General features: G+C 42.9%; 2 protein-coding genes across 2 annotated transcripts; both read right to left on the bottom strand.

Annotated features, from left to right (window-relative positions):
* Positions 1–2,230: 2,230 nt before the first annotated feature.
* Positions 2,231–10,865, bottom strand: LOC115356446 (NLR family CARD domain-containing protein 3-like). Its single transcript, XM_030047616.1, has 8 exons — positions 10,736–10,865; positions 10,120–10,198; positions 9,724–9,952; positions 7,502–9,272; positions 7,223–7,396; positions 6,421–6,594; positions 6,203–6,249; positions 2,231–2,925 (listed from the first exon to the last, which is right to left on the bottom strand). The coding sequence occupies exons 1-8, from the start codon at positions 10,783–10,785 to the stop codon at positions 2,396–2,398; spliced, it is 3,054 nt and encodes a 1,017-aa protein (XP_029903476.1). The 5' UTR covers positions 10,786–10,865; the 3' UTR covers positions 2,231–2,395.
* Positions 10,866–40,696: 29,831 nt separating this feature from the next.
* LOC115356456 (neoverrucotoxin subunit alpha-like) lies at positions 40,697–59,930 on the bottom strand. The gene is made up of 3 exons (XM_030047630.1): positions 59,908–59,930; positions 58,698–59,204; positions 40,697–40,823 (listed from the first exon to the last, which is right to left on the bottom strand). The coding sequence occupies exons 2-3, from the start codon at positions 59,122–59,124 to the stop codon at positions 40,801–40,803; spliced, it is 450 nt and encodes a 149-aa protein (XP_029903490.1). The 5' UTR covers positions 59,125–59,204; positions 59,908–59,930; the 3' UTR covers positions 40,697–40,800.
* Positions 59,931–60,948: the final 1,018 nt, after the last annotated feature.

Genomic DNA, 60,948 nt, shown 5'->3' on the forward strand with positions numbered 1-60,948 from the left:
GGGAAACATAAATGTCCAGTATTTTTACATTTCAGATGAATGCTTAACTTGTATTTTTGATAGTTGTGAATTACACTAAAACAATTCAGTTTGTGGACTGAGGGAGGATTTATTGGTACAATAGTGCTGTGAATTCAGTATAATTTTTATGGTGAATGGAAAATGTATGCTTTATGTCAAGGTGGAAAAAGACTGAAATGTGTAGGCATATTGTTTTATTTTTGTTATTTGTGGATCTTTAGGACAAAGAAAAGGACATTTAAATAAGAAACACAAAGAGAAAAGAAAGATATTTGGTTTAATGGGAAATAAATTCTGATGAGAGAAGCTGAACTGACAGAACGCAACGTTGCCTGTCCTCATTATTTCTCCCATTTACAGAAACTTTTATCTGCCTACGGGATCCAATGCCTGGACCTGTAACACTTACATGAATACATATTTACATGTAGATGTGTAGGCTACAGAGCAGCAATGTGTTTGTTCACTGTGATTGTATGTCTGTCAAATTCCTTGTATGTGCATTCATACATACTTGGCAAATAAAGCTGATTCTGATTCTGAACTGAATAAACAATAACCAGGATCCCCTGGTGCAGCCTGCGTTTCCCACATCCAGCTCACTCTTCCTCCTTCTCTCCCCCTATCCCCCCGGTCTTCTCCTGGTCTCTCTCTCTTTTTTTTAAATATTTTTTTTTCTTCTCTCATGTCCCTCCTTCCCCATGTCTGTCCCGTCCTGTGTGTATATGTATTCTACTTGCTGCCTTCTTGGCCAGGCCTTGCTCGTAAAAGAGATTTTTTATCTCAAGCAATTTTTGCCTGGTAAAATAAAGGTCTAAAAAAAATAATAATAATAACAACAACAATAACAACACTTATTTGTTAGCATATTACATGGACGCAGATTTGGATGTTGACGGTCTCTACCAATGTCAAGGAACTGATAAATATTCCCTGCCCACATATTTTATATTTCTGTCATCAGATCTGGTTGTTTCAGGGCTGTGAGCGGCTGCTGGGAACTCTAAGCAGACTGAGTTGCCAGGTTTGTGTGTTTTGTGCAAAAAGTGCGCTGTTCTTTAAAGAGACGGAGAGGGGAAGCGCAACAGAAGGGGGATAGCCGACATGATACCTGGCAACCGTCAGCCTGCGCTACGCAGCTGTTGCCTAGCAGCAGCGCTGACGTCAGCTTCTGTTCTGCAAGACGACGCGAGCGGCAGGAGATTTGAATTTAACGGTCTTATAATATGGAGGCAGTAAAACTAGGAGTCTTTTACTTTAAATTCAGACCACTTGCTTTATTTAGGATTTGCAGAAGTTAACAGCTATAAGCTATAAGAATAGATAAAACTTTATTAATACAAAAACCCAAATAATTATTTTAGTAATCAAGTATCCTGTCCCCCTCCACCTGATCCTCCTGGTCTTATTCATGACTTGTCTTGGGTTCGCTGAGAGCATTTACCCTATTTTGATACCAGACATTATCAGTTTTTGATAAGTCTTGCAGTTTGTTCTGGACATGAGCAGAGATTAACTATTTGTTTAGTCCGGCCCAAGACTTCTCTATTAACTACACAGAATAATGATTCATACTTAAACTTTTAACACCAAATCTGTATTTACATTCTTACTTATACACTCAGTGTCCACTTTCTCCAATCTAATGCAGTTCAGTGCAACAGCTCTGCCATAAATTCTGCCTTTTATAATGTTCAGTTTCTGTTGACAGTGTGGAGGATGTCTACAACTAATTATTACTGAGGTTGTAGTTTGCAGAGATCTTGTACTGGACGACTTTATATTCAGAGGTGTTTCTCATTTTCTGTCCTCCCTATCAGTGCCTATGTTGGCTTCCTAGACTAAATTACTCCCTTGCACCCTTCCATGCTCTTGGTGAGTTTCCTCCTGGGGCGTTGTCTCCCTGGCTGGACTTGGTGTTCTCTGGGTGTTTTCCTCTGTGGGCTTGTTTCTCCTGCTGGAGGTGATAACTTGGGAACTGGTGACATGTTGGTGTCGTATTCGATGAGCAGTTCTGGTTTTCCACTGCTTTCTGGATCCTCAGTGGTCGAATGGGGTTGTGGGGGTTCTGTGTTTTCCTCTGTGTTCTTGTGCTTTGGACTTTGAGGAACTCTCTCTGTCTTGTCTGGGCTGTAATGTGGCCTTCTCCAGTGCTGAGGCCTGAGTGTGTACTGGGGTCTATGTGTGCATTGTGGCCTGTGTGGCTGTCTCACTTCCTTTTTGGCTGCTTTTGTGGCCTCCTGAGTCTGTCACTCAGTCTGTCATCGATGTCTGTTATTTCAGGCTTTTTGACCGTGTGGAGAGCTATCATATCAAAGCAGATGTCTTTGATCAGCAGTGTGAGTGTTTCTCCACAGGAGGCGACTTTCACTCCTCAAATGTCACACAGAGACACTGTGGAGCCATATTCCCAAATCCTGAACCCCGGGTACAGAGGCTCAGTGAAGGTGTTGTTGAAGGTGTGGAGGTGGATCAGTGTGTCACAGGAGACGCTGTAGAAGGACAGAGAGCCAGCAGGCCAGTCCAGATACACTGCCACTCTGTTAGAAGAGGGATGGGCAGGAATGGCTGTATATTTGTTATTGTGCCACGCATAGAAACCACCATCATAGCAGGTCAGAGTCCACGACTTGTCATTGAATCCAAGAACAGAGTCATAATTGTCGCCTTTCCTGCTGACTCCTCTGTAAGTCACTCCCATATAAACCTTTCCCTCCCACTCAAACTCCCAGTAGCAGCGACCAGTCAGACCATCTCTACACAGGATCTGTTTCCAGGAGTCAAACCTCTCTGGGTGATCAGGATATGGCTGCTCCTCTGCCACTGCTGTCACCTTCCTGTTGTTCTCAGACAGGACGAGGTTTCTGTTTGCTGTGATTATGTCCAGTTTGAGTTCACAGGAATCTGATGGAGAGAACAAGACACAACAGACCTGCAGTGGTTATTATCTGCTGATTTATTAACAGTTTGATTATTGATCTGTTAACAATTTGATGCTGACACATTGAGGGAAAATACCAGCTGCTGCAGTGCGTCATTGTTTTGTTTGTTTGACATGATAAAATAATTTTCTTCTCATTTGGTTTAGTACATTTCTCCAAACTGACATTTATGTTGTCAAACCATGAAGACAGCCGCTGAAGAAAATGTTTGAGTGTTACTGCTGTAATCAGTGAGTTTTTCCTAATCAAGACGTTTATTTCTGTCAGCAAGCTATTGTTAGATTATTTGTTAAAGTTTCTGTTAGTTTTGAAAAATTGTAAAAGTTTACACAATTTTGTGAACTGTTCTGAGACAGAGGAGCTCAGTTGGGACAGTTTTCTGCAGAGAGTTTTTCAGCAGTTTTATTGTGTTGAAACAATGATAATGTACAGATTGTGTGTGTTCACTGTTTCAACAGTTTGGGACACTAGTTTGGAGAAATGTGTAACAAAGAGTTGGGAAAATGTGTAAATATTAAAAGAACAAAGCCTGTTTTTGTGATGGAGCATCAAATATAATTTTGTTTGGTTCAACAGGTAAAAGCAGCGGAGAACAAGCAGCAGAAACCGCAGCTGCAGAATGCGAATATTATTGTTACTTGTTATTTCTTCCAGATCGTGATAGCATTTCATTGCTAATGTTGGCTAGCTGGTTGGAGTGCGAATACAAGCTAACATTAGCTAAGTTGTCAGGCAGTGATTCTGAAGTGGATTCCATCCACCAGCAGCTCCTGGCACCTGCCTCCCATACTTCACATGCACCTCAGCCTTTGGACTCCATCCATGTTGCATGTTCCCCCCAGTACCATCACGAGTCCTTCACCCCTGTGGATGCTCCAGTGGTCACTGAGTTGGCCATCAAGGCCAAGTTATCCACCTGCTCTCTGGACCTCATGCCCACCGGACTTGTGAAGGCCTCTGCCCTGTCATCATGAGCATTATCAACTCCTCACTCCTAACTGACACTGTACCTTGCAGTCTCAAAATTGCCTCAGTCACCCCTATCCTAAAAAAAACCTGGTTTGGACCCTGAGGACCTTGGTAACTACTGGCCAATTTCTAACCTCTCCTTCCTAAGTAAGATCTTGGAAACAGCAGTTGCCGCCCAAATTCAACAACACATGTCCAACTATAAGCTTTTTGAATCATTCCAGTAAGCTTCAGTGTTGTGCATGAACGAGTTCAAAAGAACGCGTTCACTGAACACGTTCATTTTTTTAAGAACGTTGAACTGAACGCAATGTATTTGTAAATAAAGAACTTGAACGTGAACTCGTTCAGATTATGTGAGAGTCAGCGCCAATGTTTAGGTCCAATTATTGCGGAATTTCCCTTCTCCTTTTTAACACGGAATATTGCGGAATTTGACATAATTTGAATGAAATGCTGTTTTTGTGTGGAATATGAACATATGTCTGGGGAAAATTACATGGACGGAAGCAAATCTGGGTGGCACAACCCCTCCAGTGGTTTCACCTGCACCTGCACCACCAAGAAAAACATTCCAACACCTGCACCGGCACCGTACGAGTCCAAAAGCAAAGAAACTTTCCAGCTACAGCGGCGCACTGACAAAGATTGTGTAACAACGCGAAGAGCTACCACTCTGCGCTATTTTCACTGGCTAACAGCGGCACACTGGCTTAGCTTGTCTATTCAGAGAAGAGGTATCACTTCGGCTTATTTTTCAATCTATGTTATCACATGCATACTACTGCTCATTCATTGGTAGCTGAATTGTTAGGTCTGTTTGATAAGTAATTTACATTTTTAAAACAAATAATTTAACATTGTTCAATTATTAATAACATATCATTTTCACCTTTTACTGCTATAACAATGTAATTGTTATAGTCGGATGTGTGGGACGGATTTTATAGGGCCCTACATTGATTCCGACAGCAAAAATCTAACCTTTCTGTGCAAATCATGTCCACCTGCGCTGAAAAACACTTTCAGCGCAGGTGGACATGTCAACTTCAAATTTGAAAAGGCATTTGGAGTTGAAGCATCCATCCAGTGTGAGAAAATATCTACAAGTCCTTGACAATCCCAAAAAGTCATCAAGAATGGGCAAGAACACCCCCTGCCAGCACCAAACGACCCAAGTCACACTGCCTGCAGCCTTCAGGGGTATTACTGGATTTCCCAGCAACAGGTAGACAAATTAATAATGGACTACATTGTTTGAGATTTACAGATTTCTACAATTCCACTAGGACAATATATAATTGTAAACAGCGAACAGTTTTAGGTGGTGATGGATGTCATAGTTTTCTTTGAAAAACAAGGTCAGTCTTTCATTCTCACTTTTCACCTAAAAAAACTGAAATGAACTGAACTTTGAACTAGTTCAAAATTGAAATGGTGAACTATGAACGTGAACTATTCATTTTTATACTGTGTGAACTGAACTTTGAACTAGTTCATGAGAACTATGAACTTGCACAACACTGGTAAGCTTATAGACCTCACCACAGCACGGAGACCGCCCTGTTGAAAATCACCAATGACCTCATTGCTGTTGAATCTGGCCACATCGGTATTGTTGTTCTCCTGGACCTCTCCGCTGTGTTTGACATGGTTTCTCACACTATCCGCCTGGACTGCCTCTCCACCTATCTCGGACTCACTGACAGAGCCCTCTCCTGGTTTCAGTCATATCTCTCCAACAGGCAACAGTTTGTCACCATCAGTGGTTCCACATCCTGGACAGCCCAGTTAACCACGGTGTGCCACAAGGTTCCATGCTTGGTCCATTACTTTTCACCATATGCATGCTTCCCCTTGGTCAGATCATCCGCCACCATGGTCTCAGCTTTCATTCCTATGTTGATGACACTCAGTTGTATCTCAGCACCACACCACCCAATCAGCTCCCTCTTCAGTCCCTAGTCAACTGCCTCAGAGAAATAAAGACCTGGATGACCTCTAATCTCCTCAAACTTAACAGTTCAAAGACAGAGCTCTTGGTTGTGGCTCCCAAGGCGCAAGTCCATAACCTGGGCATTATTCTGGACTTGACCCTCTCCTACAAATCACACATCAAATCAATCACTAAATCTGCCTTTTATGACCAAAACAATATCTCCAGACTCCGCCCCTCACTCTCTGATTCTTTGGCATGAACAGAAATATTTATTAATGTGCACTGTCCCTGTTAAATACAATTAAATAAAATCAACTAAATTGACACTTACACTTCCTCAGACCTGGTTTCAACCACTGCTCTCCACCATGGTCCACCCTGGAGGAAGAAACAGAGTCAGAGCAGCAGATTCTCTTTGAGGATGGAAACATGGGCAGTACATAACCTTCCCTGTGAAGGATTTAGCAGACCACATCACTCATATCCACCATTAAACATGAAACAATACTCCTCAGGCCTCTGTAAGACATTGTGTGTGTCTCTCCATACCTGAGAGCCTCCAGTCTCCAGGTTGGATCCTCCAGTCTAGCAGAGAGCAGCTTCACTCCTGAGTCTCCTGGATGATTGTAGCTCAGGTCCAGCTCTCTCAGATGGGAGGGGTTGGAGCTCAGAGCTGAGGCCAGAGAAGCACAGCCTTCCTGTGTGAGCAGACAGCCTGACAGCCTGCACACCATCACAAACACAATCAGTCCACCACATCATCTGCTTTGTGTTTTCACAAAAACCTACACAGCTTAGGACATTGATCAGTGACATGAAGCTGCATATAAAGTGAGATTTAAACATTTAAACAATATGTAATATTTTCCTTGGTGGTCCAAATGATAATAACTCAGCAGTGGGGGTTCAAGTGGTGTTGATCAATAGCAGTGTCTGCTGAGATTTCAGCTCTGAAAATAGCCAATCTGATTTAACACTTCATTTTGTTTTGGAGAATTAGAGCAGAAACCTTGGGAAAGATTTTCCTGTTTTCACCCAAACTAGGACATTTTTATTCTATTGGCAACATGAATGTTGTCACCACGTTTCATGGTGATCCACCTTAAAGCTTTGGAGATTTGCTGCTCTGGACCTAACTGCTGAGTGACCGACACGGTGACGTACAGGCCTCTGTTTCACAGCAGGGCAAGAAGGCATGAAGACAAAAACACTGAACAGATGATCCTGATATGGATCTTACATGGTTACACTTTGCAGATTCAGGATCACTGAGCTGAGACAAACTGCTTTGAGTGAATGGACCTTAGTGTGAAATGTGACAAATCAGTCAATCACTGTACATGGACATTACCTGAGAGTCTCCAGTCTGCAGTGTGGACTCTCCAGTCCAGCAGAGAGAAGCTTCACTCCTGAATCCTGCAGCTGGTTGTCGCTCAGGTCCAGCTCTCTCAGACTAGAGGACTGGGAGCTGAGAACTGAGGCCAGAGCTGCACAGCTTCTCTCTGACAGATTACACACACTCAACCTGAGAAGGAAGTAAAGATAAAAACAATAATATTACACCTAGTTTTCTCTTTTTGAGATAATAATATGTTATGTGGTAAATATGTCCAGTTATTTATAAACTTACACAGATTTCTTGGAGGCTTTGACCAGTGGCAACAGCCTCAGAAGAGCCTCCTCTGAAGCAGAGTATTTCCTCAGGTCAAACACCTCCAGATCTTCATCTGATGTCAGTAAGATGAAGACCAGAGCTGACCACTGAGCAGGGGACAGTTTGGCAGTGGAGAGACGTCCTGAACTCAGGTACTGTTGGATCTCCTCCACTAGAGAATGGTCATTCAGCTCATTCAGACAGTGGAACAGGTTGATGCTTCTCTCTGGAGAGGGACTGTCCCTGATCTTCTCCTTGATGTACTGGACTGTTTCCTGATTGGTTTGTGAGCCACTTCCTGTCTGTGTCAGCAGGCCTCGTAGGAGAGTCTGATTGGTCGGCAGTGAAAGACCCAGGAGGAAGCGCAGGAACAAGTCCAGGTGTCCATTTGGACTCTGTAAGGCCTTGTCCACAGCACTCTGGTAGAGGTGTTTTAGTTGGGAGGTTGATTGTCCTTCTGACAGCAGATTGACTCCAGAGTTGATGAATGTCACAAAGACATGAACAGCAGCCAGAAACTCCTGAACGCTCAGATGGACGAAGCAGAAAACCTTGTCCTGGTACAGCCCACGCTCCTCTTTAAAGATCTGTGTGAACACTCCTGAGTACACTGAGGCTGCTCTGATATCAATGCCACACTCTGCCAGGTCTGCTTCATAGAAGATCAGGTTGCCTTTCTCCAGCTGCTCAAAAGCAAGTTTTCCCAGAGACAGGATCATCTCCCTGGTCTCTGGAGTCCAGAGTGAATCTGTCTCAGCTCCCCCATGATACTTGACATTCTGCACTTTGGATTGAACCACCAGGAAGTGGATGTACATCTCAGTCAGGGTCTTGGGCAGGTCTCCTCCCTCACTGGTTTTCAACATGTCCTCCAGTACTGTAGCAGTGATCCAGCAGAAGACTGGGATGTGGCACATTATGTGGACGCTTTGTGGCGTCTTGATGTGGGAGATGATTCTGCTGGCCTGCTCTTCATCTCTGAATCTCTTCTTGAAGTATTCCTCCTTCTGTGGGTCAGTGAAGCCTCTCACCTCTGTCACCATGCCAACGCACTCAGGAGGGATCTGATTGGCTGCTGCAGGTCGTGTGGTTATCCAGAGGCGAGCAGAGGGAAGCAGGTTCCCCTTGATGAGGTTTGTCAGCAGAACGTCCACTGAGGTGGACTCTGTAACATCAGTCAGGATCTGGTTGTTGTTGAAGTCCAGAGGAAGTCGACACTCATCCAGACCATCAAAGATCAACACAACCTGGAACTGCTCAAACCTGCTGATTCCTGCTTCTTTGGTCTCAGTGAAGAAGTGATGAAGAAGTTCCACCAAGCTCAACTTTTTCCCTCTCAGCAGATTCAGCTCTCTGAAAGTGAATGGAAATGTGAAGTGGACATGCTGGTTGGCTTTGTGTTCAGCCCAGTCCAGAGTGAACTTCTGTGTTAAGACTGTTTTCCCAATGCCAGCCACTCCCTTTGTCATCACTGTTCTGATTGGTTGATCTCTTCCAGGTAAAGGTTTAAAGATGTCTTCACATTTGATTGGTGTTTCTGGTCTGGCTGGTTTCCTGGATGCTGTTTCAATCTGTCTGACCTCATGTTCCTCATTGAGCTCTCCACTCTCTCCCTCTGTGATGTACAGCTCTGTGTAGATCTGATTCAGAGGTGTTGGGTTTCCTGCTTTAGCAATCCCTTCAAACAAACACTCAAACTTCTTCTTCAGGTTAGATCTGAGTTCACGTTGGCACCCTGCGAGAGTTTCTGAGTGGAAAAAAACAACAATGAAAACATAAACAAATGGATATTGTATTAAATGTAATGTGAGAATTTCCTGGTAAAAGTATCTATTGACATTTTTCAACTCTAAGAGTTTAGCAAAGGCTATTTCATTTTATCTGCAATCATTTCCATGACAACAGTTCAATGACATGGTTAAAGGATAACACTGGTATTTTTCAGTCCGGGCCCTATTTGCCCTATTTGTCGTCTGTATCAGATGCTGAAGGGACATGACAGAGCATCGGTATGAATGAGACTGGGGTGTGGGAAGAGGAGGAGGAAAATCTGCCCCCTGTTGGCTGGGAGAGAAATACTCATGTGTAAAAAGTGTCAGACGCTGATATAATCTAATTGAAGGTTTATGGTGTTCAGCGGAGCTCAACTCGGCTGGTCCAAGTGAGAAACTGAATTTAAAAAAATCTCAGCCTCTTACTGCTCTGCAGACGCTCAGCCAGCTCCTCCTGCTTCATTCTCCTCAGGAAGTGCAGTGTGATCTGCAGAAAAGCCTCTCTGCTGCTCCACCTCTGCTCTTCCTCCTCACCGTCCAACACCTCCTCATCCTCCCTCTGCCTCTCGAAGCATTCTGGGTAATCTGGACTCAGAGACCTCTGGAGGTTTTTCAGCTCCTTCTTCACAAAGGTGACCATGTTCTCCTCCAGCAGCTGCAACAGAAAAATCAAAGAATCAGACTTCCACATTAAAATCTGGACACAAAACACCAAATCTAATCCAGGTCAAAGAGGCTGAAAGATGTAAAGAGAGCAGCACGGAGACGATTCTGAGCAGAATGGTTGTTTTTCAGTTGGTATGTTGTTGTACATTTACACACCATAAATATGGAGGCCAGGTCTGTTTGATGCTGCTGGGCAGACTGAGCACTGGGAACCTCTGAGCTCTGCTGGTGGACTCTGTGGAGGACACACACACACACACACACACACACACACAGAGAGAGAGAGAGAGAAAAAAAACTCAGTCAACAGAGTCTGAAGGTTGGAATCAATTCTGTATCTCATGACTGTGAATCTGAAAACAGAAGAAAACATCAGTTTTATCATCAGTTTGAAATAATTACCCATAATCCACAGGGTGCTGTTCATCTTTGAAGTCAATAAGTTCATGTTTAGACCGTTCACTCTTCATGGACACACAGCTGGGCTCAGGGGAGTCTGCTCTCTGCTGCTGGATCCTGATAGAAACATCAGGAACACAGTGAAGGGATCTTCAGCGAGCGAGTCCTCATTAAAAAAATAACTGTAATTTTACTTTCTCATTAAAGTTAAAATGCTAAGACAATAATGTCTTACTTATTTTCAGAGGCATATTTGTCTAAAACGTGTACAGAAAGTAAAGTGAAGAGATTTTACCAGAGATTAAAGGTTATAAAACTGTGAATTTTAATAACAGAAAAAACATCTGTTGTATCATCAGTTTGAAATAATTACCCATGATCCACAGAGTGCCGTCCATCTTTGAAGTCAATATGTTGATCCATAGACTGGTCACTCTTGATGGACACACAGCTGGACTCAGGCTCAGGTTCAGGTCCAGGTTCAGGTTCAGGTTCAGGTTCAGGTTCAGGCCTTCAACACAACACACACAGAGCTTTTCCTGTGAATAATGCTGCTGTGCTGATTTGCCTGCTGAGCTCTGAGATGGAGAACAGTCATGGACAGTCAGAGATCCTCGTCTTACCTCTGAGCTTTGGTCTGGCTGTCATGTTCTCCAGACAGAGTGGTTCTAGAGGCGGGGAACCTCCTCTTCCTCTTCCCAGCCGGTTCCATAGCAGAGCCAACACCTTGACACAGACACAGCGGCTGATTGATGACAACAAGCTTTCCATGACAGGATATACGATACTGATATTTAGTTTCCTGGGGTTACATTTGTGATAATTCTTTTGTCTGGGACTAATTTAGGAATTATTTTTTAAATATATATTCTTTTAACTGCTTACTAATTTCGTGCTGCATTTCTCATCACCTTTTTTGTGTTTTTTAAAATCCTAATCCATTTGTTCAGGTTCCAAAGGGTTAAAACTGAAATAGCTCTTGGTGAATCAACTGCATATAAAAATAACTCCAGTCAAGTTGATCCGAGCTGTCAGACTGGTTCTGCATATTCAGCATATTTCATGGATGAAGAGTTGAGATTACATTCTACCTGACTCTGACTTCTGTCACCAAGAAAAAACACATTTAAAACATTTGAGATTTTCTGGTCAATGTCAGACATCAATGTTATGACACAATGAATATATAAGATATGGAAACACAGAAATCAGGTTTGGAAAGACTTCCCAGCTCCTTGTGGTCCCAGTCTGCTCTCAGTCGCCCAGCTCTGAAACACAATGTAGGAGCCTGTTCATCAAACATCTCTAATGATCCCTGGTCGGCTCTTTACCTGCTGAGTCACATCCACATCAAATCCAAGAGACTTTCAGCTTCACCTGGAGAGGAAACCCAGAGAGAGAAGACGCTGCTGACTCTCCTGAGACAGTCCTGAGTGTGTGTGTGTGTGTGTATGTGTGTGTGTGTGTGTGTGTGTGTGTGTGTCTGATCTGAGGGTGCAGTCACTTCCTCATACTGAGGCGTCTCTCTGCAGCCTGCAGGCAGTTCAACACACACGCCCCCAGCAGAGCAGGAGACGCCCACCCCACTCAGGTAAGGTGATCTGAGGGTGCGGTTACTTCCTCATAAATTCATCAGGTGATATTAAACCAGTGTTGAGGCCACACAAACACTAGTGTGGCACAGTTCCAGCTGGTTCACCCAATCAGAGACGAGTTCATTTAAAGCTTTGATTAAAAACAAAAAACATACAAATTGTTATGACCCCATCTCGGGGTAACCGGGGACACAACACCTTCCTCCACTCCCAAGCCAGGTAACACTAAATAGGATACAGTTGGCAGGTGAATCACACATGTTTATTTTACAGTTGTGAGGTGAACTATGTACAGTTCCAGGAAATAAGGAGGATAGCTTTGGGGCGGACCTCGGCCAAAATAACAAACAAAACAACACTAACTCAGAGACGGGAGATAACCTACAAAAGAAAGAGAAAAGAACAGAGAATGTAACTAATCTCCCTGACTTCACAAAACCAGCACAGAAGGAAACCACAAAGAAAAATGGCAGCCCATCCCTACTGTTACTTATCTCACGGTATGTTGAACAAGAACAATATCTAAAGCTCCCACACACACACACACACACACACACGGCAGACAATCGGCAGTCGGGTTGGGAGTGGAGGAAGGGTTCCTCATTCCTCCTCCACTGGTGCCCTTTTATAATGCCGCCCGCTGGCTGGTCCAATCACAGCCATCACACAAATCACGACACCAACACACATACATTAGACACAGCAATAGGACCATAGGAATCAAACGCTGCCCTATCATGTTTAATTCCAAAGAAAAGGGTCAGTAAACAGAAACAATAAAATCAACACAGGAGAGCACATCTGCCAACACATGATCAACTCCCTTTTTGTGGCAGATTTGCAAGTTAAACCAGGGGACTGTGCTCAGTAAAAACCTGAACTGGCTGGGCACCAGAGCCTAGATGCACTTCAGAATGGTCGACCACGAGCAGAAGAGCAGGGGCCTCCTTTTCAATGGTGCTGTAATTTTGTTTGTCATTTTTTTTTTTTTGTGAGAAATAAACAGGATGATCTATGCCCTGTACGTCCTCCTGAAGCAGGACAGCACCGGCACCACAGCCACGAGCATCCACTTCCAACTTGAAAGGTCGCTGGAAATTTGGGGCAGACAACACCGGACAGCACAGCAAAGCTTTAGCAGCGTTAAAAGTGCACTGAAAAACTGGAGACCACACAAATTCCACTGTGGGGCTAGAGAGACTCGTGAGAGGAGCCACCACATCTGAGAAATTTCAGCAAAATGCCCTGTAGTATCCACACATGCCTAAAAAACGGCACAGCGCCCTTTTGGTACGAGGAACAGGCAAATCGGTCGCTGCCTCCACTTTTGCGCCTGTAGGACACACCTGACCTTGTCCGACCTGCACGCCTAAATATGTGACAGAAGCTTTACCAAATTCACATTTCGCCAAGTTTAGCACGAGCAAAGCATCACTAAGATGCCTAAAAAAAAGAAAGTGTTTCCAAATTATAAGACCAAGTATCAGAGGAAGCCACAACATCATCTAAAAAAGCCTCACAATTTTTTTTACACCAAAAAGGACCTGGAGCATTTAATGCTGAAATGTAGCAGAGGCGTTTCTTAAGCCAAAGGGCATCACAGTGTATTGCAAAAAGTGGTCAGGCGTAAGAAAGGCAGAAATTTCTGATGCCCACTTGGTCAAGGGGACCTGCCAATACCCTTTCAGTAAATCCAACGTTGTGACAAATTTTGCTGCACCCACCCTGTCAACACAATCTTCCATTCTGGGAAGGGGAAATGAGTTGGGTTTAGTAACAGAGCTGATTTTTCTGTAATCATTTCAAAAAGATGATGTGCTGTTTGGGAACGAGCAGGCAGGGGGAGCTCCAAGCACTCGAACTAGGCACAGCTAAGCCAAGCCCTTGGAGGTAGGAGACTTCCTGCTGCGTCAGAGCTCTTCTGGCAGGAGTTACTCCATATGTGTGCTGTTTGATTGGGGCGTGACCTTCAACATCTATGTCATGGTACAAAACAGATGTTTGACGAGGGTGATCTGAAAACAGCAACAGATGGTCAATCAGCTTAATAATATCATGGCTAGCAGGTTCAGAGAAGTGAGACAAGAAAGACTCTAAATCACTCAACATTTCATTTCTCAGACGAGCGGTTGGAGTGACACTTCTTTTCTAAATGAGGCCATCCACCGCTAACTGATAGGGAGGCGGGGCCACAAACAATAGCAACAGGTGCAGCAGGGACAGGTGGAGCAACATCTCTGGAGAGATAGTGTTTTAGCATGTTAATGTGACAAACACGTGATTTTTGTTTTCTGCTGGGAGTTTGCACCACACAGTCAGTCTCAGAAAGCTCGCGTTCTACTACTTAGCTATCAGAAAAATGGGCTTGTAACCCAGAACCAGGAATTGGCAACAGAACCAAAGCCTTGTCACCTGGCTCAAACACTCTGTCAAACTGTCGCTTCATTGAGGACTGACTAGTGGCGAGAGTCTCTTGAGCAGTTTTGCAAGTGTGATACAGACGGTCATGAAAAGAGCTTACATAATCTAGCACATTGTGTTAAACACGCTCAGCGTCTGATAGCCATTTATTTTTTAACAAGCATAAACGTAAAGGTCTGTGCACCGTATGACCAAAGACGAGATCCACCAGGCTGAAACCAAGGGACTCCTGGGTTGATTCCCTCACGGCAAGCAGCAAGAGTGAGAGACCCTCATCCCACTCTTTGTCTGATTGGAGGCAGAACTTTGGGAGTATGGATTTTAGTGTTTGGTGGAATCGCACTAAAGCACCTTGTGACTCTGGATGGTATGCACTGGATTTCTGATGCTTTACCCTGAGCTCCGACATGACCTGCGAAAACATTTTCGACATGAGGTTAGACCCCTGATCGGTCTGGACACATGTTGGCAGTCCGCAAGTGGAGAACATTTTGACCAGAGCCTTCACAGCAACTTTGGATTTAATGTGGCACGGCCTGTGGATAGCACCTAGCAGCACACATTATTGTCAAGATCATTTTCAAGACAAAATAGCTTATTTCTTATTTCTTATTTATTTCTTATTTATTTATTTAGAAGTCAGGACAATGCACATTAATGAAAATGTAACAATGTACATGTAAATATGCCAGATCGTAGCCCAAGGGCTAATTTCCATTTGCAGTCCTGTTGATGTTACACTACAACAAAACGTAAAAACATAGAGCGATACATTTCAAAAAAGAGTTAAAACAGCATAGACATATACATTACAAAATACACTACTCACAAAAAGTTAGGGATATTCGGCTTTCGGGTGAAATTTCAGGATGAACCTAAAATGCATTATAACCTTTACAGGTGAATTTAATGTGACCTTCTGTAAACTTTTGAATGCACATGTCCAACTGTTCAGTGTTTCAGTACCTTTTGCACAAGTTGCTGTTCTCTAACAAGGAGCTTAACGGCAAAATTCACAACAGGTGTTTGATCCATGAATCGACCAATAAATTTCCTGGTTCAATTTGAATTGGTATTTAAACAGTCCTCCTCATCATGCTGTTCACATTTTGACATCATGAGACCAAGACGACACCTAACAATTGATCAGCAGCACCTCGCCATTGCGAGGCTTCAAACAGGATGTTCTCAGACGGAAGTGGCCACTGAGCTTAGAGCATCACAGAGTGTCATCAGCAGGTTGCAACAGAGATACAGAGAGACTGGAAGAGTCACAGAAAGGCATAGAAGTGGACGTCCTTTGGCCACATCCCACACTGATGACCGCTTCATTGTGAACAGTGCCCTGTGGAACCGGATGATGAATGCCACTCAACTCCAGGCACATTTAAGGGAGGTGAGAGGCACCCAAGTGTCACGTCAGACCATTCGAAACCGTTTACATCAGCATGGTCTGCGTGCTAGACGACCTGCAAGGGTACCTGACCACACCACCAGGCACAGGTGTCATCGTCTTGCATGGGCCAGGCAGCATTTACGCTGGACGAGGGACCAGTGGGCCTCAGTGCTGTTCTCTGATGAAAGCCGATTCATGTTGAGCAGAAATGATGGCCGCCAACGATGTTGGAGACGTCAAGGAGAGCACTATGCATCAGCCACTGTTGTCACCAGACGAGCCTTTGGTGGTGGTGGTGTTACAGTGTGGTTAGGTGTGTCTAGTCAATACAGAACTGCCCTACACTTTGTGACAAGCCCATGCTACCTGAATAACATCATTAATCCAGTCATTGTACCCCTGCATGAACAACACAGGCTTAATTTCATCTTCATGGACGACAATGCTCCAGCTCATCGAGGTCGCATCATTAGGGAACGGCTGCTGGAGACTGGGGTACCTCAAATGGAGTGGCCTGCACTTTCTCCAGACCTGAATCCCATAGAAAACCTATGGGATCAGCTGTACCCCAGAACCTCAATGTCCTGAGGGCCACCCTTCAAGAAGAGTGGGATGCCATGCCTCAGCAGACAATAAGTCGACTTGTGAACAGCATGAGACGTCGTTGTCAAGCTGTAATTGATGCTCAAGGGCACATGACAAGTTATTGAGACATTGACATTTTTTGTTGTGGTATATCCACCACTGTTGTTGGCTTTTTTTCAAGAAATTGTTTGAGATGAGGAAATCACCAGTGCATGCTTCTACTTAAATGCCCTACTTTCATGATATAATATCACTGTAGCATGAACTTTTTACATTTTCCGTAAATTTCACCCGTAAGCCAAATATCCCTAACTTTTTGTGAGTAGTGTATGTGTTCAAACATAGAGCAGTACAGTAACAGCATGCGGTAGAAGCGGTTAGAGGTGATTGCACGTTTGGTTGGCTCTGAGCCACACCCTCAGGTAGCTCTTGAAGGTGGTCAGAGTTGGACACTCCTTTATGGATGAGGGTAATGTGTTCCAAATTGAAGTCCCTTTAGAAGACAGGGCGTTCTGACTGAAAGAGGTTTTCCTGTAGGGAACCACACAGTCCCTGTTAGTAATTGCTCTGGTGGTCCTCGTCTGTCTAAATATAATAAACTCTTCAAGTGGAGGTGGCGCCAGGCCATGAAGCACTTTATATATTAAACATACAGAGGACAATTTGCAAAAATTAAGAAAACTCAGCAAATTATATTTCACTAAAATGTTGGAGTGATGATACAAAAAGGATTTTTTGTCTAGAATTTTGAGTGCTTTTTTGTACTAGAACCTGTCAAAGACCAGCTGGTGATGCAGTAGCTTAGATCTGAAAATATCATAGAGTGCAAAAACATCAGAGCAGCTGCTTCTGACAAGGAACCTCTGATTTGCTTAAAGTTACAAAGATGAAATTTAATTTTTTTAGACAACATTTTAACATGGTTTTTAAAGGAGAGGAGTCTATAATCACCCCTAGATATTTAAATTCATTAACAACTTCCAGCTCTGCTGCGCCCAAAAAAACACCTGAGCGAGAAAGCATGCTAGTGGCAGATTGCTTCGACAGGAATAAACAAACAGATTTTATTGTATTCAAGATAAGACATGATCTAGTAAGCCATGTTTGTATGTGTGTAAGAGCTGTAGAGAGCACACGTGCTGCATCCTCAGGATTTTTTGCTTTAGTAAAGATGACCGCATCGTCAGCATAAAGCTGGACATCCACATTTAGGCAAAAATCAGGCAGATTATTAATATACAATGTAAATAATATGGGCCCCAAAATGGACCCTTGGGGGACCCCTACTGGACAACCCATAGAAGAGGAGCTGGTACTGTCCACCACAATGCATTGTTCTCTATGTGACAAGTATGAGTCAAACCACTTAATAGATTTGGAGGAAAAATTGAAACAAGACAGTTTAGATAAAAGTACCTTATGATTGACGGTGTTGAATGCTCTTTTTAGATCTAAAAAAAAAACAGTGCCAACACATCCATTAACATCTAGATAACACTTAATTTTCTCCATGAACATGGTCAAAGCAGTCTCAGTGGAGTGGTGTGGTCGAAACCCAAACTGCATGGGATGTAAAGGAGTATGGCTGTTGCCGAGGAACTCATTGACTTGATTGGGACCCATTTTTCAATTATTTTGGAAGTAATAGATAAAATGCTGATAGGTCTAGAATTATTCATGTCAGACTTGTCGCCAGCTTTAAATACTGGAGTGACTGAGGCCAATTTCCATGCCTTTGGAACAGTTGAATTTTTGATAGATAAATTTACCAAGCGCACAAGTGGGGGAGCTAAAGCCTCCTTATGTAATTTTAAGAAACTGGTGTCAAGCCCGAGGATATCCTTGGCTTTAGAGTTGTTCAGATTGCTAATGATCTCAATAACTTCTGATTTTGTAATTTCTTGAATATGAAATTTGGGCTCGATATTGTTAGATGAATTAAAAAAACTTCGAAGGATGTGAACTGTTTCACCAAATCCTCTATTGATTTTATGAAAAAAGAATTAAATTCCTGAGCCAAGATACCAGGGTTTCTCACCAGCTGATTGTCAATTTTTAATTCCAGACCTTTAGTTTCCTGTTTGGGTTGTTTCCCTGTTAATTTATTCATATTCTGCCATATTTTTTTGCTGTTACCTCTAGCGTTCTCAATAATTTGAATAAAAAAATCAGCTTTGGCCTTACGTAATTCTGATGTCACTTTGTTTCTAGCTACTTTAAAGTTGAGTCTGTGTTAAGCCCAGACTTAATAGATTTTCTAAGCAGCTGATCTCTATGCTTCATCCTATATGCTTAAGACTACTGATTTTTTGAACACCGCATGCTGTTACTGTACTGCTCTATGATTTTTATTTTCATTTGAAATCAAAATATATTTGTTGTTCCTCTTCCTAAGGCATTTGTCGTGTATGTTTTTTGTGTGGGCTGGAGGTCTTACTGCTCTTCCTGCCAATCTCCTTATTGAACTTAGTGAATTAGTGACCCAGAACCTTGAACAAACCTCTACTGCACAGAGCTGTGAGATTGTGAGTTGATATACTTTGAGAATCCCAGATTTTGACATTGCATGGTCAGGCACAGCTGAGATTGAGCCCAGGACCAGCAACACAGGTGTTAATGCATGGTTATCCACATGCAGGTAACACTAACATAGAAACTTAGCAAAGAGTCTTAATTGTTTGCCTTCCCTTGGGGCATCTGCAGTAACTTGTAACTTGTACCTTACATTGTGCTGCCAGCCAGAGTTTTCTCCAGTTTCAGAGCAGCGGGTTTGAACCGGTCAGAGATGGCTCAGGGTTTCTCAGGGTAAGGTCAGGGCAAGGGGCCTGGGCCTGTTGGAAATGATCTGCCTGCTTCAGAGAGATTTTCAGCTCTGCTTTAAACTGCTGCCTCTCCACCTGCAGCTCCATCTATCTCACAAAATGGAATGACAAGGAAACAGCGCCCTCCACTGGCTGAAAAGTGGCACTATAACAAAAACACAGTAACAGTTCACCAGACTGCTCAGACACATGGAGCTGCAGGCCTGGAGAAGCACTGCAGCTTCAGAACAGCAGTTTCAGACAGAGCTGGAAATGATTTACAGCTGGTCCAGATCCTTAACCCAACCTTCACCCCCCAGAAACATGCCGAGACTGAACCGTCTCTAAACAGTTTAAGAGCGTTGGTCGAGAGCTGTTGGTGTAAACCTGCACATGCTGAGACTGTGGGACTGAAACTGTTGGCCTCCACAGCATCGAGCAGCAGGTCTGGAGAAGCCCTGCACTTCTAGACCATTTCACACACACATGAATGCAGTTTACAGGGGAGCAAAGGGGACATGTTTACCCTCATTTTTGCAAATGACCATCATGTCCTAAACACACACACACACACACACACACACACACACACATAAAAAGGCTTAATGCAGCGGGAGTGTCAAGGAGAAGGCACATAGAAATTGTAAAGAAAATCCCAAACACCGTCTCAAACTCGCAGCTTGAACTTTATTAAACACGAACATAAACATAAAGACGACGGCACCGTCTGCTCAGGATCTTCCTCAGGTGTGAACAGCAGGTGACTGATATGTTCTCATACAGGGCACAGTCACATTTCAAAGAAATCTGAAGCACCACAGAGGTTTACTAACAACATAAACAGTATTAACAGAATATACAGTCAAATATATGTATCAATAACATATAGCATTACAATATATATATAAAAAAAAAACATCTCAGAATATTTCTCATGATTAAACTATACACCCTCATAGAACAGAACCTGTCAAGTCGTCAAATATACCGTATTGATCTGAATATAAGACGATATTTTTTCCATTGAAAATGCCCTGAAAAAACGCCCTCGTCTTATATTGGGGGTCTAAGCAAATACACATGTATTGTGCTTGCATATGTTCCGTGCTTGAATACAGTAGGCTACACCTCCCCCGCTCTGGCACGGTTGGAAGGGGTGTGCTCCAGCATGGTACGGGTGTTCATGCACGAGCACATGCACGGTCACGCACGCAGCGGGCGAACGTGGATACAACGTAAATCATGCAACTTTCCTCCTGCCTCCGCAAAATCGTTTAATGCCCAGCGCGATTACCGGCGAATGGCCGCGTCGCGCAATCAATAATAAACCATGGTGTCTGTGTAGCTGTCCATGGTGCTGCTGCAACCGCGTATAAACAAAAGTTGATTTATGATGAAAGGTATATAAGGCAGTCTATGTGCGCCGCACACCTGTCAGATCCGGCAGACCTGACCGCGGTGCGCCTCGGAGGCTGTGCGCCGCCACCCTGTTGAATGTAGCAGCCAGCTGACATGCCGCTCCGGCTGTCAATTGGACGCTTTCAGAAGTTACCTGAGTCAATATCAATATAGGGTACCATTTGGTGTCCCAGGCAGAAATCACTCACTTTTCATGAAAAATTTGCAAAATAACAAAACTCTGATGGTTTATTATAAATGGCCAAACATTTAAACACACATTGGTACAGAGATACATCTTTAAAAGGGTGTTTTTCATATTTAAAAAAAATTTCTATGATTAGATGCATGTGATTTTGCCATGTCCCAAACTCCTCTCTACTAACTTCACTGAGTGAAATAAGTAGATAAATGATATACAATGTACAAACCTTTTACATGCTCTTGTTGCTCTCATCAAGTACTTGAATAAAATGAGTCAATTGGATCATTTATGGTCTAATGTAATAATAATAATAAACGTTTTGCATGTGTCCCTGGATTTGCTGTCCACCCCGTCATTAGGTGGTTACTGCCACTATAAGAAACCACCTGCTGTAATCAGTGACATCACTACCACTGCTTTGTCTTTTACAAATGGAGTGAAGAATAGCGCATGCAGAGAGAGTACATATCAACATTTATATTTTGACATTTTCATCATTTTATGATTGAACTTGAATGTGTTCAATCTTAATGTGTCCACCCTGTCATTGCAAAATATGAATCTATATAAATGCTTTTCAGAAATTCAAAATATGTTTGTTAAAGTATACAGAGTCACCTTCCTAACTGATACATGTTGCTAGCTAATGGCCCACCATGTGCTCATTAAATGCAAACTTCAGCCAGAAACGTCCACCCTGTCATTGTCCACCCCGTCATCAAGTCTAGTTTTATAACAGTTTTATAAGTTTTTCAGTGTTCCAGAAGTCAAGTGGAGGACAAAACATATGCAGAGAAAGAAACCATTTGAAAGGATACCTATGTTTATACTTTTTGTGGTAGGCCTACATTTAGGGACCAAGGGTTTTTGTATTGTTTATATCAATCTTGTTTTTTCGTCTAGTTGAAGGTTTTATTTATTTATTTTTGCTGTTGTTGAGTGTCATTTCCAAATGTAGCCTACCTGTGCACAATTCAAAATACAGTAGGTGAAAAAAGTCATATTTTGACAAAAAACATTTGTTGACAAAACCATAACATTGTCCACCCCGTCATGTCATTGTCCACCCCGTCATGTTCATGTTTTATGTGAAAAAATAATTATTTTCACAAGTTATCAAAACCTTTTATGTGATTTTGCTCTTAAGAGATTAGGGCCAAACAGTATTATTTCAAAGTTTGACCAGATACCTTTATTTATAGAGTTTATTCAGAAAAGAAAGTACAACTTTCACAGATTTTACATATACAAACATATTTTTCCATAATTTCTGTATTTTTGAGAGATGTTTTCCAGAAACTAAAATATATTCCTGAACGAGGGACCAAATACCTTTCTGAAAATGTACATTTTGTAATCAATATGATTAGAACATATTTACTCTATTTAGAAATTGTCCCATGACAGGGTGGACACATTTTGCAATTCGCTTGTACTTTCTATTCTTGCAGTCAATTTATAAAAGGTGCAGGAGCTTGACCAACATGCATTTCTAACAGCTTAAGGTCTACTTTATACAATGGATATGGAGTTCAGTGGAAAATCTCATCTTTTTTTTTCTGTCATTGGGAAGTCTCAATGGCACTTTATACTGATATTGACTCACCTCCGAAACTGTCAAGGTAAATAAACATCCCTTAACCCTGGCCATGAGTGCAATGTGAGACGGTGGTGGTCTCAGAAAGAAGAGCTAAAAAATGCCCACAGCCAGAGAAGGGCTTTTCGTGGTCCAAAAACTGGTCGATTCAACGAGTCTGACAGGAGGGTGTGCGATTTTGTGAATGAGAAATGTAGTGAAGGACTGCCCGTTAAAGGGCTGTGATGCAGCAAAAAGCACTTGAAGTTGCCACAGAGCTCAACATAGCCCGAACTGAGTTCAAAGCTAGCATGGGCTGGTGTTGCAGAATGCAGTGGCGGATTTAAGAAATTTGGGGCCCAAGGCAAAGGCAGGCATGGGGCCCTCTGAGATGAGAGGACAACACACAAAACAGGGGCCCCGAGACACATATAATACGATAAGCATTCTGCTGGCATTTTAGCAAAAGTATTTTAATCAAAAACATAATTAATGTGCGCAAAATAAGTAATAACTGTATTAACCATAAATGTATGAGGAGTTTTATGGGGCCCTAGGCAACTGCCTAGTTTTGCCTAATGGTAAGTCCGCTCCTGGCAGAATGTCCATATAAAAAGTATTTTTCCAAAAAAGGGTCTTGAAAAAGAGGGGTCGTCTTAAAATCAGGGTCGTCTTTTATTCGGGTCAATACGGTAAGCATCAAGTAAAAAACAGGAAAATCACGGCTATTCTGGAGCCTGCAAGGCTGGCTGCTCGCTCCGAGTGTTTGTTTGGAAGTTCATGACAGCTCCAAGAGCAACAATGATCATAAACAAGACAATCAAAAAATACATGATGACTCCATGTAGTTAGAAGTAGTTAGAAAGATTGTTAGAAACACCATTCACACAACTTTTTAGAGGCAGTTAATGATTTTGGCCTCTAGGTGGCAGACTAACCTGTTCTATGCCAATGAAACCTGACTAGACTAGAGACTAGAAATATGACTGGAGTCACTGAGGTGGACAGCTACTGGATCTTCCTGTCATTCGTACAGACGCTACTTTTGTGTTCACTGCTTCACTGTTTGAACTTTGTAGATGTTTCAGCGACATGTACCAGGCCACAAGGAGCAGCAGATAAATCACATGGTGGAGGCTCAGGTGATGCTGCTGCCAACAGGACACCATTTCCCTCTCACTCCTCAAATCTCACACAGAGACACTGAGGAGTCATATACCCAGAGATCAAACCCCGGGTACAGAGGCTCAGTGAAGGTGCTGTTGAAGGTGTGGAGGTGGATCAGTGTGTCAGAGGAGACGCTGTAGAAGGACAGAGAGCCAGCAGGCCAGTCCAGATACACTGCCACTCTGTTGGAGGAGGAGGGGGCAGGAATGTCTTTCTGTCCGTTATTGTGTCTGGCAGTGAAACCATCATCATGGCAGGTCAGACTCCAGGACTTGTCATTCCTGCCAAGCCCACAGTCATCACTGTTTCCTTTCCTGCTGATTCCTCGGTAAGTCACTGCTACATAAACTGTTCCTTTCCACTCGACCTCCCAGTAGCAGCGACCAGTCAGACCATCACTACACAGCATCTGTCTCCAAACGTTAAACCTCTCTGGGTGATCAGGATATGGCTGCTCTTCTCTCCCTGCTGTCACCTTCCTGTTGTCCTCAGACAGGATGAGGTCTCTGTTTGCTGTATTTATGTCCAGTTTGAGTTCACAGGAATCTGATGGAGAGAACAAGACACAACAGACCTGCTGTGGTTATTATCTGCTGATTTATGAGCAGAATCTGAATGAATGGACGTCACTAACTACTATGGAAATTCACTTTACATTTGTAAGAGTCAGATATACAGAACTAAAGTACATCTATACTTCATGTATTTCTTTATAGGTACAGTCATGGATATGAAAGACATCAAATAAGAGAGAGAATTATTTTTCTAATATTTTTCTATCTATTTCTATGTCTCATTTTGAAGTTAGATCCACTTGATTGTAACCTTTACTCATAAAATGTGTCATGCATAATCTTAATTGCCTTAAATTAATGTTCTTCACTCACTGGTTCAAATTACAGCAAAAACTGTGATTGTCTGTCAGGTTTTTCTAATTTAGCGGAGAGAAGAAGCTGTTAAAGAGGGAAAACACCAGCTGCTGTGGTGATTCATTGTTACTGTTGTCATCAATGACTTTTCATTACCAAGCCTTTTATCTAATTCTTAGATCCTTTGTAAAAGGTTCTGAAAGTTTGCACAATTATAAAACTTAAGATTGTTTGGTGAACTTTTCCAAGAGCTTGGATCTCAGTTTGAACAGTTTTCTGTGTTGTGTTTTGAAAATACTACAGATGGTTTAATAATCAAGGGTTTAGGTGAGTGAGTTAACTGTATATGGGTGTATTGGACCTTAGTTTACCTGGTTCAACAGGTAAAAGCAGCTGAGAACAAGCAGCAGAAACTGCAGCTGCAGCATCTAAACAGCTGAATGTTTGCTGCTTTGTGTTCAGGAGTCAAACTAAATCCACACTTACACTTCCTCAGACCTGGTTTCAACCACTGCTCTCCACCATGGTCCAACCTGGAGGAAGAAACAGAGTCAGAGCAGCAGATTCTCTTTGAGGATGGAAACATGGGCAGTAAATAACCTTCCCTATGAAGGATTTAGCAGACCACGTCACTCATATCCACCATTAAACATGAAACAATATTCCTCGGCCCTCTGTAAGACATTGTGTGTGTCTCTCCATACCTGAGAGCCTCCAGTCTCCAGGTTGGATCCTCCAATCCAGCAGAGAGCAGCTTCACTCCTGAGTCTCCTGGATGATTGTAGCTCAGGTCCAGCTCTCTCAGATGGGAGGGGTTGGAGCTCAGAGCTGAGGCCAGAGAAGCACAGCCTTCCTGTGTGAGCAGACAGCCTGACAGCCTGCACACCATCACAAACACAATCAGTCCACCACATCATCTGCTTTGTGTTCTCACAAAAACCTACACAGGTTAGGAATCTGATCAGTGACATAAAGCTGCATGTAAAGTGAGATTTAAACATGTAAACAATATGTAGTATTTTCCTTGGTGGTCTAAATGATCATAACTCAGCGGTGGGGTTCACAAGTGCTGTTGATCAATAGCAGTGGCTGCTGAGATTTCAGCTCTGAAAACAGCCAATCTGATTTAGCACTTCATTTTGTTTTGGAGAATTAGAGCAGACACTTTTGGAAAGATTTTGCTGCTTTCACCCAAGCGAGAACATTTTTATTCTATTGGCAACATGAATGTTGTCAACAAGTTTCATGGTGATCCACCACAAAGCTTTGGAGATTTGCTGCTCTGGACCTAACTGCTGAGCGACCGACACGGTGACGTACAGGCCTCTGTTTCACAGCAGGGCAAGAAGGGATGAAGACAAAAACACTAAACAGATGATCCTGATATGGATCTTACACGGTTACACTTTGGAAATTCAGGATCACTGAGCTGAGACAAACTTTGAGTGAATGGACCTTAGTGTGAAAAGTGAAAAATCAGTCAAGTTCAAGTTCAAGTTCAAGTTTATTGTCAGTGTCCCCATAGGGCAATTGGTTTTGCAAGCAAGCAAACAGAAACACACAGGTACATACAAACGAGGTTCAGGGTGGAGGGGGGAGTGTGCCGAAGCAACAGCAGTAGACACTGGGACATAGCCAATTATAAGAAAAATATGCCAAGTGCGTAGGAAGTAGCCTAGTGTCCAAAAACAGCCTACACGGAGTAGGAAAAGTGCATAATGTCAGTATGAACATCTTCATCATCATCATCAAAAACAATACCATCAATAACAACAGCAACACCATCATCATGACATCTAAAAATAAGGATATGAAAAACCATAGTCATCAAAATCAGAGTCAGCAACAGATGAGCCAAGTGAGTAGCCACAGAATATAAGTCAAGTACGACTCCTTCCCGGATCCGCATTCAAAAGTGAAATGGCTGTAGGGATGAGGGAGTACTTATATCTGTTACTCTTGACATGGGGAAACCTGAGCCGGGACCCAGAAGGCAACAACTGGAACTCCGAATGTAAAGGGTGGGAGCTGTCAGACCGAATGACCTTGGCCTTTCTAAATATCTGCCTATGGAACAGGTCAGATAGTATACACTGATTTACTCCCAAAATCTTATTGCTCATTTTGACTATTCTGCTAAGAGCATTTTTGGACCTAGTGTTAAGGTTACCAAACCAGCAGAGAAGAGAGAAAGTCAGGACAGATTCAATATATGATTTATAAAAAAGGACCACGAGGGACTTGTCGACCTGAAACTTGGACAGTTTCCTCAGGCAGGACAGACGTTGCTGGCCTTTCTTACACAAAGCATCAGAGTGGCAAGTAAAATTAAGCTTGATGTCCAAAATAGTCCCAAGATATTTATAATTTTCAACGACATCTAATGCATGTCCCTTGATAATGGTTGTCTGATTAATAATAGAGGGCTTCTGTCTAAAATCAATGTACATGTCCTTAGTTTTCTTCACGTTTAGTTGAAGGAAAGCATTGTCACACCAATCTACAAATTCGTCAACTACAGGACCATGGCTATTTTCATTGTCGCTAAGGAGACTGACTATTACTGAGTCATCAGCAAACTTTAAGATCAACCTGTTTTCCTGCTGTCTGCGGCATTCGTTGGTATATAAAATGAAAAGGAGAGGGGAGAGGACGCGGCCCTGGGGAGACCCAGTGGATGATGTCAGTTCCGCCGACATGCATCCATTTACTCTCACTCTCTGTGTTCTTGATGTTAAAAAATCAAGGATCCAGCCCACAATGCGAAGATCTAAGTTAAAATTGTTGATGAGATTATCAATTAAAATGTGAGGCTGGATTGTGTTAAAAGCTGATCAAAAATCTGCAGATAACAGCATGGCATGGTTTTTGTTTCCTTCGAGGTGTTTGAAAACAAGATTTAATAAGCAGCCAGTAGCATCCTCTACTCACTGTAAATGGACATTACCTGAGAGTCTCCAGTCTGCAGTGTGGACTCTCCAGTCCAGCAGAGAGCAGCTTCACTCCTGAATCCTGCAGCTGGTTGTCACTCAGGTCCAGCTCTCTCAGACTAGAGGACTGGGAGCTGAGAACTGAGGCCAGAGCTGCACAGCTTCTCTCTGACAGATTACACACACTCAGCCTGAAGAGGAAGTAGAGATGACAACAATATTAAACTGTGTAGAAAACATTATGTTATGTGTTAAAAATTTCCAGTTATCTATGAACCTACACAGATTTCTTGGAAGCTTTGACCAGTGGCAGCAGACCAAGAAGAGCCTCCTCTGAAGCAGAGTATTTCTTCAGGTTAAACACCTCCAGATCTTCTTCTGATGACAGTAAGATGAAGACCAGAGCTGACCACTGAGCAGGGGACAGTTTGTCTGTGGAGAGACGTCCTGAACTCAGGTACTGTTGGATCTCCTCCACTAGAGAATGATCATTCAGCTCATTCAGACAGTGGAACAGGTTGATGCTTCTCTCTGGAGAGGGATTGTCCCTGATCTTCTCCTTGATGTACTGGACTGTTTCCTGATTGGTCTGTGAGCTACTTCCTGTCTGAGTCAGCAGGCCTCGTAGGAGAGTCTGATTGGTCTGCAGTGAAAGACCCAGGAGGAAGCGCAGGAACAAGTCCAGGTGTCCATTTGGACTCTGTAAGGCCTTGTCCACAGCACTCTGGTAGAGGTGTTTTAGTTGGGAGGTTGATTGTCCTTCTGACAGCAGATTGACTCCAGAGTTGATGAATGTCACAAAGACATGAACAGCAGCCAGAAACTCCTGAACGCTCAGATGGACGAAGCAGAAAACCTTGTCCTGGTATAGCCCACGCTCCTCTTTAAAGATCTGTGTGAACACTCCTGAGTACACTGAGGCTGCTCTGATATCAATGCCACACTCTGCCAGGTCTGCTTCATAGAAGATCAGGTTGCCTTTCTCCAGCTCCTCAAAAGCCAGTTTTCCCAGAGACAGGATCATCTCCCTGGTCTCTGGAGTCCAGTATAGATCTGTCTCAGCTCTCCCATGATATTTGATGTTCTGCACTTTGGACTGAACCACCAGGAAGTGGATGTACATCTCAGTCAGGGTCTTGGGAAGGTCTCCTCCCTCACTGGTTTTCAACACGTCCTCCAGAACTGTAGCAGTGATCCAGCAGAAGACTGGGATGTGGCACATGATGTGGAGGCTTCGTGACGTCTTGATGTGGGAGATGATTCTGCTGGCCTGCTCCTCATCTCTGAATCTCTTCCTGAAGTATTCCTCCTTCTGTGGGTCAGTGAAGCCTCTCACCTCTGTCACCATGCCAACAAACTCAGGAGGGATCTGATTGGCCGCTGCGGGTCGTGCAGTTATCCAGAGGCAAGCAGAGGGAAGCAGGTTCCCCCTGATGAGGTTTGTCAGCAGAACATCCACTGAGGTGGACTCTGTAACATCAGTCAGGATCTGGTTGTTGTTGAAGTCCAGAGGAAGTCGACACTCATCCAGACCGTCAAAGATCAACACAACCTGGAACTGCTCAAACCTGCTGATTCCTGCTTCTTTGGTCTCAGTGAAGAAGTGATGAAGAAGTTCCACCAAGCTCAAGTTTTTCCCTCTCAGCAGATTCAACTCTCTGAAAGTGAATGGAAATGTGAAGTGGACATGCTGGTTGGCTTTGTGTTCAGCCCAGTCCAGAGTGAACTTCTGTGTTAAGACTGTTTTCCCAATGCCAGCCACTCCCTTTGTCATCACTGTTCTGATTGGTTGATCTCTTCCAGGTAAAGGTTTAAAGATGTCTTCACATTTGATTAGTGTTTCTGGTCTGGCTGGTTTCCTGGATGCTGTTTCAATCTGTCTGACCTCATGTTCCTCATTGAGCTCTCCACTCCCTCCCTCTGTGATGTACAGCTCTGTGTAGATCTGATTCAGAGGTGTTGGGTTTCCTGCTTTAGCAATCCCCTCAAACAAACACTCAAACTTCTTCTTCAGGGTAGATCTGAGTTCACGTTGGCACCCTGCGAGAGTTCCTGGATGAACAAACAACAAGAAACAACAACAAATGGATCTTTCATTCAATGTGAAACATGTAAACGTTCCTTGTAAATGTATCTGTTGGCCCCTTTCAGCTGTCAGCCAAACAACAGTCTCCAAAAACAAAAAGCTGCACATCCTGATGAGGATTTGGGGAGAATAAAGTTCACAGTTAAAAATCAACACAGCGCTGTCGCAGCCGGAGTGCTGCTGCTGCTGTCCTGGAGAAAAATTATAATGTGTAAAAAGTGTCAGAGGCTGATATAACTGAATTCATGATTTATGATATTCAGCAGAGCTTGACATGAAAAAGTGAATTGCAAGGCCAAACAGAGTGTAAAAATGCAACAAGACCACAAAAAGAGAATTCCTTGATTTTAAAAAGGTTTGCAGTGGCATTAATGGCGTTGTGTTCATCAAAAATAATAATTATCATTCGTTTGTTTTTCACTGCTAGATTTTGCGAGTGCAACTGAAGGTGGACATCAGGGTACAAACATTTAGTATTTTAGAACTGATGAATATGTTAGAAAGAAAGCAGATATTCAGGAGGGGTTTATTCTAATCATTAAAACAGTTCCTTACTAAAAATAAAAAGCTTATTTACTGCCTCGTGAAATTATGTTTTAATTTAGACACAGATATGAAAGCCTACTTAGGGTCACCGTAACATAAAATCTACAACAACAATTGTTTTAGAAATGTCTGTATTTACAGCAGAGGGTAGAAATACAAACATTTCCATTTTCCCATCATTCCTCCTTTCCATCCTGTTAAAGGAGTTGAAAACCTCTTACTGCTCTGCAGACGCTCAGCCAGCTCCTCCTGCTTCATTCTCCTCAGGAAGTGCAGTGTGATCTGCAGAAAAGCCTCTCTGCTGCTCCACCTCTGCTCTTCCTCCTCACCGTCCAACACCTCCTCATCCTCCCTCTGCCTCTCGAAGCATTCTGGGTAATCTGGCCTCAGAGACCTCTGGAGGTTTTTCAGCTCCTTCTTCACAAAGGTGACCATGTTCTCCTCCAGCAGCTGCAGCAGAAAAATAAAAGAATCAGACTTCCACTTTAAAATCTGGACACAAAACACCAAATCAAATCCAGGTCAAAGAGGCTGAAAGATGTAAAGAGAGCAGCACGGAGACGATTCTGAGCAGAATGGTTGTTTTTCAGTTGGTATGTTGTTGTACATTTACACACCATAAATATGGAGGCCAGGTCTGTTTGATGCTGCTGGGCAGACTGAGCACTGGGAACCTCTGAGCTCTGCTGGTGGACTCTGTGGAGGACACACACACACACACACACACAGGAAACTCAGTCAACAGAGTCTGAAGGTTGGAACCAATGCTGTATCTCATGACTGTGAATCCGAAAACAGACAAAAAACCCATCTGTTTTATCATCAGTTTGAAATAATTACCCATGATCCACAGAGAGCTGTCTGTGTTTGAAGGCATCAAGACAATACATAGACTGGTCACTCTTCATGGACACACAGCTGGGCTCAGGTTCAGGTTCAGGTCCAGGTCCAGATCCAGGTCCAGGTCCAGGTCCAGGTCCAGGTTCAGGTTCAGGTTCAGGTCCAGGTTCAGGCCTTCAACACAACACACACAGAGCTTTTCCTGTGAATAATGCTGCTGTGCTGATTTGCCTGCTGAGCTCTGAGATGGAGAACAGTCATGGACAGTCAGAGATCCTCGTCTTACCTCTGAGCTTTGGTCTGGCTGTCATGTTCTCCAGACAGAGTGGTTCTAGAGGCGGGGAACCTCCTCTCTCTCTTCCCAGCCGGTTCCATAGCAGAGCCAACACCTTGACACAAACACAGCGGCTGATTGATGACAACAAGCTTTCCATGACAGGATGTGTGCTGTCTTCCTGTCAGCACCATGTCACATATACAGAGTGGACGTAACACTCAGAGCAGCCGCCCTTTACATCAAACCCACTGAGCAGCTTCATCTACAGAGGACTTTGAATCCTCTGGGACTCTTCACACATGGACTGACAATAACTTACATTAAAGTTTTATTTCATCAACTAAACAAAATTCACTTTGTTTTATTTTTACTTTTCCAAGAGTAAATTGTCATTTTCTTGTCATTTCATGTGCATCTCTAATAAATATAAATTGTTGTCTTGTATCTTTTTTTTAAATAATTCCCTGATGATTGTTCTTTTCATTTTCTGATTTCTTTGTGTCCAACATTTTAAACCAGTTTTCAAAGATATGTTTCATGTAACTGAGAACTAATTTCTTGCCAATTTTCTAATCAACCTTTTTATCCCATGTTATTTTTTTTTTAAGATGCAGATGCTCAGTTTACAAACGGTTAGTACTGAAACAGGAGGTGATAGTTGGGTAAAAACTAATATATCAGGTGAAACAACAGGTCATAATATTTCCTGTCTTGGTGTGTCGACAGCAGAAAAAAGGAACTTCAGCCAAGACGGCCGTCAAATATCTTACAGCTGCAGAGGAGCACCTGGGGACTTGGGGAATAATCTTTGCTGTGGATGTGACTCAGCAGGTGCCTGATAAAGTGTTTCTTTTCATTGGTTTTCTACTGTGAAAACGAAAATGTAGCATTGTCATCCTGGGACTCAGCTTGAACCTGCGTCTCAACTCTCCTCCTGTTCAGCAGCCACAATACTAAGGATCCACTGTCTGGGTCCATCCAAGGTCACTAAGCTAAGTGTGCACAACTCTTAAATATACCTATTGTACTCCATCATTACCGTTTGACCTTTCCCTGGTATTTAAATTGTCTGAAAACTTCATGCCTAGACAATATGAAAATAAACTAATTAATGATAAAATCAGTTACATCATCAGTACTGTAACCTGTCAGTACTGCAAGCTGTCAGACCGGCCGTTTGCTGCATTTTTCATCAGTGAAATGAGTTCAGATCACAATCTACCTGACTGTGACTCTGTTCACCACTAAAACATGACAGCTACAACAGTTTAGACAAAGCTGATTTTGTTCTCAGTGTCAGAGATCAGAGGTGAAGTGAGCCAGATGCAGCATCATTCTCTTCCATTTTTCTGTTCACAGGAAAAATAAGAGAAGTCGCCTCCAGATTCACCAAACCTTCTCAGCCAGAATGATGAAGCCCAGCAGGATGTAAAGTGGAGGTGTTCACTTTTCACATAAGAACATGATACTGGTACATTTTTCTTTTTTTGCGTGGCAGCGATACGCTTTTTTGTCACTGGATCACTGACAAAAAAATAAAATTGTAGATAGGAAAACAAAACTAGGAAGAAATATGTTGGTATGTCACTTCCTGTATCAGGCTCAGTTATAAAGTATTTTTAAATATATTAAATATTATTAAATATTCTTGTAACTGATAACTAGTTTCTTGCTGCATTTCTCATCACCTTTTTTGTGTTTTTTTTTTTTTTTGTGTGTGTTTTTTTTTTAAATACTAATACATTTGTTCAAGTTCCAAACGGTTAAAACTGAAATAGGAGGCACAGGTGATAATAATGTAAAAATAATTTAACAGGTGAAATAACTGGTCAAAGTGTTTTTCTCTCTTGGTGAATCAACTGCATAAAAAACAAACTCCAGTCAAGTTGATCCGAGCTGTCAGACTGGTTCTGCATATTCAGCATATTTCATGGATGAAGAGTTGAGATTACATTCTACCTGACTCTGACTTCTGTCACCAAGAAAAAACACATTTAAAACATTTGGGACAAAACTGATTTTCTCGTCAATGTCAGACATCAGTGTTATGACACAATGAATATATATGATATGGAAACACAGAAATCAGGTTTGGAAAGACTTCCCAGCTCCTTGTGGTCCCAGTCTGCTCTCAGTCCTCCAGCTCTGAAACACAATGTAGGAGCCTGTTCATCAAACATCTCTAATGATCCCTGGTCGGCTCTTTACCTGCTGAGTCACATCCACATCAAATCCAAGAGACTTTCAGCTTCACCTGGAGAGGAAACCCAGAGAGAGAAGACGCTGCTGACTCTCCTGAGACAGTCCTGAGTGTGTGTGTGTGTGTGTGTGTGTGTGTGTGTATACTTCTGATCTATGACATTACTTCCTCATAAGTTCAGCCTCAAACCTTCACACATGCGTACTTGATTCAGCACAGTAGTGCTTGCTGTGCTCTGATGGTAACCTTGGTACGGTGAGCAGAGACAGTTAGTATGGTGGCTGGCTCAGGTGTGACCAGGTGAGAGTCTCTGTGGTGTCGCTCAGGACGCAGGACGCAGCTCTTTTTCTTTCCCTTTACTCAACAAACTTGTGCATTCATGGCAGATATGGTCAATGGAACAAATAAGGATATTTGTTTGTCTTCAAATCTCTATAATAACAAGACCATTTAAATTACAGGCCATATTTATTTGCATAATAGTAACAGTACAACAGTAAGATAATAAAAATATTACTACTTATAATGATGACAAAATATAAAGGATATAAATTGTCTACACTCAGAATAACAACACCACTGGTCAACAGGCAGGAATAACAGACAGTGCAGTGCACCTCAAAGCTTATAGGCATAAACAGACATGATTATCAAGGTCACAGTGCCCCCTTGTGGCGACACGTAATATAAATTTCACTCCAACTTAGCGATGTTTTTCCATCACCAAACATTTTAAACTGTCTTAATACAGGGAGTAATACACAGTAGATTAGTAGAATAATACACAGAATAACCCAGACAGTGACTGGCGAGCTGAAAGGAGAATTATTCACTCGGCAGCAACAGACTTAGAAAGTTTCCCCCGCAGCGCCGAGGTGCGCTCCTGAGGGTTTAAAGTGCGTCACAGTCACACCATGGAGGAAAATACAAGAAGGAAATATCGATTTACCTACTGCCGTCTCTATGTAATTATATTAGCAACACAGGCCGATATGTAATATCTAACATCTGAAACAACAACATTTCAGTTTTCACAGAACTAAGTAAATAAACAACAGGTTCTTACTTAAAGGTCAGGGACTCACAGCGAAGGGAAAATATGATGCACCGAATTCACCTTCACACAAACTCATTACTCTAGCGGGCCAAACTACTAATTAAGTATTTAATTAAGGAAAACATGGCCTACATTCTGAACAGATAGAGCGAAAGTAGACAAAACAAACGTCTTTTTCAAAGATTTTGAGCCACAGCAACCAGGAGAGGTTCTCTCTCTCTCTCTCTCTCTCTCTCTCTCTCTCTCTCTCTCTCTCTCTCACACACACACACACGCACACACACACACACACACACACACACACACCGAGCGGCCTGTCCTCACCTGCAGTGAGAGCGGGGAGTCCAGTGGAGTCCAGCTGCTTCACAGTCTCTGCTCTGCTCTCCTGTTCACTTTCTGACTGCTGAGCACTTTCACACAACTCCCATTAAAAAGAGTCAACTTCCTGTTTCCACACAGCGGCTGCTAACACAGGACACTTTGGAGTCAACTGGACAATCTGCACTTTGAGCACAGAGGGAGCGGCACGGCGGATTCAGAGCAGGACGAGGCTCTGCTTTCACTTTCCGGTTCTGTTTACGGAGCAGGAGCGCCACCAAGTGGACATGAAGGGAACTTCTCTCAGTCCTTTCCATCAGTCCAGACAATATAAACCTGAACAGCACGCCTCTCACCTGGGTACGACGGTGTGCCGGAGTCATTGTAAGGGGACAAAATGAAGCCGGTGGGGTGGGGGCTAATATTTATAAAATCATGAAGCTAGAAAAACCAAAAAATTGTAAGATTATAAAGTCACAAATTTACAAGAAAAGATATTTTTCTGTCCATAGCAGAATCAACATTGTTTTCTTCTGAATCGGCCCAAGTCACAGCAACGTCTCTTCAGAGTCCAGATGCTGAGGAGGAGATTGGGATTCTGGACTCAAACCAGCAGGATTTCCTTCAGACTGGATCCCACAGGAGGAGAACAAACCGGTTTCACTATTTTTTATTTATTTATTTATTTTTTTTGGTCATAATTTTCTGACTTTATGATTTCAGAATTTCCGAGTTTTTTTGTCATAAATTTGATTTTTTTTTTTTTTTCATAAATACACCACTTACATCTCAGACAGCATCTGAGATTTTTCTCTTAAATTTCTCACTTTAATCTTGGAGATTTAAGAAGAAAGTTTAGATTCTGGTAAACGAGGCCCCCAGCCAGAGGAGCAGCGGAGCCGCACCCTCCACATGTAGGCCACCCAGTCCTGCAGAAAGTTTTGTGTGTGTGTGTGTGTGTGTGTGTGTGTATGTGTGTGTGTGTGTGTGTGTGTGTGTGTGTGTGTGTGTGTGTTTTGGTGAACTACACACGTACCAGTGTGTGCCAAGGCCAGGTAAATGTGTGTGTGTTGTGTCTCTCTGTGTTCCCAGGTCTGTGGCGACAGACGGTGCCGGCCCGGCTGGGACGTCCTGTAAGAGTTTCCCCCGGAGCAGGTGACCACCGTCAGGCTGTGGCAGTGGTCTATCAGGGCCGCTGTACAGAAAAAAAAAAATATGGGGCCAAGGAAGGCAGGCGGGTAATATTCTGAGATAAAAACTTGGATATTCTGTCAGATTAAAGTCATAAATTTATGGGGGAAAACCTCACAAATGTATGAGAAATAATCTCAAAAATTCTGAGATTATAAAGTGAGAAATTTTGTAAATAAAAAAAACAAACAAACAAACAAACAAAAAAAACAAAACAAAACAAAACAAAAAAAAACAGTGAAACCAGTTTGTTCTCCTCCTGTGGGATCCAGTCTGAAGGAAATCCTGCTAGTTTGAGTCCAGAACCCCAACCTCCTCCTCAGCATCTGGACTCTGAAGAGACGTTGCTGTGACTTGGGCCGATTCAGAAGAAAACAATCTGCTGATTCTGGGCTCAGATCAGCAGGATCTCCTTGTTCCTGAATCCCATGTCAGAGTAGAATCTGCTGAGGGGATCAGCTGCAGGCCTGAGACACGGCCAGCAGGGGGCAGCACAGGTTGAGCCCCCGACAGGAAAATGATCTTTTCTTGTAAATTTGTGACTTTATAATCTCAGAATTTATGCCGTCGCTGTGTTTTGAAGGTGTTACTAAAACTTTAATGACATCAAACTTTGGTCGTCACTCTGGGAAACTGGGATTTGAAACATTGAAGCCTCTGTAGTGTCAGTAATTAAGGCTATATGGTGTGTGTGTGTGTGTGTGTGTGTGTGTGTCCTGCAGGTCGTGGGGATCTTGGCCGGCTTCAGCCTCGCTCCTCCTCCTCATCGCCACGGCCCTCTGCCCAGCTGGCTGCCGTAACCCGTGGCAACAGCGTCTCTCAGGCGTCCTGAGACATTAAATCAGGCCAAGAAAACTTATAAAGACTGAAATTAATAACGATTAATACGCTAATTAATAACTGATAACAATAACGCATTAATAACAAGAACAGAGTTATAGCTGCACATCTCCATGGAAAATCTTACAGGTACTGTCCGTGGTGCTGAATCTGCCTCAGCAGGTACTGTCCGTGGTGCTGAATCCGCCTCAGCAGGTACTGTCCGTGGTTCTGAATCCGCCTCAGCAGGTACTGTCCGTGGTGCTGAATCTGCCTCAGCAGGTACTGTCCATGGTGCTGAATCGGCTGAGGCATTTCACTCTCTTTATTATAGAAATTAAAGCTCCATAAAATTCACGGAGGATCTTGTTCAGCTCTTCTTTTCTTACAGGTGAGATATCAGCTGTTTGCTCGGTGTTTGTCAGGTAGTCTTGTAGACATTTGACAGCCCAAGACGTTGACCGAGCCGTACCGGCTTCATTTCCTGACCTCTCCAGCTGATCCAGCTCTTCACTCGTCACTCTCGCGTATCTCTCCTTTTTCTCTTCTGTCTTGTCTTCCTCGTTCAGCCGTTTATCCAAACTTAGGTCGTCAAAGAAATCAAAATTGACAACAAAACGGTCCATTATGCAGGCGAACAAAGTTGACAGTGGCTTTTGAAGCGGGTTTCAGTGAAACGTTTCGTGTTGCCATGGGAACCACACAGACTCGGGCAGTAAGATATAGGCGGAGTAATATTTTCAGTAATTGATTCAGTATTTTTTTTTATTTGCGTACGGCTAGCTGTGCTGTCATGCTCATTTGAGCACATTCTAAACGTCTGATTGATCAATCAGATTGCTCGGTCGGATCTACGTATTGTATAATTTTTAAAAATCTCACGTACCCCCTGGAGTTCCTCCACGTAGCCTACCTCAGGGGTACGTGTACCCCCATTTGAGAAACTGTGAAAGAGAACCTTTTTTCCCACCTAAGGATCCCTCCACTAAATAAAATGGTTGTTTAGAAGTTGATGGTTCTTCATGGAACCGTCAAACAGCCATGAGTTCTCTGAGGATTCTGCACAGAAGACAGAAGAGAAAAGGTTCATGAAAACAGCAGCTAATTCTCGTTTCTTAAAGGAGAGAGGTCCGCTCGGCCACTCTGCCTGCACTGTGACGAGGGTAGCAAAGTATTAAAAAAAAAAAAAAAAAACACCTGTGGGATTAGATAATCCAACAATAACCAAACTGTTACCAGAATTTTCTTGAATCAAGTGTTTTCTTGGTCGTCGAGGTGATCTGCCTCGTTCTGCCTCGTCTCAACACTTTTATGCAGTGACTCCTGAAGCTCTGTCTCTGAAACCTTTAACAGTTTTAGCCGCTACATTTACTAAGACAGTCACACACACTTTAATGCACACACACAAACCAAACTGTAAACACCACAGGGAAACATCTGGAATGAAGAACGGAGGCCAGAGGACAGAGGAAGAGGAGAGAGAGGGATAGAGGAGGAAGATGAAGTGGCCAGACCCACAAAAAAAAGATTTTGCCTGATTTTTATTTTTTCTCTTCTTTTTTCTTGTACAAATGTTCTTCTTCTGTGTGTGTGTGTTGATGCAAAAACACAGGTTTTTAAAAAGGGTTTGCAGAGTTTTGCAGGAGGTGCTTGTTTTGTCAGATATATCACGTGTAGCTGGTTTACTGTGAGGTTTTGTGTTTTCCTGTGTGGAGTTTTGCAAAAAATAGCAGCCAGATTCAGAAATAGCACCTGAGAAAAAAGAAACAAATGTAAAATATGGGTTTTGACCTCTACTCACTCTTCATCCACCTCATTCCTCCTCCTCTCGTCTCCTCCGCTCTTCCTGGTCATGTATCTGTCGTCGGTCCTGTGTCGCCCTCTGCTGGGGACAGCTGTAGCTCACCGGTTACACCTCCCAGCATTCATTGTTTTACTTTTTTTCTGTCAGTGAATCTTGAAGCTCTGTCTCTGAAACCATGACTGTTTTTATGATTGCTTAGGCACTATCTGTGAAACTCTATTTTTGCAAAACTCTACACACTAAACCTGCAAAACATTACACATCTCTTGCAGAAGCTGTTCATGTGTGCAATCATTTATTCCTATAGAATCCTAATGACAACAGTCCAGCAGTGCAGTGCCCCTCGCACAGGAGTCCAACAACAAAGCACCGCTCAGGTTCAGATCAGGCAGGCTGTTCCTCCCAATCACCCCCCTCCAACTTTCCCCAACATTGCCAGCATGAGCACTGAAGTCGTCCAGTAATACCAGAGTCCCATGATGGTGCCTTCACAGGACACTTCCCAGCGCTTCTAGGAAAGCTGCGTGCTCTGAGCTGCCCATCCAGGAGTTTGGTTCCAGAGCCAAGGCTGTGTGCAGAAGTGAGCCCGCCTATATCTAGTCAGTAAGGCTCCACCTCCCGCACAAGCTCCGGCCCCCCCCCCCCCCAGAGACATTCCACGTACCAAAAGCCAGTTTCTGCACTGTGGGTCCGGTCTGTCAGGGGTTCCACCCCAACCCACCTCCTCTCACAGGTGGTGACCCGTGGGAGGGTGCTCCCCGGAACGTCTTGGGGCTGAGCCCCGCCGGACTGCATGGCCAACCGGCATCCAGACGCGAGCGCCTGGTGGTGCACATCCATCCATCGGCTATGTATGTTTTCAAACTGGCTGCCAAGAACTTAAGAGAAACAATCTCAAGTCTTCACGAATCATGTGACGACCAAGTGTTTTGAACTTCCGTTGACACGACTCTCTCTCTACATGGCTCTGCTCTGAACAAATGCTTCTCTGGACGAATGCTGGAAATAGACATACGGCTCAAAGGGAACACAAGCAGAAAAATATTGTGAGGTAACACAAAACTATAACTAGAGGATGTAAAATTTAATGGGAGAGAACCCAAAACATATTGTGAGTCTGCACAGCATCTGCCTCCAGGAGTCAAACCTCTCTGGGTGATCAGGATATGGCTGCTCCTCTCTCCCTGCTGTCGCCTTCCTGTTGTCCTCAGACAGGACAAGGTGTCTGTTTGCTGTGTTTGTGTCCAGTTTGAGTTTACTCACTTGGAAGTGCAGCTAAGAGGGCGCCTTCTGAGTTTTCCTCATCTGAAAGGTACTGAGGGAACCTCTGTACATCCCACTGTAAGGGCTCCTGTCCTGTAGTACAACATCATATTTTCTCCACTGGAGGCTCATCCATTAAGAAACTTCACACACACAGAGGGACACCCTTTACACCCCCACCCCCACCCCCCACCAAATGTTTCTGTTTGTTTGTTTGAATGTGATTGTGTGAATTATACTATTTTATTTCTGTTTGTATAGTAGAAAGTAATTTTTTTAAAAAAAGTTCTTCTCCTTGTTGTGTACTGTTATCCCGGCATTTCCGCTGATCAGTAGAGCTAGCCTCTCTTTCCACCCTTTTGATTCAAATGTCTAGTCCCTAAGCTGATTTAACACATAAGACTCACATTCCATTCATGCATCCCATTCATACATTGCTAGCACACACAGTTTCTGGCCAGAGACGCCATCCTTAAAGGCCACTTAGCGACTGACCCTAGTTTGCCATCCCAGAGGTCCTTTAGCAAACTTTTAGTTAAATTCTCTGTAGAGCCATAACTTTCCTTGTTCCCTAAAGCAGAAAAAGCTCTCTTATCCTCAAAGAGACCTCTTATGATTCACTTCCTCTGCTACAAAAGAGCGGTAAACAACAACAACCACAACTCTACATACCTGAGAGGAATATGTCGGCACCAATCAGATTAATTCTTCAAAAAACACAATACATCAGATTGAACTTTTATTAACTTCTAGGTTCTCCTTAGGCTGAGGTATACAGTTTCTCACTTGTGGGCGGATACACTCAGTCTCCTGGATTCAACTGTCATGTGCAGATTACAGGCAAGATGAGTGATGGTCCCCTTTAACCCATTTAGTTCTTCAATAACTCCGAATGAACTCAAATCTGAAACAGTGAAGTGGTTTATTATATCATTTTAATAAGGTATAAGCCTACATCATTGGGTGGTTATTACATTATTAGCTGGGTTAAAAAAAATACAAAAAATGTTAAATGTGGAGCCAATAATGTAATAATGTACTGATGTCACTTTTTATATACAGTGTTTCTCCACACAGGAGGCGACTCTCCCTCCTCAAATGTCACACATAGACACTGTGGAGCCATATACCCAAACCCTAAACCCCGGGTACAGAGGCTCAGTGAAGGTGCTGTTGAAGGTGTGGAGGTGGATCAGTGTGTCAGAGGAGACGCTGTAGAAGGACAGAGAGCCAGCAGGCCAGTCCAGATACACTGCCACTCTGTTAGAGGAGGAGGGGACATGGATGGCTGTCTCTCTGTTATTGTGTCTGGCAAAGAAACCACCATCATGACAGGTCAGAATCCAAGACTTTTCATTCCTGCCAAACCCACAGTCATCGCTGTTTCCTTTCCTGCTGATTCCTCTGTAAGTCGCTGCTATGTAAACCCTTCGTTTCCGCTCAACCTCCCAGTAGCAGCGACCAGTAAGACCATCTCTACACAGGATCTGTTCCCAGCGGTCAAACCTCTCTGGGTGATCAGGATATGGCTGCTCCTCTCTCACTGCTGTCGCCTTCCTGCTGTCCTCAGACAGGATGAGGCTCCTGTTTGCTGTGTTTATGTCCAGTTTGAGTTCACAGGAATCTGATGGAGAGAACAAGACACAACAGACCTGCTGTGGTTATTATCTGCTGATTTATTAACAGTTTGATTATTGATTTGTTAACACTTTGATGATGACACGTTGTGTCAGCCGTCCTCTTCACTCACAGCAGAAAAGAAAGTGTGGTGAGAATGCAGCCAGCCTACAGGAGATTTTCTGCCTTTTAGCCACCCCTTCTCAGGTGTGGACAGTTAATTCAGTTTATCCCATGCACCACTCCAATGAATAATGAATAATAAAGAGATAAAAAAAATTGAGATGTAATTATTTTTCTCTTTTCTCATATTTTTTTAGTTTTATTCACTTGGTATAACCTTTGTTCACAAAATGCTTTATGTATAATTTCAATTGCCTGAAATTAATGTTCTTCAATTCAATTATCAGTTCAAAATTATAGCAAAGAACTGTGATTGGCTGTCAGGTTTGTTTAATTTAGTGGAGAGAGGAAGCTATAAAAGAGGGAAAACAACAGCTGCTCCAGTGCTGTATTGTTTTGTTTTGTTATTCTTGCATTATTAATTAAAGGTTTTTTCATTAGTACATTTCTCCAAACTGACCTTTATGTTGTCAAACCATGAGCACAGGTGGTGAAATTTTAATTCCAAAATATCAATTTGGCTGGCATTGCATTTTGTTCCTATTCATGTACAAATGACTTTTGCAAAGTTTTGTGGAAATCCATTGAGATTTAGGGGTACCAGCTAACACGCGAACTTCTGTGAAATGTCAAAAAATGTGCATTTTTTAGTCTATTTGCCAAATGGTTGACCCAGAAAGGTTAAATAAGGTGAACTTTTATACAGAAACATGTTCTATAGGGTAACTCAAGCAAAATTAGTTTGTTTGCCCTTTGGATAACTTTGGGGATTTCTTAGAATTCACCTTTCAAGATTCTTCATTTACGACAGCTTATAGACAAATGAATGGAGGGCAATAGGACAACTTCGCGTGGCCTGTGGACCTGCCTTGTGGGTTGGATCCACACCAACATTTTAGGGTTTCTAGGTTGGCCAATGCTTCACACTTGTATCAAGTTTGTTCAAAATCTGTTTTATAGGTTGTGTAATTCTGGTCCAAACAATGACTGGAGATCAAGGACCGACATGTCAGATCCAAGCCAAAATTTTATGGGTGCTAAGTTGGATGATGCTTCACCTTTTTCTTTATGTTTGTGCAGCAGAGATGGACGTCAGACACAAATATAAAGTTTAACTGACTTTACTGTTACACACAAGGGGCAATAGTGAGACACTTAAAAGAACAAACCCTAGTGGAAACTCACACAACCTAATGATAAGAACTGACAAAACGTAAATGCTCAGTCTGTGCCAGAGTCCGCCCCACTGAGCAACATCACCAGGGAGAGAGAGGGAATGGAAATGGAACCTTGAACCTAGCTGGTGCATCCCACCCGAAATGTCTCCAGCTAGTCTGGCTGGGACCAGTTGGTTAGGGTTGCCAACTGTCCCTTGAAATACGGAATCGTCCCATATTTGGCAACCAAAACACACGTCCCGTATTGAACCAATAAGGGATGTACTTTGTCCCTTATTTTTGAGAGTCTGCCCCCTCTCCCGCTGTTTGACCAATGAGCGGAGCTCATTCACAGACGTCAGTGAGTGTGCACTCCGTTCATTGGTGAAAGCGCTGTCACTCAGAGTTGCTAAGCTACAAAGTGCCTGCCCATAGCAACAGCAGCAGGTACCCGGGAGCCAAATTGAAAATATTTTAACTTGGGCGCAGCACCCAGTGACAACACCTCGGTGCATCCAATAGGAGGGAATAATAATTAATAATAATTAATAATGTGTGAAAGCCCCTTAAACGAATAATGAATAATTGCAGTGTTACAGTCAGTGCATTATCACTGTTAACATTTTGTGATTGAAGCCTGTTTATTTTGTAATTTTCCAAAGAAGTGTGATATGGCCTCATATCAGTATTAACCTCTGAGCAAACTAGGACAGACTTTTTTTTTCTTTTCTGCGTGAAAGTTGGCAACCCTACAGTTGGTGAGGACAGCATCTTAGCTGATCCTGGGGTTTGTTGTGTTGTACAGTGCCTGAGAATGAAAAGGATACAAGGACAAGGATAGGGTTTACAATCATATCGTAGCATACCTAATATCACTCAATTATGATGTACCATGCATGCATAAGCCTCAAATATAAGCTCTACATCGTCTAACTTCATCATTACAATGAGAACTTACAATAACATCACTACCAGAGTGACTAGCTGCACTCAAATAAACCTTTCTTTAAAATGTTAATTGAACAGCTACAATGCTACACTCAATAAAGATGAGACATCAATACTCTGAATAGGATATTGCCTACTCCAAAATACTGTTGATGAGACATAACCCTATGTTAGCTAAGCTTAATAGCTTAGCTAATATAGCTAGCTAACTGTGGCTAGCAAGTTAACCTTAGATGTAATGAGCACCAAATACCTCTAAATATGACTACATTTCACTCAAAGTATTTCAATATACAAAGAAACAACTGCAGATATGGTAATTACATGTAATAAGTGTATACATACCCAACACAAAAATATAAATATCTCCTCAGTTTTCTTGAGGTGCAGTCTTTTTTTTTTTTTTTTTTACGTCAGAGCTCTATGGTGATCGGTTAGCACTGTTGCCCCTTTATCCACAGAAACACATGTGAGCTGGCACCCCTAAACCTTCATGTATTGGAAAAATATTTGCATGTGTTGTTAAAACATATATTGGAACACTTTTAGCACCCAGCCATATCAAAATTCAAAAATTTTATTTTTTGATGCACCCTAACGAGCATCCTATTCATCCTGCACTGTTTGCATGGTTAGAGAGGAAGACCATTGAGGAGTTCATTCCTAATCCTCATCTCAAAAATGGCTGGACTCTGAACTTCTTTAGTAAAGAGAGGGAGTTTATTCCACTCCACAGCACCGCTGTATCTGAAAGAGAGTGCTCCAACCTTTGTCCTGTGCATGTAGAGGGATACATTACCTAGGCTACCTCTAGTGTTGTGTCCATGGTCAAGTCTCGTAAAGTAATTAAAATATTTGGGGGCTCTGTTGTTGAGGATTTTGTGGGCCATGGTAAGCTGCAGCTGCTTCGCCCTGTCTTCCACTGGTAACCAGTGGAGGTGAATAAACTGAGCCTTCCCTATATGACTTCTGTGATTAAGGCCAAGGACTACTCTAATTAGTTTGTTCTGTGCTATCTGCATTTTTTGTTTCAGGGCTTTAGTAAGGTTCCAATACCAGGAGGTGATGGCATAATCAAAGTGGCACTGGACTAAACAGGAGGCTAAGATCTTTAGGCATTCTTTGTTTAGCAGTGCTGCCTTCCTGGCCAGGAACCTAATTCTAGCGTTTACCTTACTGAGGACATTAAGGGCCATGGGGGCACCACTCAAGGTCCCGTCTAGGATGCAGTCTAAGTATTTAACTGAAGGCTGAGATGTAATTGTTATGCCTCCAGTGGTAATAATAAGTTTGTCCTCCCTGCTCAATCTAATCCTTGAGCCTAGTAATAGTGCCTCAGTCTTACCTAAATGTAGCGACAATCTGTTTTCTGACAGCCAAGTCTTCACTCTGTCTAGGTTTTCAGCTAATTTGTCCTGGATAACCTCCTTATCTTCATGTGATACAAGGATGGCAAAGTCGTCGGTGTATAAAAATAAGGAGTTAGAGCAGGCGGCCTTCATGTCATTGATACACTATATTACCAAAAGTATTCGCTCACCCATTCAAATGATCAGAATCAGGTGTCCTAATCACTTGGCCTGGCCACAGGTGTATAAAATCAAGCACTCAGGCATGCAGACTGTGAAACAAGACATTTGTGAAAGAATGGGCCGCTCTCAGGAGCTCAGTGAATTCCAGCGTGGAACTGTCATAGGATGCCACCTGTGCAACAAATCCAGTCGTGAAATTTCCTCGCTCCTAAATATTCCACAGTCAACTGTCAGCTCTATTATAACAAAATGGAAGCGTTTGGGAACAACAGCAACTCAGCCACGAAGTGGTAGGCCACGTAAAGTGACGGAGAGGGGTCAGCGAATGCTGAAGCGCATAGTGCAAAGAGGTCGCCGACTTTCTGCACAGTCAATTGCTACAGAGCTACAAACTTCATGTGACCTTCAGATTAGCCCAAGTACAGTACGCAGAGAGCTTCATGGAATGGGTTTCCATGGCCGAGCAGCTGCAGCCAAGCCACACATCACCAAGTGCAATGCAAAGCGTCGGATGCAATGGTGTAAAGCACGCCGCCACTGGCCTCTAGAGCAGTGGAGACGCATTCTCTGGAGTGATGAATCACGCTTTTCCATCTGGCAATCTGATGGACGAGTCTGGGTTTGGAGGTTGCCAGGAGAACGGTACATTTCAGACTGCATTGTGCCGACTGTGAAATTTGGTGGAGGAGGAATTATGGTGTGGGGTTGTTTTTCAGGAGCTGGGCTTGGCCCCTTAGTTCCAGTGAAAGGAACTTTGAATGCTTCAGGATACCAAAACATTTTGGACAATTCCATGCTCCCAACCTTGTGGGAACAGTTTGGAGCGGGCCCCTTCCTCTTCCAACATGACTGTGCACCAGTGCACAGAGCAAGGTCCATAAAGACATGGATGACAGAGTCTGGTGTGGATGAACTTGACTGGCCTGCACAGAGTCCTGACCTGAACCCGATAGAACACCTTTGGGATGAATTAGAGCGGAGACTGAGAGCCAGGCCTTCTCGACCAACATCAGTGTGTGACCTCACCAATGCGCTTTTGGAAGAATGATCAAAAATTCCTATAAACACTCTCCTCAACCTTGTGGACAGTCTTCCCAGAAGAGTTGAAGCTGTAATAGCTGCAAAAGGTGGACCGACATCATATTGAACTCTATGGGTTAGGAATGGGATGGCACTTCAGTTCATAGTATGAGTAAAGGCAGGTGAGCGAATACTTTTGGTAATATAGTGTATATAATAAAAAGAGCAGAGGCCCCAGCACACTGCCCTGAGGAACGCCGCAGGATATGGGCATGGCCTGAGACAGGACTCCGCCTACATCAACTCGCTGGTCTCTCCCAGTCAGATATGACCTCATCCACCTGATCGCTAAACCATCTAGTCCAAAGGCCTTCATCTTTGACAGCAAAACATTGTGGTCGACAGTGTCAGAAGCTTTTTGGAGATCTAACAAAACAAGGCCGCACATTTTTCCTTGGTCGATCTCCATCTTAATGAAATCTGTAATATACAGAAGACACATGTCGGTTGAACAAGACTTCCTAAAACCTGACTGCATATCATAAAATAAATTGCTGCTGCATATGTAATCGTAAAGTTGATCGTGTACTACTCTTTCAAAGACCTTGGAGATCACGCTTAGAATGGAGACAGGTCTGTAGTTGCTCGGGTCCATTTAACATCCCTTTTTATGGCCTTACTTTTGCATGTTTGAAGTCTGTGGGCACTTTTCCTATCTCAAGGGAGAGGTTAATTATGTGAGTGATGTGTGGGGCAATAACGACAGAGGCATTGCTAAGAAACCTCGCACCTATGCCATCTAACCCAGTAGCCTTGGTTGTGTTAAGCTCACTTAGCATCTTCTCTACATACTCAACTGTGACCTTCTTACGTGAAAAAGCTCCTTCCTTAGCGCCCAGGTTCCTGTAATATTCGGTGACAAATTCCTCTCCATACTCCCCTGTTCTATCAGGTAGTTTAGACACTAAGTCGCTGGCTATGAAAGTGAAAAAGGTGTTAAAAACCAGTCCAACTTTGATTTTATCAAACTCTATACCCTTTTCAGTTTGGAGCCCTATATTTGCCTCCTTGGCCTTGGATTTACCACCGCAGCCCAGGTCTTTTAGTGTTTTCCATAGTTTCGAGGGATTATTGCTGTTCTCCTTAATTAATTCAGAGTAGTATTTCTGCTTGCTTTTCCTGATCATTTCCTGCGCCTTGTTCCTACACTTTTTAAAATGCTCATAGTCTTCTGGGTTCTGGGATTTTCTGAATTTAACCAGTGCTGAATCTCTTTCCTTAATCATTTCCCTAATAGGATGGTCAAACCAGGGATGGCTACTCTGTTTAATTCTAGTTTGTTTATGGGGGGCAACTGTGTCTACAACCTTAAGGAATAAACCTTTAAAACAGTCCCAAGCCACATCCACGTCACATGCATTTGTTACCTTAGACCAGTCCAAATTTTTCAACATAGCCCTAAAGGCATCTGCAGAGTAATTCTTAAGTGATCTAACACGAATGGCTTTGTGAGCAAAAAAAAAGACACTTTCGGTCTTTTCCTGGTACAGTGGATGAGGTAGTAATCGCTAATTCCATATTGTATAACCCCACTCTGTGCAATGTTTGGCTCATCAGAGACCAAGATCAAATCAATGGTAGTTTGGAACTTAAGGCATACACAGGTAGGTTCTTTAATTATTTGCACCAGTTTCTCCTTATCAAGATATTTATTTCAGACAGTCCAGAGGATTGATGGCTTTACTGTTTTTAGAATTTGTGTGATGATGATGATAATTACAATAATAATAATAATAATAATAATAATAATAATAACTATTAGACAATTTGTTAAAGGTTTTATTAGTTTTCCATAAATATAGAAGCTTGGATCAAATTATGCAAAAGATTTCTTTGTTTTATTGTGTTAAACAATGAAAATGTACAGATGGTTCAATAAAATGATCAAGGCCTCAGGTGAGTGTGTTCACTGTATCAACATTTGGGAAAATGTGTAAATATTAAAAGAATGAAGATTGTGTTTGTCGTTGAGCATCAAATGTGATTTTGTTTGGATCAACAGGCAAAAGCAGCTGAGAAAAACAGCAGAAACTGCAGCTGCAGCATCTAAACAGCTGAATGTTTGCTGCTTTGTGTTCAGGAGTCAAATTAAATCCACACTTACATTTCCTCAGACCTGGTTTCAACCACTGCTCTCCACCATGGTCCACCCTGGAGGAAGAAACAGAGTCAGAGCAGCAGATTCTCTTTGATGATGGAAACATGGGCAGGAAATAACCTTCCCAATGAAGGATTTAGCAGACCACATCACTCATATCCACCATTCAACATGAAACAATAGTCCTCAGCCCTCTGTAAGACATTGTGTCTGTCTCCATACCTGAGAGCCTCCAGTCTCCAGGTTGGATCCTCCAGTCCAGCAGAGAGCAGCTTCACTCCTGAATCTCCTGGATGATTGTAGCTCAGGTCCAGCTCTCTCAGGTGGGAGGGGTTGGAGCTCAGAGCTGAGGCCAGATAAGCACAGCCTTCCTGTGTGAGCAGACAGCCTGACAGCCTGCACACCATCACAAACACAATCAGTCCACCACATCATCTGCTTTGTGTTTTCACAAAAACCTACACAAATTAGGAATCTGATCAGTGACATGAAGCTGCATGTAAAGTGAGATTTAAACATTTAAAAAATATGTAATATTTTCCTTGGTGGTCCAAAAGATCATAACTCAGCGGTGGGGGTTCAACTGTTGTTGATCAATAGCACTGGCTGCTGAGATTTCAGCTCTGAAAATAGCCAATCTGATTTAGCGCTTCATTTTGTTTTGGAGAATTAGAGCAGACACCTTAGGGAAGATTTCCCTGCTTTCACCCAAACTAGGACATTTTTATTTTATTGGCAACATGAATGTTGTCACCAAGTTTCATGGTGATCCACCACAAAGCTTTGGAGATTTGCTGCTCTGGACCTAACTGCCGAGCGACCAACACGGTGACGTACAGGCATCTGTTTCACAGCAGGGCAAGAAGGGATGAAGATAAAAACACTGAACAGATGATCCTGATATGGATCTTACATGGTTACACGTTGCAGATTCAGGATCACTGAGCTGAGACAAACTGCTTTGAGTGAATGGACCTTAGTGTGAAATGTGATGAATCAGTCAATCACTGTAAATGGACATTACCTGAGAACCTCCAGTCTGCAGTGTGGACTCTCCAGTCCAGCAGAGAGCAGCTTCACTCCTGAATCCTGCAGCTGGTTGTCACTCAGGTCCAGCTCTCTCAGACTAGAGGACTGCGAGCTGAGAACTGAGGCCAGAGCTGCACAGCTTCTCTCTGACAGATTACACACACTCAGCCTGAAGAGGAAGTAAGGATGAACCCATTATTTACCTACTTATTCTTTTGTATACAAAACACCAGGTTATGTCTTAAATATGTCCAGTTATCTATGAACCTACACAGATTTCTTGGAGGCTTTGACCAGTGGCAGCAGCCCCAGAAGAGCCTCCTCTGAAGCAGAGTATTTCTTCAGGTCAAACACCTCCAGATCTTCTTCTGATGACAGTAAGATGAAGACCAGAGCTGACCACTGAGCAGGGGACAGTTTGTCTGTGGAGAGACGTCCTGAACTCAGGTACTGTTGGATCTCCTCCAATAGAGAATGGTCATTCAGCTCATTCAGACAGTGGAACAGGTTGATGCTTCTCTCTGGAGAGGGACTGTCCCTGATCTTCTCCTTGATGAACTGGACTGTTTCCTGATTGGTCTGTGAGCTACTTCCTGTCTGTGTCAGCAGGCCTCGTAGGAGAGTCTGATTGGTCTGCAGTGAAAGACCCAGGAGGAAGCGCAGGAACAAGTCCAGGTGTCCATTTGGACTCTGTAATGCCTTGCCCACAGCACTCTGGTAGAGGTGTTTTAGTTGGGAGGCTGATTGTTCTTCTGACAGCAGATTGACTCCAGAGTTGATGAATGTCACAAAGACATGAACAGCAGCCAGAAACTCCTGAACGCTCAGATGGACGAAGCAGAAAACCTTGTCCTGGTACAGCCCACGCTCCTCTTTAAAGATCTGTGTGAACACTCCTGAGTACACTGAGGCTGCTCTGATATCAATGCCACACTCTGCCAGGTCTGCTTCATAGAAGATCAGGTTGCCTTTCTCCAGCTCCTCAAAAGCCAGTTTTCCCAGAGACAGGATCATCTCCCTGGTCTCTGGAGTCCAGTGTGGATCTGTCTCAGCTCTCCCATGATACTTGATGTTCTGCACTTTGGATTGAACCACCAGGAAGTGGATGTACATCTCAGTCAGGGTCTTGGGCAGGTCTCCTCCCTCACTGGTTTTCGACACATCCTCAAGAACTGTAGCAGTGATCCAGCAGAAGACTGGGATGTGGCACATGATGTGGAGGCTTTGTGAAGTCTTGATGTGGGAGATGATTCTGCCGACCTGCTCCTCATCTCTGAATCTCTTCCTGAAGTATTCCTCCTTCTGCGGGTCAGTGAAGCCTCTCACCTCCGTCACCATGCCAACACACTCAGGAGGGATCTGATTGGCCGCTGCGGGTCGTGCGGTTATCCAGAGGTGAGCAGAGGGAAGCAGGTTCCCCTTGATGAGGTTTGTCAGCAGAACGTCCACTGAGGTGGACTCTGTAACATCAGTCAGGATCTGGTTGTTCTTGAAGTCCAGAGGAAGTCGACACTCATCCAGACCGTCAAAGATCAACACAACCTGGAACTGCTCAAACCTGCTGATTCCTGCTACTTTGGTCTCAGTGAAGAAGTGATGAACAAGTTCCACCAAGCTCAACTTTTTCCCTCTCAGCAGATTCAGCTCTCTGAAAGTCAATGGAAATGTGAAGTGGACATGCTGGTTGGCTTTGTGTTCAGCCCAGTCCAGAGTGAACTTCTGTGTTAAGACTGTTTTCCCAATGCCAGCCACTCCCTTTGTCATCACTGCTCTGATTGGTTGATCTCTTCCAGGTAAAGGTTTAAAGATGTCTTCACATTTGATTGGTGTTTCTGGTCTGGCTGGTTTCCTGGATGCTGTTTCAATCTGTCTGACCTCATGTTCCTCATTGAGCTCTCCACTCTCTCCCTCTGTGATGTACAGCTCTGTGTAGATCTGATTCAGAGGTGTTGGATTTCCTGCTTTAGCAATCCCCTCAAACACACACTCACACTTCTTCTTCAGATTAGATCTGAGTTCACGTTGGCACCCTGCAAGGGTTTCTGAGTGAACAAACAACAAATAACATCAACACATGGATGATACATTAAATGTGAGATGTGAATATTTCCTGTGTCTATTGCCTCATTCTTTAAAAGATTTTTTTGCCATTTCTACTTTATTTGATGGTCACAGTAGGGAGATAAAGGACATGCAGGGGAGATGACATGCAGCAAAGGGCCTGGGCTTGGATTCGAACACAGGATGCTGTGAACAGGACAAGTAGGCCTGTCCATCTTGATTGGTCAAAGTGTTGCCTTGACAACATTCATGTAAACATGAGCTGTCAGAGGATGACAACACAAAGCAGAAGCGCCAACCAACAGACTGCAGGAACAAACAAAGAGCTGCATGTCCTGATCAGGATTTTAGAAGAAAAAGGTTGACAGTTTTATAAACAACACAGCGCCGCCTCAGCTGGAGAGCCACCTCCACAGTGGCAGAACTACAACAGACAATCGTTGTGTTATTTTGAAACCAGCTGACTGAAAAGAGCTCAAAATGAAACTGAAACCAACCAGACTTGGTGGATGCATTTGACTTGCATGGAATCTGAACTGTCACTTTAAAGGAGTTGAAAGCCTCTTACTGCTCTGCAGACGCTCAGCCAGCTCCTCCTGCTTCATTCTCCTCAGGAAGTGCAGTGTGATCTGCAGAAAAGCCTCTCTGCTGCTCCACCTCTGCTCTTCCTCCTCACCGTCCAACACTTCCTCATCCTCCCTCTGCCTCTCTAGGCATTCTGGGTAATTTGGACTCAGAGACCTCTGGAGGTTTTTCAGCTCCTTCTTCACAAAGGTGACCATGTTCTCCTCCAGCAGCTGCAACAGAAAAATAAAAGAATTAGACTTCCACATTAAAATCTGGACACAAAACACCAAATAAAATCCAGGTCAGTGAGGCTGAAAGATGTAAAGAGAGCAGCACGGAGACGATTCTGAGCAGAATGGTTGTTTTTCAGTTGATATGTTGTTGTACATTTACACACCATAAATATGGAGGCCAGGTCTGTTTGATGCTGCTGGGCAGACTGAGCACTGGGAACCTCTGAGCTCTGCTGGTGGACTCTGTGGAGGACACATTTTATTTTATTTTATTCTGGACTTCATTGCTGCTTTACAGTAGGCATTTAATGTCACCATTTACCAGAACAAAAATACTATTCAACCTGTGAATTTATATCCTTTGAACTGTATATCTGTAATACGTTTAATCATGTGGTGACATAAAAATATAGACTGTTACTCATTATTTTGCTATATCTGTTTCAGAACCACATGCTTTTTCACTATGAGACACACACACACACACACACACACACACACACACACTATATTTTAAATGTTCTGAAAGAGGAAATTCAGTCAACAGAGTCTAAAGTGTGGAACCAATTCACCAAGGAATCTGATAACAGAAAAAAACATCTGTTTTATCATCAGTTTGATATAATTACCCATGATCCACAGAGTGCTCGCTGTGTTTGAAGACAAAAGGACGATACATAGAACCCTCGCTCTTCATGGACACACAGCTGGGCTCAGGTCCAGGTTCAGGTTCAGGTTGAGGTTTAGGTTCAGGTTCAGGTTCAGGTCTTCAACACAACACACACAGAGCTTTTCCTATGAATAATGCTTCTGTGCTGATTTGCCTGCTGAGCTCTGAGATGGAGAACAGTCATGGACAGTCAGAGATCCTCGTCTTACCTCTGAGCTTTGGTCTGGCTGTCTTGTTCTCCAGACAGAGTGGTTCTAGAGGCGGGGAACCTCCTCTCTCTCTTCCCAGCCGGTTCCATAGCAGAGCCAACACCTTGACACAAACACAGCGGCTGATTGATGACAACAAGCTTTCCATGACAGGATGTGTGCTGTCTTCCTGTCAGCACCATGTCACATATACAGAGTGGACGTAACACTCAGAGCAGCCGCCCTTTACATCAAACCCACTGAGCAGCTTCAGTCAAGTTGATCCAGGCTGTCAGACTGGTTGTTTCCGGCATTTTCGCCGATAAAATGAGTTCAGTTCACAATCTACCTTTAAAAACAACTTAATACCCATTTTAAACATTTCAGACGATGCTGATTTTATCCTCAATGTGAGACATCAATATTGAAAATTAAGACCTGATAAATATTTACACCTGGAAACACAGAAATCAGGTTTGGAAAGCCTTCCCAGCTCCTTGTGGTCCCAGTCTGCTCTCAGTCGTCCAGCTCTGAAACACAATGTAGGAGCCTGTTCATCAAACATCTCTAATGATCCCTGGTCGGCTCTTTACCTGCTGAGTCACATCCACATCAAATCCAAGAGACTGTCAGCTTCACCTGGAGAGGAAACCCAGAGAGAGAAGACGCTGCTGACTCTCCTGAGACAGTCCTGAGTGTGTGTGTGTGTGTGTGTACTTCTGATATTAAGCTAACGTTCCTTCCTCATAACTTCAGTCTCAAAGTCTACAAGTTGATGTTTGTGGACATTGGCCGTGGTTCTTTAGTCTGATTTCAGTATTTGATACCTGATATGAGCAGGGAAAGGCCTCTTGAACAACAAAGTAATAAAGACATACTGTGCTGTACAAAAGTAATAAAGTAATAAATGTAAAACAGCATACCATAATTCAGTCAGTTCTGGAGGAGATGAATCAAAGGTTGGAACTCCAAGCGAGAGGTGAAGACACACATCACTTCTTATTTCCCTGCAGTTTCTTGTAAATACTGGGATCCATATGCGTCCCTCCTCCAGCTCCAGCGATATAATTCCCACTAAATTTCTAAAATCCGTCCTCCTTGGCTTATGTCCCAGCCGGTTAACTATTGTCAGTTACTCTCACATCCAGCTCTATTCCTGACTATTTTAAAATTGCTAGTGTCCAACCACTCCTCAAAAACCCTCTCTTGATCCAGCAGGATTAGAGAATTATAGACTGATTTCAAAACCTTTTATCCAAAATGCTTTAGAAACTCCTCCTGTTGCAGACCAACTCTAGAACCTGTTTGCAGGCCATAATATTTTGGACAAATGTCACTCTGGCTTTCAGCCCCAGTGCAGCACTGAGAGTGCCTTGCTGACATTCTCACTCAGGCTGATGAAGGTGAACTCTCTGTCCTGATTTTACTTGATTTAACCGCTGCCTTTGATACTGTCCACCGTGCCTTTGTGCTTGATAGGTTGGAACATTGGGTTGGCATTTCTGGCACAGCATTAAACTGGATTTGTTCTTACCTGAAAAATAGATATTTTAATGTTTGTATCAATGCTCCATGTTACTAGGCTAAGTACATTATAGATTATTGTAACTCCCTCTATTCATGCATCAGTCAATCTGCTTTAATTCCTTTATAGTTGCTTCAGATTATTAACTAGAACGAGCCATAGGTCCCCTTAGAGTAAACTGTAAGATTATAATGATTGCATATAAAGCTCTACATGACCTAGCCAGTGACATCTCCGATCTCCTTTTCTCATCCAATCTCCTGAAATTTCAGCCTTTTATTCATTCCCCGCTCCAAATGCTGAGCCAAGGATGTCCTGTGCAGTTTTAGCCTCAGCTCTTTGAAATAATTTTAATCAACCAACTCATTTTCCTGCATCGCAGGACTGTTTCAAGCAACCTCTTAAAACTTGCTTTTATAGGCCTTTCTGTAGATCTCTATCAAGGGTGTTTGAATTGACTTTGGATCTATATGTCTTCTCTGTCTGTGCTCTTTTTTATGTATGTTTTTTAATGTGTTTGTTTTTCCATGCATTTGTTTTTATTTTCCTCATGTTGAATGACTGTAACTGTGTGTAATTAAAATGACACTATACTCTCAGTTTTTCTCATGAATTTGTGAGTTACTCTTATATAGAGTTTTTTCTTGGAATATCATCTCTCCTTCCCCTGCTCCATATTTTTTTCTCTCCCAGCAGTGGCTCTAATACTAATACACCATCTATCTATCTATCTATCTATACATAGATATAGATATATAGAGATGTATATATAGATATAGATATGTTGAATTGTTTTAAACATTTGTCTTCATATTTTTTTTAAAAAAAAATGTTAATAGTTGTTGCATAGATTTGATAATTTAATCTTTTAATCTTTTTAATCTCATCCTGTGGAAATCTGACAGAAGATGTTCTGCAAGAAGAAAAGTAAGTATGTCAGTATAAACTCTGGCATAAACAGTATAACCACATACTGGTTTTGTCAGAGTTTCAGAGTGGAACAGAGACTGAATCCAGTGGTTGTTATCTGCAGCCAGAGGAGCGTTGTTCTTCCCTGATCATCCACTAGATGGCAGCCTTGTACCCAATAACTCCCTGCTCATGTGTCCCTGTTTTCCTCAATTTGAGGTCCAAATCTGAAGACGCAGTTGAGGGTGTACAAATTACATTTACATACAAAACTGCTACCTAAAATGCATCATTTCCACAGCTTTAAATGCTGTGCATCTAAAACAGGCAAGTGTCAAATATGTGCAACATGTATCTAAAAGTTTAGTATTAATATCATACAGTATGATATATACAGTATGGGAAATGTTTTTACATCTCATAGGCAATGTAACATGATATCATAATCACAATAGTATACAATATAGCCTTTAATTTGTATTCACCTCAAAAAAGTGGAGGCACCAAATGATTTTCTATAAATAACCTGTAAGCAGTGTTTTAAAAGGTGATATATTGTGTGTCAGAGACCTGCAAGTGGGTCGGTCCTCAGACTTTAGACTTTATTCATCTGGTCAGAAAATACCGCTGCGCATTGTAAACAAGGAGACATGAAGAAATCATAAAGAGAATCCCAAACCCTGTCTCTAATTTGTAGCTAGACTTTCATTAAAGAAGACAATGTTTCAGTAACACAGCAATATTACCAATATTAACGTAATACACCATCAGATCAATGTCAAACTGCATTAAATTAAAACAAATACATAGAATAATAACATACAGTACCAAATGTAAAATCTACATCTAAGAATATCTGTCATGATCAAACATTTTTAGGAGCAAACCCTCAAAGAACTGAACCTCTAAAGACATGAAATGTAAGTTTAAGGTATCAAACAAAACAAAAAGGAATTGTGATGAAGTATGGGTGTCACTGGTCCAATAATTCAGTTCATGTGGGAACAGAGGTTTTAAGGTGTTTATCCAGTACGCTTCACCTCTTTTTAGAGGCAGTTCATGATTTTGGCCTCTAGGTGGCAGGCTAACCTGTTCTATGCCAATGAAACCTAGACTAGAAATATGACTGGAGTCACTGAGGTGGACAGCGACTGGATCTTCCTGTCATTCCTACAGACGCTACTTTTGTGTTCACTGCTTCACTGTTTGAACTTTGTAGATGTTTCAGCGACATGTACCAGGCCACAAGGAGCAGCAGAAAACAGAATAAAAATCAATACATGATCAAATAAAAGATTCTATTTTAGAATCTTTTATTTGATTCCAGATTTTATAACAAATGTTTTCCATAAGGCTGAACAAAGTCTCTGCCACCCAGCGCCGGGCTCGAGTGTGGACACCTGACCTGAGGCCGACGGGACCTATTGGAGCGCGTTGGGTCAGGCTGGGTTTGGACAAAAATTTAGAAATTATGTTCGGGTTCAGGTCAGGTTCGGTCATGTCTGTGCTGTTTTAGTGAAACTCGAGTGTAAAATAAAAACTTCCTGTGTAGTGCTGGAGTTTACCTGACGACACTGAAGGCAACCTGTAGGCTGTTTAAGGCTTTGAATGTAGCCTAGCTATGGAGGACGAGCAAAGCATCTCAGGCTCAGGATCTGCACTCTATACTGGGCATCAGGGACTGCCCCATGGAAATTGTTCTAAAAATTATACTTGTGAGTATGCATCTATTTTACATGTACGTATTCTATTCTAATGATATTTTGCAGATTTACTTCATTATACATATAGTCTATGCACAAGGATCAAATGGCGAAAGGTCCATAGGTATTCTATTGATATATTTTAGTATATTTTTTTTATTTTTTAAAACTCTCATAGAGTATGCAAAGGTTTTCCTTTATCTTATATTTTTTATTGATCCATGTTTTTTTTTTTTTATTATTTTAGTACTTGTTAGGGCCCGAGCACTGTCCCAGTGAGAAGCCCTATTGTATTTGTAAGGTTTCTTTTTTTTTTTTTTTTTATTATTATTATTACGCCACTTTGATGCTTAATTTGACCCCCTAAACATGCTCAAAAACTCACCAAATTCGACACGCACACCAGGTCTGGCGAAAAATTCGATAAAATCAAAAATCGAACCCCCCAGGTGCAAAAATGGGCTCGGTAGTGCCACCTAGGGACGCAAAGGCAGCCCCTGCGGCCCACAGGAATGTGATAGAAAGACCAAACCAGCGCCAAAACGTAGATCTCATCAAGCCCGACATTTTTCGTGCTTGTGCCCCCCACCTAAAACCAACAGGAAGTCCACAATTTGCGTTTGAAAGTCACGTTTTCGCCCCAAATTTTCACTTTGCAGCAAATCTATAAACTCCCTGGGCGTTAATTTGAATGGCTTGAAAATTTAATAAATGACAGAGAACATAGTGCTTAACAAAAGTTCAGAAGGAATTTACATTCCATCGAACCGTTTGGATTTCAGAAGCCCTCAAAGTCAGAGTGTCCACAACCAACGCCTCCACTTTTTCCCATGGACCCTGGTGTGCCTGCTGTGAATTAACAGGCACTTGCCATGAGCATAGGCACTAATTAGGCCCCAGGAGTCCAAAGTAAACGTCTGACAGCTTCCAAACCTATGCAGATGGAAAGAACACTAATTCTCCTACAAAAATAGGAGGTCTTGCTGTGGATTGGAAAAAGTTTATGGCCGCGGTGAAGAGTTGTTTAACAGGTTTGGACTCTGTTTTTTTTTTCTCTGCTCTGCCTGCTCTGCCCTTCCCCCACAGAAGCAGAAAGACCTCTCAAACTCAAACGCAAGCTTAGGGCGACATCTGCTGGATGAGCACCGCTAGTGGCTGGGCCAGAATTTTGTGTGTTTGTGTGTGTGTGTGTGTGTGTGTGTGTGAGTGTGTGTGTGTGTGTGTGTGTGTGTGTGTGTGTGTGTGTGTGTGTGTGTGAGTGTGTGTGCGTGTGAGTGTGAGTGAGTGAGTGGCACCGTGAATGGAGCGTCCCCGACGGGCACGAGGCGGACGCGGGGCACGGGTGCGAGGGCCCGTCCAACGCTGCTTGCAGCTTTAATTATGTTTGATTTTTCTAAAGACATGTATTTCTCTCTGAGTGTTGTTAGGTATATTTTGTGTAGTTCTACTATTGTTGCTGTGCAAAGGCTGGACAAGCTGCTGCTGGAACACAAGAGTTTCCCAAGTTGGGATCAATCAAGTACATCTATGTATCTAAAAGCAGAGACATTGAGGAGTCATGTGACCCAAACCAAAAGCCCGGGTACAGAGGCTCAGTGAAGGTGTTGTTGAAGGTGTGGAGGTGGATCAGTGTGTCAGAGGAGACGCTGTAGAAGGACAGAGAGCCAGCAGGCCAGTCCAGATAAACTACCACTCTCTTTGAGGAGGAGCGGATAGGAATGGCTGTGGCCCGGTTATTGTGCCAGGCGGTGAAACCATCATCATAGCAGGTCAGAGTCCAGGACTTCTCATTCCTGCCAAGAACACAGTCATAACTGTCTCCTCTCCGGCTGATTTCTCTGTAAGTCACTGCTATGGCCACCCATCCTTTCCATTCAAACTGCCAGTAGCAGCGACCAGTCAGACCATCTCTACACAGGATCTGCCACTTGATGAGAAATCTGTCTGAGTGATCAGGATATGGCTGCTCCTCTCTCATCAGTGTTGCCTTCCTGTCGTCATCACACAGGACAAGGTTTCTGTTTGCTGTGTTTGAGTCCAGTTTCAGTTCACAGGAATCTGATGGAGAGAACACAACAGAGCTGCTGTGTTTATTATCTGTTGGTTTGATTATTGATTTGTTAACACTTCAATGATTAATAGTTTGCTAAATCTGTATTTACAGTATCTGTCTTTACACAGACAAATTTTTCTCAATCGGATTATTTCCCATTAAAACGAGACACTCGCGAAGGCGGTCCATTGCCCCTGCTTCTTTTTGCAATCACAACTGAGTCTCTTTCAATTGCACTTAAGGCAACCACATTATTCCATGGAATGGGGAGAGGTGGTGTAGAACAGTGTGTTTATGCAATGTAAATGAATGTATTCCACTGTAATTATATGTGGTCCTATGCCTTGGAAAAACAGATGTATGGCTGTGAAAATGTGAACTTGAATTTGTGAAATGTTTTGGGAACACATCAGGCCAGGCCAGGTGTGTTCGGGTAGCGAGAGAGAGGAAAATCTTGTTTAGAGGACAGAAAGGTGGAGGGAGAAAGGACTGTTGACTGTTCTAACTGTTTTCAAGGTATGGACCTCAGTTTGGAGACAATATTAAAGGAATAAAAGATTGTCTTTGTGATGGAGCATCAAATATGATTTTGTTAGGTTCAACAGGTAAAAGCAGCTGAGAACAAGCAGTAGAAACTGCAGCTGCAGCATCTAAACAGCTGAATGTTTGCTGCTTTGTGTTCAGGAGTCAAACTAAATCCACACTTACACTTCCTCAGACCTGGTTTCAACCACTGCTCTCCACCATGGTCCACCCTGGAGGAAGAAACAGAGTCAGAGCAGCAGATTATCTTTGATGATGGAAACATGGGCAATAAATAACCTTCCCTATAAAGGATTTAGCAGACCACGTCACTCATATCCACCATTCAACATGAAACAATATTCCTCAGCCCTCTATAAGACACTGTGTGTGTCTCTCTCCATACCTGAGAGCCTCCAGTCTCCAGGTTGGATCCTCCAGTCCAGCAGAGAGCAGCTTCACTCCTGAGTCTCCTGGATGATTGTAGCTCAGGTCCAGCTCTCTCAGATGGGAGGGGTTGGAGCTCAGAGCTGAGGCCAGAGAAGCACAGCCTTCCTGTGTGAGCAGACAGCCTGACAGCCTGCACACCATCACAAACACAATCAGTCCACCACATCATCTGCTTTGTGTTTTCACAAAAACCTACACGGGTTAGGAGTCTGATCAGTGACATGAAGCTGCATGTAAATCAGGATTCAAAGGTACAAAATGTAATATTAATGTTTCTAACGTGTGCCAATGATCATAACACAGCAGCAATTGTTCACTAATGTTGTTGTCAGCATAGCAGTCAATCCACTTTCACCAAGGTGGCAGCTGAGATTGGAGAAGTGGGTCCTTGGGAAAAATCCTTGGGAAGGATTTTCCTGCTGTCACCCAAACTGGGACATGTTATTCTATTGGCAACATGAATGTTGTCACCAAGTTTCATGGTAATCCACCACAAAGCTTTGGAGATTTGCTGCTCTGGACCTAACTGCTGAGCGACTGACACAGTGACGTACAGGCCTCTGTTTCACAGCAGGGCAAGAAGGGATGAAGACAAAAACACTGAACAGATGATCCTGATATGGATCTTACATGGTTACACTTTGCAGATTCAGGATCACTGAGCTGAGACAAACTTTAAGTGAATGGACCTTAGTGTGAAAAGTGAAAAATCAGTCAGTCACTGTAAATGGACATGACCTGAGAGTCTTCAGTCTACAGTGTGGACTCTCCAGTCCA

This window comes from Myripristis murdjan, chromosome 24, assembly GCF_902150065.1.
Source record: "Myripristis murdjan chromosome 24, fMyrMur1.1, whole genome shotgun sequence".
In the NCBI taxonomy this organism is placed as follows: domain Eukaryota; kingdom Metazoa; phylum Chordata; class Actinopteri; order Holocentriformes; family Holocentridae; genus Myripristis; species Myripristis murdjan.

Excerpts from the sequence above, each read along its gene's own strand:
- LOC115356446 (XM_030047616.1), bottom strand. The coding sequence starts at position 10,785 with ATGGATCAACATATTGACTTCAAAGATGGACGGCACTCTGTGGATCAT. Across the intron at positions 9,953-10,119 it reads ACCTGGCCTCCATATTTATG|CTGCTGGAGGAGAACATGGT; the intron begins GTGTGTAAATGT and ends TTTCTGTTGCAG. Across the intron at positions 9,273-9,723 it reads GGCTGAGCGTCTGCAGAGCA|AAACTCTCGCAGGGTGCCAA; the intron begins GTAAGAGGCTGA and ends TTTTCCACTCAG.
- LOC115356456 (XM_030047630.1), bottom strand. The coding sequence starts at position 59,124 with ATGAGAGAGGAGCAGCCATATCCTGATCACTCAGACAGATTTCTCATC. Across the intron at positions 40,824-58,697 it reads GTTTGGGTCACATGACTCCT|CAGTGTCTATGTGTGACATT; the intron begins CAATGTCTCTGC and ends TATATGGCTCCA.